Source organism: Pteronotus mesoamericanus, unplaced genomic scaffold (assembly GCF_021234165.1).
Source record: "Pteronotus mesoamericanus isolate MK-2021 breed Mesoamerican mustached bat unplaced genomic scaffold, CSHL_Meso_final contig_317, whole genome shotgun sequence".
Taxonomy (NCBI): Eukaryota; Metazoa; Chordata; class Mammalia; order Chiroptera; family Mormoopidae; genus Pteronotus; species Pteronotus mesoamericanus.
The window spans coordinates 3,182,112-3,248,567 of record NW_026555133.1 but is presented as its reverse complement, the minus strand read 5'-3'; the positions used below and the strand labels follow the sequence as shown (position 1 = coordinate 3,248,567).

Sequence of the window (66,456 nt, the reverse complement as noted above, 5' to 3'; positions counted from 1 at the left end):
ATATGTGAATTCCTTTCCTAGTTCAAAGTCAGAACTTCATAAAGGCCCACTCTGGCCCACAGCCCTCTGCCTGCTGCTGCTCCCTCCTCCAGCCTCTGGTCTCCTCCCCTCCCCACCCTGGGCCTGCCTTGCCTTCCTTCTTTGTTGCCCTCCTCCTTCCCCCTCCCCTTTCCTTTCTTCCACAACATTAAGGAATTCATACCTATGTTTTCATTTTCCTTTCCTCCTTACACAGAGGAGAGTGTAGCCTACACTCTCCATGTACCTTGATTTTTATTTTCATTAACAAGAGATATTGCTTCATAGAGACGTTCCTCATTTTTAAAAACTGGCTACATGGCCTTCCATTGTGTGGATAGTTCGGTTTTTGTAACCAGTGTCCTGTGTAAGGGCATCTAGATTGTTCCTAGTGTTTTGCTACCACAAACAGTGCTGCAGTGGACAGCCTCGGTCATAGGCTGGATCACGTGTGTGGGTGGGCGTCAGCAGGGTTCATTCCCAGAACAGAGACTGCTAGGTAAAACGGTAAACACCTGTTTAGTTAGAGCTCGCCAAATGCTCCCTCAGAGGGGTGGCGTCATTTTGCGATCTCACCAGTAATGTATGAGAATACCTGATTTTTCCCCAATTCACTTTTTCCCTAAGAGAGTGCTGTCAGACTTGTGTGTTTTTGTCAGTTACATAGGGGACAGGTGGTACTGGTGTAATTTCAATTTGTTTTTCCCCTGTAAATGAAGATGCTCTTATTTTCTTTTTTCTTTTTACATTGTAAATTACAATGAGGAATTGTAATTCCTCAAATAAGGGGAGACAAGATGAGCATATATTTATATGTATGGGCCATTTGTACATCTTATTCTATGAACTCTGTTTGGGTCTTTTGCCCATTTTTCCTTTATTCCTCTTGATTTTGTTTTTTCTTTTAATTATTCTAGGGAGAGGAGAAGGGAGGGAGGAAGAGAGGGAGAGACACAGTGATGTGAGAGAGGCATTGACTGGTTGCCTATTGCATGTGCCCCAACTGGAGATCGAACCCACAACCCAGGCATGTGGCCTGACTGGGACGGGACCTTTTGGTTTTCAGGATGACACCCAACCCACTGAGCAACACCATCCTGGGCTGTTCCTCTTGACTTTTGGGAGCTCTTTATACAGGAGGAAGATATCTGTATCTCTTGATCTCAGTTTTCTCTCGCTGCTTGGTCTTATAACCTTATCTAGCTCCTATCACTTCTGACTTGGATTAGAACCATTAATTAACTCCTTGAGCTGCTTTCTAGGCCTTTACTTTTGGCCTTCTCTCATCCGTCCTCTATACTGCAACCAGAATGATCCTTGTAAGTTGTGAAACTCATCATGACACCACCTCTGCTGAGTGGATTCCCTCTGTCTTTAGGATTAGCAATTCCTTAACAGGGCACTGGAGACCACCTAACCTGGTCACGTGTCTCTGGTCCCGACTCTCACCTTTTTCCTTTCCTTGTCCTCCCCTATTCCCTTTGCACTGTTGACCTCAATCTCTCCTACTTTGTGCTCATAGCTCAGTCTAAACGTCACTTCCTCAGGGAGCCCTTCATTGACAGCCCTCCGCCACCACTCTTCCCAGAGCCCCATGAAGTTACTTTGTCCTATCACTCACCACTCTTAGCTTATCACTCACTAGCCCATATGCTCCACAAGGGCAGAGAGGGGGCGTTGTTTCCTGCTGGCTCCCCTGGGCCTAACACGTGCCGACACATAGTAGGTTCTCCATTTGTATTTTTTGAATAGATGGCCAGTGCAGCTCAAGTCACCAGTGCTGGGTGAATATGGGAAGAACTGGCTGAATGAGTCCGTTGTTCTGGGCTTCATGGACCTGGACCAAGTTTCTGAAGGTTAAGTGCTTACTTTCAGAATTAATCAGGTGTCATTGCATTTCTATCCTGTGGGACATTCTTAGGTAGGATTGCTTCGATTCCAGTGGCCAGACACTCGTGAGCAGCAATGGGAGGCAGCTCTGGCATCAGAGTTATGCTCTGGCTGGTATTTGCTTGTTCAGCAGAGGTTGATAAATGAGGCCGAAGGTAACAAGCTGTAACTTAGCTTCTCCAGGTTTGACTAGAACCACCACTGGTTAAAAAAAAAAAGCTCAGATTTCAGTCCTCAGAGTGCAGTGTCACTGCCACGGAGGAAGGACAGTAATTGGTGTCACAGGGAGACCACTGGTCTCTTTCTCTTAGTCATTATCATGCAAGGGAAAAAAAAGAAAATCAAATTAGATTAGAACAAAGAAATGCTGAGAACCCGACCAGAAACCCTGCTGGGAATCTGTACTCAGCTGGTGAGGGAAAGCCGCCCACTGGCTCAGGGACCCACAGAATGATCAACGGGGCAGCAATTCCCAGTGACAAACGCTGCCTGCAGCAGAGCAAACAATCAGGACTTGTGCTAGAGTAGTTACGCAAACTGGGTTGACCACAGAGCAAACTGCTGCTGAGGAACGTGGAGGAAGGCTTCCCAAGCCACTTAGAGTTTTGTCAGCTGTGAGCGCGCCAGGGAGAGGGACGGAGCTTTGCTCCTGTCTGTCTGCACCACCGTCCCAGGCTTCAACAGAGTTTGCACACAGTAGGTGCTCAGCGAGCTCTGCGGACCTGACCGGGGCAGGGCCCCCTGCCTACCTGTAGACACTGCTCCATCATCATGGTTACCATTCCGTTGCACATTGGCAAATTGGGGGGACATCATTTGCCAGGCCACTTTGTCACTGTAATAAGGGCTTGGACGTAATTAGAGCAGGGTTCTTCATGTAACTACCTACAAATCAGTGGGTTAATTAGCTCTGCTGGCGGTTCGTGGCCTGTAGGGGTAACTGATTTACGGCGACCTTGTCTCATGCTGTTGTGTTTCCCTCTGCTCCCCAGCTCTAGGCATGCAAGACGCACCCCTGATACGGGCTTATTTTGAAGAGCAAAACACAAGGTTCTGCCCAGAACGGTGCCCCCTGCCCCTCACTGCAGTTTTCCTCTGGGCCAAGGAATTTCATTCCAAAGGAGATCTGTTTGTTCTTTCTGTTACTTTATCCCCCAGGCTCACACTGACCTGAGAAGGGTGACTAAGGGGAAATGGAGTATTTTCAGCCAGGGGCCACCACAGTTGCTGTATCAAGTATCTTTTAGGACAGTGTCTTTCATAACAGGTGTGTTTTTATTCTGGAAAAATAATGCACTTAATTTAGAGGGATGGACTTCCCTTCCAAGAACATTCCCTTTCCATCTCCCCTGCCCTCATCCCATTCTGCCAGCACAATCTACAGCGATGCCGCCTCCATGTTTAACGTGGAGTGACCATTAAACCATAAACCAGGAGAGCTGGCTTCTAGTCTTCACTCGGGTTTTTTTGATCCTCACCTGATGGTGTGTTTATTGATTTTAGATAGAGGAAGGGGGAGAGAAAGAGAAAGAGAAACATTGATCAGTTACCTCCCATATGTGCCCCAACTGGGGATCGAACCTACAACCTAGATAATCATCAATCGGTTACCTCCAGTACGTGCCCTGACCGGGGATTGAACCTACAGCCTTTTTGGTGTACGGGAAGATGCTCCAACCAACTGAGCCCCTTGGCTAGGGCTCCAGTCTGTCTTTTAATGGATATGTGAACCCACTGAGCCATAGTTTTCTCCTCAAACAGGCATCAGCCCTGCCTCACGGGCCTGGAAGCGCTGGGGAAGCGGGCAGTGAGGTGATCTGAGAGTTGGAAACCGGTGTGGTCCCCGCCGCCGGGCCTCGCGCTCTGCGGGCCGGAGAGGCGAAGGAGGAGGCACTCAGCGGGAAGGGCAGGGGGGCGGGGAGTTTCCTAAAGCCGCCTTTTTCGCCACGTGGACCAAGTATTCTTTTCTACACATGTACACCATCAATTTTATTGAAACAAAATGTACATGCTTTTCAAACTTGCTCTTTTATCAAAGTAATACATACACGTAGATTAAAATGTCGAACGGTACAGGAAGAGACACTGAAAACACGAGCCCTCTTCCCCCTCCCTCACCCCACCCCATGGGCCTCCCCGGAGGGAGCCATCCTTCCGGCTCCTCCCCCGTATTCTCCTGTGTATTCGTCCCTGCCTTTCTAACGGACATAGGTTCGCTCTTCTTTCCTGATTTTCCCTCAGTTTACATTCATTGATTTCCCACGACGGGGGATGAGAACTTGGCTCTCCCACACCGGGACCCCATGGCTCCCTTTCCCTCAATTCCTCCCAGTGTGGTCGCATGCCAATTTTTGGTTAAAGTAATGGTCAGCGTTTACTTTATTATTACTATGCCTATAGTGTTCAACTCAAAGGGTTCCCCAATGAATCTTACCTTCTTCCCCGAACCTGCTGGAGCGGTTCTAACACATGTTCACAAATTCTTTGACTCTGCTTTTATCCAGAGTGGGGGAGTCTGACCCCCTTTCTCCTGGAACGTGGTGACTTGATTCTAAGGAATAGATTGCAGCTGAGGGGACACTGTGCTGCCTCTGATGCTCGGTCATAAAAGAAGATATGTCTTCCCTCTCTGTCTTGGGACAGAGGCTGTGGAGCCCTGGTCCGCCATGGAAGAAGTCTGGCTGCCCTGAGGCCACCATGCTGGAGAGGTCCTGCGGAGAGACCGTGCGAGCGAGAGGGAGGGTGGGGCAGAGAGGGAGGGGGAGGCTGAGGAGCCCCAGGTGGCCCATCCCCCAGCTAGATGAATCTTCCCCTAACCGGCACCCCAACCCAGAGAGATGTGCCCCGCGGAGCCCAACCATGAGAACTAATAATAATAAATAATTGTGGTTGTTTTATGCCCTAAGCTGGGTTGGTTCAGCAATGATAGGAGGGCAACCGCACTAACTGCGGGCTCCCCAACTCACTGGAGTGCAGCTTCATCCTTCCAGTTGCTTAGACCAGGAATCGGAGAGTGGTTTTGACGCCTCTCTTTCTTTTATACCTCACATCCAATATGTCAAGAAATATCTCGGCTCTGCCTTCAAAGTCTGCTGAGACTCCAATCACTTGTCCTACTTCCACTGCTAGCCCCCTGGTCCAAGCCACTGTCTCCCTCGTGGGCCATCCTTGTTGTCTTCCACTTAGATTGCTGCGATGGCCTTCTAACTGCAATAGCATCTTGCTTCTCCCCTCCCCCTTTCCCATGGCTTATTCTCAACACAGCAGGCAGAATTATCCCGCTGACACAGAAGTGAGATCACACTGCTCCTTGGTGCAAAGCCCTGCAGCGGCTCCCATCCCGCGCAGAGGGAAAGCCAGAGACCCCGCAGCTGGCCCCAGGCCCTTCACGCCGGGCCCCTCTTGCCTCTCGGACATCCTTTCCTAGCCTCCTCCCCTCCCCAGTCCTGCTCCAGCCTCACTCTCCTTTCTCATCCTTGACTGCATTAGGCTCACTTCTACATTGGGTCCTTTGCATGAGTTTATGTCCTGGAACTATTAATTGCCTCTTGTAATTGTTATTACAAAAATGATAGTTTTCTTCATTTATTTCCTGGAACTAAGGATTAATTTTTATTTATTTTTTATTTGCTTAGCATTCTATATACCGATTGCTAATTTTACCCCCAAGTGCTTCAGCATTCTGGGAACTATTTCTACATCCCGGAACATGTATCTTCTTTTCTTCCTTGGTGCCTCTCTCCTGGGCCTGCCTCCCCCTGCTCCCCTCTGGACTGGTTGTTCTCTCTCAGCTGTCATCTGGCATTTCCTTTCACCGCCTTCCTGTATTAAATCCCAGGACTCCTAGTTCCACACCTTCTTTCTTAGGTGACTTCCTCATTTGGTTGGTGTACACCCTGCAGTAGCTATTAAAGAGAAGATACACATGTGAGGTAAAATTTGAGTCCTTACCTGTCTGAAATGTTGTATTCTACTGTCATACTTCATTGATCATCTGAGTGCATCCGTTTACAAATATTCTAGGCTAAAAAATCACTCTCACATAGAAGTTTGAAAGCATTGCCCTATTATTTTCAAACTTCTGTGTGGTTACTTAGATGTCTAATGCCACTCTGATCTTCTGTGTGTTTTTTCCCTCTGGAGGCTTTGGAAATCTTTTCTTTTTTCAGCATTTTCTAAAATCTGTGATGACAAATCTTGGTGGGGGTCTTTATTCATTGTGTCAAGTACTTAGCGGGACCTCTCAAACTGGAGACTCATGTTCTTCAGTTCTGGGAAATGGTATTGTTTTTACTAGAATTTCTTTCCCTCCATTTCTCCTTTTCCCTGTTTTCTCTTTATAAGGTTCCTATTAGTTGGGAACTAGACTCTGTGGACTGGACCTCATCCTCATTTTTCCTCAATTATTAAGTTTCATTCTACTTTATCTTCCAAACTTTCTTTTAAGCAAGTATTTTATTCTTACTCCCCTTTAAAAATATTTCCAAAATCTCATTCTTGTTTTCTCAGTAATACCTTTAAAAATAACATCAACTTGTTTAATGGATGTTAATATCTTACTTTACTTCTGTGAAGAAATTATTTCAGGGATTTTTCTTTTCACAGTTTTTTCCTGCTCCCCAAATCATCTCTCTTTCCTCTAGATTCTTTTGGTCTTGTTTGTTTGGATCTCCATTTTTCAGGTCGAAGGCTTTCCTGAAATGCTTGGTGATTCTGGGCTGCTCATTCCTAAGCCTGATCCACTGAAAAGGTGAATGGAAGCTGTGAGAGAGTGCGTGGGGCTTGTCCAAGGGAAGGACTCACTACAAGATGATTGGCCGGCAAACGGGCTTTTAAATTAGGGTTGGACTCTACAATGTCAGACTTCAGAGTTCTTTGGAGCCATTCCGTTATCTGGACAGAACTAAGATCTGCCGGCCGTGGGGGTCGGTGGGGCGTGATGGGTGTGTGGGGAGGGCTGGGGTGAGCTGCCTGTGATGCCTGCTCACTCACAAAAGCAGAAGAATGAAGGGGGGCCAACCACCCCCTACACGTGCTCCCCCTGCCCCCAGATTTTAGTGCCATCCCTCATTTCCACCGTCTGTAGATCCTGTGTCTCTGACTCCTCAGAACTTAGCGTTCTGTGAGGCCAATCCCCTCTGCTTGTTGGTCTTGTCAGCAGGTCCCAGGTAGTGATTCCCAGTTCCACCAAATCAGCTGCCATTCTCTCCACCTTCTAAATATTTCTGGAATTCTCTTATCTACATTCTTTCTCTCTCTCTCCATATAGATGCATAGCTTTCCTGCCATTTGAGTGGGATTTTCGAAGAGGGAAGTAAGCAATCTGCCATCCTGCCTCAGAAATGGGTTGTATTTTAATAACAAAATCGTCCGTATTGCTCAAAGATAAGGGAGGGTGGTTATAATATCCAGTCTGTGCACAGGTCATACATTCTCACTCCTAATCCACATATACCTCACACGAAGGGCCAGCACATTAAATTCCCAGATGGTGGACATGGTATTCACTTCATAGAGTTGTTACGAAGATTCTGTGAGCCAGGGAAAGGAACATGCTTAGTGCACTGCCGGCGCTTCTGTGCTGAGGTGGTGGCAATTATAATTATTCTTATGCTATTGGGATGTACTTGACTAAGGGCTCTGGGCACTAAGCTGAACTTCTGATTCTCCTATTCTGTGCCCTGAAACAAGAAGCAGTCCTCTGAGAGCCCCTCCTGGGAAGTCCACCAGCCCCTGCCCCTCGGGCCCTGCGGGTTTCAGGGGCCAGTGGGGAACTCTCTGGTCTCGGCTGCTCTGGCACGCAGCGCAATTGGCATATACGAGACATCCCAGCTCAGCCTGGATGTTCTTATTTCTTGGCATGAATCTGTCTCTTTGCAAACACAGTCCTTTTGTCTTTCCCCTCGGCCCTCTTCTAAAGTTTTCTTTTGCCTATTCCTGCCCATTCACATTTTTTAAAACATTGAAGTCACTCTTTAATTTGTAACAAAGAGACCTGGGTTTTGGTTCTGTCTTTGCCACTAATTGCCAATAAATAGTTCACACTTGGGATCCAGAGCTGATCTGCCTGCGTTTGAATCCCAGCTCTGCCATCCGTTAGCCCTGCCCCATGGGCAAGTGTGAAATCCTTTATGGGCCTTAGTTTCCTCATCTGTCCGATCATTATAATAAATAATAATAGGATGTAACTCATAGGGCTGCCACAGAGATTAAAGAGATCACCCAAGTGTCCTGACCAGTGTGGCTCGGTTGGGCGTTGTCCCACAAAACAGAAGGTCATCAGTTTGAGTCCCTGTAAGGGCACATGCCTGGGCTGCAGACTGATCCCTGGTTGAGGCATGTGTCAGGGGCCACCGGTTGATGTGTCTCCCTCCCTTCCCCTCTCTCTTAAAAAAAACAACCAAAAAACAAAACAAAAAAAATCTGCCCTGGCTCGGTAGCTCAGTTGGTTAGAGCATTGTCCTGATATGCCAAGGTTTGATCCCTGGTCAGGGCACACACAATAATCAGCCAATGAATGTATAAGTAACTGGAACAACAAATCAATATTTTTTTCCTCTCTCTCCCTTCCTCTTTCTCTCTGTAAAATCAATGAACAAAATTAAAAAAAAAACAACCAAAAAAAAAAACCCAAGCTGTAACATTATTATCTTTCCCAATTTGAACCTACACACAACTTTGTCACTCTGGGCACAACTGCAGAAGAGGACTCTTAGGGGTATGAAACTTTTCAAATGGCTGAGGCAGAGGAAATGTGATCTCCTTGATTTTGTTTGCAGCCTCTACTAGACCACATAGCAACAGAACAACATAGCAACTAATTGAAAGCCATTCCATTTTGCTCAAGTCAGTCAACTTGCATTTTAAAAAATGTCATTCTTACTTAAAAAAAAAAAACTGCCTGAGTAGTTTTTGTGTCCTATGGACAAAATCCCTATGGTAAAAGTGGTATTTGATTTTTGTTTCCGCTCAAAGAATTCTCATCACAAATTTCTAAATGAACCACAAACTCCCTCCCTTCTTGCTAGTCTATTATTCTATAAACTAGTTACAAGATTGTTACCACAGTGCCCCCTAGTGGAACATAATGATTTCCTTGACTTTAGGTCTGCTCAGTTTTCAAATAGAACCCCATTTGTTATTTGCTATTCGTAGTATTAGGATCATTTGCAGATATAGCATAACCACATATTTCACAAAACTCTTTTAAAATTACTTATTATTTCATTTTCAATCCTTTGAACAGCGAAGCTTCGTTTTCACCATCTAAGATTAGATGTTCCTGCAGAGCTGTTCTACCTGGTGGGCACATCAGTCCTGCGCCTGTGGCTCCTCCAGGGTCAGAGAGCTGCTTTCAAATTAGTCCACAGCAACTCTGTGCAGCGGAGAGAGCAGGCCTCGCCAGCGCACAGGCCAGTTGCTCTGCACGGGGCTGCAGTCAGGGCTCAAAGAAACTGCCTGAACTCATCCTCCGCTGCCAGCCCCTGTTCAGCTTCTCCCCAGCTGCATATACCGATAACCCCGAGGGGACCAGAATATGCAACCCCAAATATGCCACTTTGACGTAAGGATAGTTTTGAGCTGGTAACTGAAAAAAAAAAGAAAAAGAGATGCAGGAAAATTCTGTGCCCTCCCCTTGTCTGCCTACAAGCAGAGCGTGAACTCTCTTTTGAGGAAGGCGAACCCTCTGCACTAGGAAGAGGAGAGTGACTCATATCACTAGAGACTGGGGGGTGGAGAGCGTCACATCAAGATGAGTCTGTACAAACAGACCTTACTCATAATCCTTATCTTCCATTAATTTACCCATATATGTTTTACTTACATTCCCACAATTTATCACCCTAGAAGCCCAAGTCCCCTTTCATTTGTCCTTTCCCACTACTTAGTGTCCTTTCTTAAAATGGGATTTTAGCCCCCAAGTCTAGCTGCTTCTTTGAGTTTTCACATTTTTACGAAGCTCCCATGCATGTAAAAAAAAATTAACATCAAGAAAATTGTATGCCTTTCCTCCTGCTCAACTTTGTCAGCTTCATTTGCAGGTCCTCGGGTACTGAGCAGAAGAGAAAGGAGGATACATGTTCTCTCTCCTGCTGCCCCAGGTGTGGTGTCAAGCACAGCAGGGGCAGGAGGTGGGTGAGCAGCCTTGGCTCCACCCTCTAGGGGAACACCTTGCCGCTGGTTTGACTCTTGAATGTTACCACCTCCTCCGATTCAGCAGCCTTAGCTGCTGTGCCTGACAAATGGCCAAACACAAGAAGCCAACCACCGAAAGAGCCTGGTGCACACTTCTCTTTGCCTCTTCTTGACTTTCAAGTGGCTTTATGTGCTCTATGAAACGTTAATCCTCCAGGGTGAAATCCAAGCTGGATTATCCTCAGAGCTACCAGGGCCAGTAGTGATGGTGAGCAAGGAGGCACTAAATTTCTCCTCCTAAAATACAAGGGTTCTATTCAACAAACTCACCGTTGCAGTACAAAAAGCTATTCTTGTATCAGGTCAGCAAAGGGAACTGGTCCAAGTGCAAAGACAATTTGAGATTTATGTTGTTTCCTGTGGAAAGTGAAACCCAAGGAAGACCACGGGTAGGAAAGAGCAGGCGCCCCTGAAGGTACAGTGTTTCTTAAACTAAAGTTCTGATTCAGCAGGTTTGTCATGGGGCCCGGGGACCCATCTGTTAACCCCCTGGGTGTTTTGATGCAGGTTATTGGAGGCCTGTCCACATTCTGAGAAGCACCCAGTGGTGTCTGCTGAGATTTAGTAGCAGACACCGTTAAAACTGTCAGGAGCACAAGGCCATGGCCATGTAAAAAAAAGAGAATAAATATATTTATGTTTTGCAGGGTTTGGCCCAATCTGACTTTGCTTGGCCCACATAAACGCCAGCAGCAGATAGGTATTTATAAACATAAGCACATGTTTAGCATTCTAAACTGTATTTTAAAATAGGACATTAGAAAATAGTCTCTTTATGCAATTTAGCAAGTTTGCAATTAACATTTAACACAATTAATTAATAACACCTAATTTTTTACTATGCAATATTAATTTATCAATATCTTTCACAACTCATGGGTTCAGGTGGTCGTTCACACTTCAGTAGAGGCCTGACTTGCACCTGTATCCTTTAGCATCTTCTTCTCTTGGGGACTGGATCTTCAGGTCTGCTGTGTTCCATAATTTCCTCATCTGGAACAAAGGCCACTGCTATATCCAGACATACTCTGCCACAGTGTGAAATTGTCCTTAAATAAAATCTGTTAAATACAAAATTTATATGAGAAAAATGTCCTTTAAGGAAAAAAAAAGCTCTTTTCTTGGAAGATTCTGGTATTTTCATTAAGAAATACAATTCAGTGTATTCGTACTTATAAATACTTTTTGGCATTTGTTTACTTAAAATTAAAAATAAAGATTATCAAATGGTTATTTTGTTCCAGGTGTTTTTCTCAGTATTGGCCTAACTTCACCTTAAGGGCAGTTTTCAGCGAATATAATATACTATACCGATTATATGTTAATGTGATTTCCTATGATTATCATTAAAAAACAATTGTTTTCTTGGGCATCATTTTAGCACAAGTTCTGCTTCTGTTTCCCTCTTGCAGCAAGAGTGCATTCTCCCTGAATTCAGTGAGTGAGTGGCCAGGAGACAACTGCTTTCTCTCACCTAATAATTGACTCAGGGGCGGACATTACTCCAGCAACTGTAGGACAAAATAATTGTCATGCCCGAGCTGCTGCCACTGGAAGCTCAGGAGCTCCCTTGAGATCGTGCTCTGCAAGTTCTACACCTTACACAATGAGAAAATGGGAAGAGATGAACAATATTTCCTATTAGTCCTGGCTGGTGTGGCTCAGTTGGTCGGAGCGTCGCCCCGTGGACTGAAAGTTAGCAAGCTCGATTCCCAGTCAGGGCACATACCAGGTTGCAGTTTCGATCCCTGGTCGGGGCGTGTATGAGAAAGCAACCGGTCGACGTCTCTCTCTCACATCAAAGTTTCTCTCTTACATAGAAGCTTCTCTCTCTCTCAAAGGCAATGAAAAAATGTCCTCGGCTGAGGATTAAAAAAATATATTTCCAATTTAAAAATATGCAAAAGGCAGTACGTTTTGGTATATTCTTACTCAAATCCCTTAGCAAAAGATAAGTTCTTTTTACTTAGATGCATGATATAGTTCAAATGAAACAATTTTTTTTTAGTAAAGACAAATTCAGAATTGCTTGCAAGGTGAATAAAGGGATTTTTAAGAGATCATAATAATCTTTTTTCCTGTGAAGATCACTAGGTCTAATTCCTCATTCTCTAGATAAACAGGGAATCCACCTGAGAATTAAATAGAAGTGGAAAAAAATATTTTTGTCATTAAGGGGAAACATATCATGGGATAAAAACTGGTTATAAAGGAAAATTTTTCATAATGTATGAGCAAATAGGAAATGTCATCAGGGAAATACAAGTTATTAACAAGTAACCAAATGATTAAATTCTACAACTAAAGAAAAACATTAGAAATGCAAAATCACTGTATGGATTTACAGCAGAATTGAAGTGACAAAGAAAAGAAGTCAATGAACTACAGGACAGAATAGAAGTTATCCAATCTAAAGAACACAGAGAAAAAAATATTGGAAAAAAAATAAGGCAGCCCTGGCTGGTGTGGTTCAGTGGATTGAGTGCTGGCCTGAGAACCAAAGGGTTGCTGGTTCAATTCCCAGTCAGGGCACATGCCTGGGTTGCAGGCCAGGTCCCCAGTAGGGGGCACGTGAGAGGTAACCACACATTAAGGTTTCTCTCTCCCTCCCTTCGCTTTTCTCTAAAAATAAAAAAATAAAATCTTTAAAAAAAATAAGGCATATCTTTGGAAAAATGAATGCCCCATTGGGGAGGAATAAGGAGGGGATGGCAGACTGGAGTGGGAGGGAGATTTGCTTCTCATTCCGTACCCTTTTACACGATTTATACGTTTTTAGTCATCTGCATGTATTACCTATTTAAATAGAAAATAAGTACATACTATATTCATAAGCCCCAGGCCTTTCCTGGTGATTCTGACTGAGTAGGTATAAGAAAATTTTTTAAAGGTTTTCAGTTGATGTTGACATGAATTGCTTGTTAGGAACTACTGTCCTATGGTATATGCTGTTTGTATCATTTATTGGATGCAATATACTGCCTCGTAAGTGAGTATTCCTCTGAGTATGTCAAAACACCAAGCACCTACAAGAAAAAGGACATAAAATATGTATTAAGCATCTACCGTGTGACGGCACTTTGCATATATTATTTTGTGCGGGCAGTCTTGAAGAGGAGGGACTGTTATTGTCCTCAGGTCAAATTGCCCAAGCTGCGTCAGCTATGACCCAGCAGTCGCGGTTCCGAGGGTAGGAGCTCCTGGAAGCAGGGCTGCCGCCCAGGGTGTTGGGCTGGGTTGGGCAGCTTACGGCAGAGCCACCAAAGGTAGCTGGCCTTCGCTGGATCACCCACGTAGCCCACTTTTCCTAGTACAGGACATGGTGAGGGACATAATACCTCCATAATAAGGTCAGAGCCACAGACTTTGGAAGGCAAATATGGGCTAGATGTCTTGCCAGATACAGGAAAGGTCTCAGTCAAGCCTCTGTCATTATATGTTGAAAAGGTCACTTTGGACTGCCTTGAAAATGACCAGCCTGTCTCTTGTGAGCACATGAGGGAGTGCAGTGCTCAGGTAAGGGACACAGTGGCTGGATTACAGGATCCAGAGTCAGGGCCATAGAATCCCAGTTTTGCCCAGGAGGGCTCTAGTAATAAGAGGGGGAGCTGGGATTTCACGTACAGTACAGTATCAGCTTTAATAACTGTTACTTTTCTTTTTTAAATTATATTTTATTGATTATGCTATTACAGTAGTCCTGATTTTTCCCCATTTTCCCCCTCCACCCAGCACCCCCACTCCCTCAGGCAATCTCCACACCAATGTCCATGTCCATGGGTCATGAGTATATGTGCTTTGGCTCCTCCACTTCCTATGCTGTACTTTACATCCCCGTGGCTGTTCTGTGACTACCTGTTTGTACTTCTTATTACTCCACCTTTTCACACATTCTCCCACATCCCCCTCCCATCTGACAACCATCAACACTCTCTGGATCTGTGATTCTGTCTCTGTTGTTTTTGTTTGCTTAGTTTGTTTTTTAGATTCAATTGTTGGTAGATATGTATTTTTGCCATGTTATTGTTCATAATTTTGATTTTATTTTTCTTAAATAAGTCCTTTTAACATTTCATATAATAATGGTTTGGTGATGATGAACTCCTTTAGTTTCTTATTCTCTGGGATGCTCTTTACCTGCCTTTCGATCCTAAATGGTATCTTTGCTGGATAGAGTAATCTAGGTTGTAGGTCTCTGCTTTTCAAGACTGAATATGTCTTGCCAGTCCCTTCTAGCCTTCAAAGTTTCTAGAGAAATCAGCTGACAGTCTTACGGGTACTCGCCTGTAGGTAACTAGCTTTGCTCTTGATGCTTCTAAGATTCTCTCTTTATTTTTAACCTTTGGCATTTTAATTATGATGTATCTTGGGGTGGGCCTCTTTGCATCCCTCTTGTTTGGGACCCTCTGTGCTTCCCGGACTTGCGAGTTCATTTCCTTCACCAAATTAGGGATGTTTTCTTTCATTATTTTTTCAAATAGATTTTCAATTTCTTGCTCTTTCTCTGCTCCTTCTGGCACTGCTATAATACAAATATTGGATCTCTTGAAATTGTTCCAGAGGCTGCTTACACTATCCTTACATTTTTGGATTTTTTTTCTTCTTATTGTTTTATTTGGTTGTGTTTTTCTTCCTTATTTTCCAAATCATTGATCTGATTCTTGGCTTCATGCACTCCACTGTTGTTTCCCTGTAAATTGTTCTTTATTTCAATTAGTGTATCCTTTGTTTCTCACTGGATCTTTTTTATGCTGCTGAGGTCCCCAGTAAGTTCCTTGAGCATCCTTATAAGCAGTGTTTTGAACTCTGCATTTCATAGATTGCGCTTATCTCCATTTCATTTAGCTCTTTTTCTGGAGTTTTGATTTGTTCTTTCACTTGGGTCATGTTTCTTTGTCTCCTTGTTTTGGCAGCCCCCCTGTGTTTGTTTCTATATATTAGGTAGAGCTGCTTTGATTCCATGTCTTGGTAGTGTGACCTAATGCAGTAGGTGTCCCGTAGGGTCCGTGGCACAGCCTCCCCTATTACCCAAGCTGGGTACTTGAGGTGCACCCTTCATGTGGGCTGAATACACCCTCCTCTTGTAGTTGAGCCTTGGTTGCTATTGGCAGATCAATGGGAGGGAATTACCCAGGCCAGTAAGTTTCAAAGATTGGCTGTGACCACTTACCACAAACCTCCACCCTCTGTGGAGGATCAGCTGTGCAGGAGCAGGGTGGTGGTGCTCCGATGTGGTCTGTAGCTGTCCACTGGGTGCACTGGCCCTGGGGTTTCCCTGGTGGTGCAGGACAAGGTCAGCTCCCAACTGTGTTTTGCCCTGGGCCATGCTGCCTGAGCCATAAAGCAATCTGAGATGGCTTCTAGTTGTGCTAGGCTCAGAGATTCCCAGAAGCCAAGCTGTGAATCTAGGCTGGCTGTTGATAGTGCCAGGCCTGGGGTTCCCTGAGGATGGCTGTTGCTCATTTGATGGGATTTAGGAAGTTGTGAGGCCTGAGCCAAGGCCAGCCATTCATATTAAAAAGCAGCTTGGGCGGGCCCACAAGTTGGGTGGGGTGGAGTCTCTGGGGATCTTCAAGGAGGGTCAAACCATGTTAGCCAGGTTGATAAAGTCTCAGATATGGCCCCATCTTACCAGCTCTCTCGGGGGAGAGTTTAGGAAAGGGACAATGGCCTCTGCTCGCCTTGATGCCAGACACTTCACTTTCTCCCAGCATGCCGCTGGTGCCTTTCAAGCTGCTACTCTGGTGCTGGAGCTCAGAGGGAGTGAGTCTGGGTAGGTGAGTCCATGTGTGGGTTCTTTAAGAGGAACTGCTTGAGGCTCTAGAATTTTCTTCCACTGACTCAATCCCCACTGTTTTTTGCAGCCAGAAGTTGTGGGGATTTATCTTCCTGGCACTGGAATGCTGGGCTGGTGGGTCTTGTGTGGGTCCAGGACTCCTAACTCCCAAGATATCTCTCCTGAATTTTTATCCACGCGATGTGGGGCCAGCCCATTCAGCGTCCATGCCTCTCCTAGCAGTCTGGATGGATGTAGTTTCTTTAATTCTGTAGTTGTTAGACTTCCATTCAACTCGATTTCTGATGGTTCTGAGTGATGGTTGTTCTTTTTTCAGTTGTAATTTTGATGTGGTTGTGCGAAGAGGTGATCCATGTCTGCCTATGCTGCCATCTTGACCAGAAGTACTGCTATTATTTTTCCTCACTTAAGAAAGTTAGCTACCTAATACTGAAAAAATCCTGCAGATAAGTAGTAGAAAAGGGTATAATATTTTTGGACTTGCACATTCAATGTATTCCCCAGCCAAAAACTGATTCTAAAGCTCATAAGAATTAGTGAGAAATTTTGGTTTCAAAGTAGACATACTCACGATATTTCGCATTCCTTGCCATAATTATAAATGTCAGCCAAATAACATCCTAAACTTAATGAGCACTAAAGCTAGTACTAGCTCTCTTGTGGTTGCACTATTGCGCTGTGACAAGAGAACGCATCCCAACAGGGGGCCTGAGCCTTGCCTGGCATTGATTAAAGGTGGCCTAAATGTCCTCACTAGGACAATTTCATATGAATAGACACACACAGGCCTGAATTTAAAAAAAGCTCTACTGAAAAAACCCTTCCTAGCCAAAGACACTTTTAGATGTAATTGAAAAATATAAAAATATGACAAAGCTGGTTTTAGTCTGAGGTCTATGAAATGGTGGCTGGCTCCAACGAGCTAAATGGGCATATAACATTTTTAATATATGACACATTTGACTGTACATATTTTTATTACAGTTTTAAAAATAAAGGGTTTAAAATAAAAGTCAAACATTTCGTGAAACCACTGAGACATCTCTGCAGAGCCCTGGAATTCTGGGACTACATAGAGCCCTTCTCATTTTGCAAAGGAGGAAATGACGTCCAGAGTGGGGAAGTGACTGGCTTGAGGGGTCAGTGGCACGACCCCGGTTGGAAGCCCCCCTCTACGCTGCTGGCCCAGGGCTCCTGCCACTCCACCTTCCCTCTGCAGTTCATCCCGGGCTCTGCTAAGGGTCATGGTTGAGTCAATTGTGCTGCTACAATCAAAAGACCTCATTCAGGGTATTTTGATGCTAAAAAGTCATCCTATAAAACCTACTCCATTAAAGTAATTGTCCTCTACTGATACAGGATCATTACATACAATTTTGGACTACAGGTAAACTGAAACAAATTAAGAGGAGCCGGGGGTATAATGATGGAAGGCTGTTACTACCACATCAAAAACCAAGCTCTGCACACTGAATAAGATGCAGCAGAATGATGACTTTATCTTTGTAAGGCTTTCAACCTCCAAGCTGGGAAACTCAGGGTTACAGGAGGGGATAAATAGGGAAGTTCTTTGGCTTTTTCAGCTGATTTGTTGCCTAGTGTTCTTCTTTCTTATTTGGGTCATGGTAGCTGAATCAGCAGAACAATGAGTCCAGAAATGATGTAAACAGACCTGGAGTTTGGGGATTGGCTGGTGTCCTCTGCTGATGTCTGAGGAGAGCTGTAAATTCCTGTAAGGTTAGCTTAAGTTTCATTTATATGCCTGTGTTGACCATCTCAATTTTGTCCCTGACATAAGTGACTCCATTTTAGTTTGGTTCTATAGCTGCCATATGAAGAAGAGTTGAAGGAACCTAAATATTTAGTCTGGAAAAGAGAATTCTTAGAGAAGAAAGGGCAAATGTTTTAAATACTGTAAAGTTACTCATGTATTGGAAAAAGCAGATTTATTCTGTAGGGCTCAAGATATAAACTAGTGCCCATGGATGGAAATTATAGAAAGGCCTTTCCAGCTCAGCAGCCCAAAGAAAGATGGCTTTGGAGGTGATAAGTTTCCCATCACTGGGAGTGTTGAAACAGTGGACAACCAATTGGCAGGAATGCTATAGGGGGCATTTCAACATCACATTGGACCAGATAACCTTTTAAATTTTTTGCAATTCCAAGAATCAGATTCTCTAAAAAGGTATTTCAAAAATTCAAAAGTAGCCCTGACCGGTGGCTCAGTTGGTTAGAATGCCCTCCTGGACATTAAGTTTAGGATGTTATTTGGCTGACATTCATAATTATGGCAAGGAATGAGAGATACCGTGAGTATGTCTACTTTGAAACCAAAATTTCTTACTAATTCTTATGAGCTCTAGTAGAACGAGTATGATTCCCAGTCGGCGGGGCAGGGTGGTGTATAGAAGAGGTAATCGAATGACGCTCCTCTCTCACATTGATGTTTCTCTCTCTCCCCTTTCCTCTCTCTCTAAAATTAATAAACATATCCTTGGGTGAGGAGTAAGAATATTCAGAAGTAAGTATAAGTTTAAAATCTATCAAAATTCCTTCCCAATGTTTTCTCATGCAAAATGAAATAAAGATGAGTAGAAATATAGGTGAGTATTCTAGTACCATATATACCAAATGCTTAAAAAATTTTAAGAAACAGAACTATAGAATGTACCTAGGCTATCAAAAATGTACATCAAAATAAAAAGTGTATTAGCATGAAAAAACAATGCAATAGCCTCCTTTCCTGATTTTTTTCACAATCCCAAAATGGTAATCAGGAAGAGTAATAAAAAAACTACACTCATATTGTGTGCTTTCTATGACCTTGAAGTATTTTAGCTTTTGATTATTGGTATTCATAAATATATCATATTCTTTAAAAAAAACCCTTCATAATTAAATCTACTCTTGGGAGGAGAGCCAAAGCAAACTTACAAAGAGAATTTGTTTTTCATAGCTTTTTGGATGTGGAATAAAATTGTACTTAACAAACAGTAGATAACAATGATTGGGTAACACGTCAAAAAGAGGTAGCACATTGATTTCTTTTACTGAGTGGTTTGTTTCCTGATATTGATGGGAATTTAGGCAATAGGACTTTCTCAGGCATCCCACTGTGACTTAGAAGAATTAGATTGCAAGCTAATGTTGCTCATTTTCATTATGGCTAGAGAGCTCAAACTGATTAGAGTACATTCATTCAATATGCATTTATAGTCACACACACTATGTGTTGTGAGGTTGGACACTGTGGGTCTTAGATTTCGTCTTTGCCCTCAGGGAATTCACTCTTCAGCAAAGAGAATGTGCGGGGTCCAGTTCCTGCCCTGTGACGGCTAGTTAGCCTCACGGCAGCCATCTTACAGACACACGCCTGCTAGGAACAGTGAGGAGACCTGGTGCAGTTCGCCACGCGTGGTAGACGTTCAGAAAATACTACCTGACTTGTGGCTATGCTGTGACCACATGAAAGAAAGATGGCTGAGAGCACCTCTTAGTCCTTATTGGCAGTGGAAAAATGCTATTTCAAAAAAGAAACATATGCTTTACAGCCTCTTTATTTTTCTAAGGACCTCTTAAAAAGCACACCACTCTTATTTGGTTAAGTTAGTGGAAGTTAAAAATTCCAATGAAAGCTCTTAAGTCATTATGTTTCTTAACTGCTGGGTTTTGTTTGTTTGTTTGTTTTTTAAATAGAACTATGCAGCCGAGGAGTTAGTTTCTGGTAAAGAGCCAGGACACCCAGGGCTTGAATAATCAGCTGCACACAATGGCCTGTGACAGCCATTTTCAATTGGCAGGTCAAGAATTTTTAAAACAGGCAATATCTGACAGTTCAGTCAGGGACACTGACCTCTTTTCCCTTTGATTGTCAAATAAAAAAATGACAACAGCCAACACAACAATAACATTCAGTGTAAATGAATCAAAATTATACTATGTTTTTGTCAGATCGGCAAAAAAAAAGTTTTTTGGTGTGCTACAAAATTTTAGTAATTAGTTTTTGTGTGTCATGAGATGAAAAAGTTTGAAAATCGGCAGCGTATGATATTGAGACTCAATATAGAGAATATAGAAGAATAAACATTCATGGTCTCTTATCAATGAACCTGCTGTTCCACAGTGAAACCGAAAGGAGAAAACAATTCACATTTTACCAATCCCTTTATGTGGAAGAAGATTTTTCTTTTCCCTCATCCAGGTGCATTCGGTTAGGGAAGCTGATGCAGACCCCGCCTCCACGGGCAATGTCACCGACACACAGTTCAAGGGTCAAGGTGGCACTGTATGCGTTCAACAGAATTTAACAATATCTGATGTTTTGGTAGCATTTTTGCATCCATAAATTACTCTCCTATCATTGTTATAAGCTGGGCAGGACAGGTATTAATATGGACAAGAGAACTGAGGCCATAAGGGGCAAGAGGCTAGGCCAGAAACCAGGCCTCAGGCCTCTGGCCAAGTGCGTTTGCCGCTGCGCCAGGCCGCCTCCACGCGCTTCCCTCAGAATTCTTCTGGTTTCAAAACCCAGTTGATCTCTGTCCCAACTCTTCCCGCACCGGCCTTTCTCTTGGCTGCCCTGTTTGTGTCGTCTGTTTACCTAAATACTTTATTATTATAAAGAGTCTTTATATATTTTTTTAAAAGGTAATATAGTGTACATGTCTCAAATGAAGAGTATTCAGTGAAATCTTTCCTCTCCAGACCCCCGGCCAGGTAGGTCCCTTAGCAGAAGAGCCAGCATCACTGGGTTTTCATGGATCTCTCTAGGGAAGTTCTATGTGTATACAAAGAATTACATTTTATTTTTTTCTAACATAATAATGACAGAATGTTATATATATACTCTTCTGAACCTTCCTTTTTTCATTTAATATATCTTTGTGGTTATTCCGTATAGAAATGTCAAAGATTCTTGTTTGTATGTTTTATAGGAGAACGGTATCCTGTTCTATGACTGTTTCATAATTTATTTAATCAGTCTTCTCTTGGTGGACAGTTAGGTTTAAAAAATTTTTGTTTTCTATTACAAACAATGTTTCATTGAATAACCTTTTACAAAAATTATTTTTCACAGGAGCAGACATGTCTAAGATATATATTTGCCATGGCAAATAGTATGTACATTTATAAACTTGATAAATATACTTATTAATATAATAATAATAATAAAAGGCTGTTTATGGAGCTCTTGCTGTGGAAAAGTTTTGTGCAGGTTACCTTTAGGTTAATGCCAAGATAAATAAGACTTCAACTCTTCTATCCAGAAAAAGATAAGATGTAAAAATAACTAATTTACAAGATAGATGGCATCATTTGAGTCAGGGTAAGATAGAGCTATATTATAAATTCCATAAAAAGGCAGGGACTATGTCTTCTTGTCATTTTTTTATCCTCAGTGGCAAGCATAGGTCCCGGACCTTAGTAGATGTTCAATAAACGTTTGGACAAATTAAAGAGTGAGTTAGTGAATTCAGAGAGCGAATGATTTCAGCTGGGGTGATCTGTGAGACCTTTGGGAAAGGTATGGCGACATTTGGCACCAAACATCTCTTATGTTTCATATATTACTCCGAAAAAAATTACACCAAATTTTAAGTTTCTTCATAATTACAACTTTCTTAGACAGCTTTTTAATTTTCTCAGAATTTCTATTTGTCTTTCTTTTTATTGATCAGAAGAGATATAATTTCAACTCACCAGGAGTATGTGGTTATACTTCTGGGTTATGAATCATACAGTTTCTGTAATTCTTAAAGACATTCCTCAAGAACTCTCCTGACTTTCAGTTATCCGTAATTTGAACTGATTGTGTTCTAGTTATACCGTTATTATACTGAGGTTTCTTTTCATCATCTAGCTGGGTCGGTTCCACTGATTCCTATGGTTAATACCTCCTCTTTCTGGGCTTTTCACTTTTGCTCTAATAATTATACCCCCCGCCCCTGCCCAAAGAGTATATGCTCAATTTTTAGAGAACTATCATGTCCAAAAAAGTATTTTTCTTTAATTCATGAGGAATTTGTAAAACTGGTTATAGAATTCCAGATTTGAAATTATTTCCTCTAGAATCTTGAAGACATATTTTAGCAACTTGTGTTATAGATGAAAAGGGGACACATACTCCTTCCTTTCCCTCTTATTCTTTGAATTAAGAAATTTCACCAGACTAGGTGTGTGTGTGAGAGAGAATTATTTCAAGTGGGTGTTTCAATCCAAAAACTTGAGTCTTCAGCTCAAGGACATTCTCTCTCCATCTTTGTTTGCCCTTCTTATTTTCCCTGCTCTGAAAGTTCCACTTGACAAATATTAAATCTCCTGGATCTACCCTTCTGACTTATTTTTTCCCTCGGATACTTTCCACCTCTCAGTGTACACAGCCTTGGAGTGTTTGCTCCTCACACCTGCAGCCAGAGTTGCCTCATCAGGCCTCTCACACAGGAGGAAGCCAGTTATGGAAAAAGACCTGGGCTCACTGTGGCTATTTAAAATCATCTTGGTTTCCCAATTAAAACCCTTCAGCTCAGGAGAGAAAGTGTCAAGAGGTGAGGCTAAATAATGAAAGGACTTCGTGCTAGAGACTTCTGGGGCTCACCGTGTCTGGGTCTCCTCTCCTTCCCGGCCCACTGGCGGATTGTACTTCCTAGGTCCCTGCTGGACAAAATCACCAATTCTGATGAGTAATAGCACCTTTTAACCATTCTAAACATGTTTCCCTTGAGAGTTGAGGTTCCTGGTCTCATAAACACCAAAAGTAAAAAACAAGTACATAGTCTTAAACTAACAAGTCAAGCCAAATGTCTCTATGCTCATTCTTTTTGAGAAATTTGCTTTTAGATGCGGTTTTTAAAAAACAAAAGGTCAGATTTATCATTACTTTTATCTCTTTGTTTTTAATCAGTATTAGATTTTATGACATTGTTTTGTTTCATTTTATTTTATGGTTACCCTCCACCATGCAAGTGATGCTAGCTTTCCATTTATGGTCATGATGTAAAGTCTCCTTTTACAATAACTATGTTTACATGTAAAAATGAGTGTATGTGAAGAAAAACACTAAAATAAATTTACAGGTGGTGCATGGGTATGTCAGATATTAAGAAGTTGTAAAAATACAGTAGAATCACTGAAGTTCGGGAAATTTCTTTATTCCAACCCAAATAATCTCAAAATCACTTAAAAACTTCAATGTACCTTACTTGAGTATTTCTATGTTGAATACAAGCTTCGGTTGTGCTGAATAATATAGCCAATTCTAAGCTCTGCGCTGGATAACTGTTTTACATTTCATTCACCCATATCCTGGTGCCAGACAGACACTAAGCAATTACTGATAACAGGTTATAAGTTGTTCCATACTTCCTCTGTTGGATGCATTCCTTTGCTGGCCTATGTAAGGCTGTGTGTATGAAAAATAACTTTTTTCTTTTGAAAATATTTTCAAATACTGTCAATTACACTTAAACTCCAGAATAAATAGCTGAAGGAAGAGGTGTTTTGGTTTTTTTTAAGCATACCAGGAAAGAGGTGCAACGCCATCCAAGTTTAGAACTTTCTGGGGGCAGAACGCCAGCTGAGAAGAGGCGATTTGACAACTCTCAGCCTTAGTTCTTGGGTGGAGGGTCTCGAGGTTTTTTCTATCAGCCACTCTCCCACCCACCCACCTCGTGTGGGAAAGATTAAATTTGCATACTGACACAAAATACAATGGTGATCTAAGATTATAACTCATATAGCTATTTTCGTGCATTTTTGCCAATTCTATCACGTTTCTAACAGTTCAAAGAAATTTCCCCTTCTGTCAATTGGGGGGCGACCCCAGGGTCTGGCCTCCAAGGTAGGGCCTGCTCAGGAAACCTCAGAGGTCATTCTGGGTTAGCTCGCGCCAGCCATTACGCCGCCGCCTGTTAATAGCCTCAACAGGAGAGGACGCCCCACCTTCCTCCCTTGTCCACCCCCCATCCCCCGCCCCCGGCCCCAGCCGGCACCTGCCCGCAGGCCCGCACAGGGAGCCGGACCAACTTCTGTAGGTGTCCGTGCTATATCACTGCTGAGACGGGACGCGCGCCCGTTCCTGGTGGCTCGGCTTCCCAAGGTGGGAAATCCGGACACGGCACCCTGAACCCCAACTTCAAAGCGTGAGAATGCGGGTGCGAGCCAGCCTAACCACGCTCCCTAATTAGCTGTTTCGCTGAGGGGCGGGGAATATGAATATGCAATACTAGTTCCTCCTCACGCTGTCGGACAGGCGTGGTGTTTAATATACGCGAAGCTTTGAGACTCTTCAGGATGCTTTTTATGGCCTGAGAAGGGGGCGGGCTTTGAGGCAAAACCTCCTCTGATTGGTTGACTTCGGAGGGAAGTTTGCTTTTGACTGGCTGGTGTGAGGATGGTGGGTCTACCACCTGCGCGGGGCATTTGAATATCCACTTTCTGTGTGGATGAGGACCCAGGTAAGAGTTTCCAATTTGTATTTCCTTTAGTTTTTACATATTAATACTTTACCAGTACTGTAACCATAAAGTACATATTCCGATCACTGTGCTATTAGTTTGGGAGCTCCAACCCGCTCGTTTTATAGATGGAGAAACTACTCTGGACTCCTAGCTCCGGGTCCAGCCACCACCCCCGGTTGGAGACAGCCGTCCGACCAGGGACCAGGCTTGGTTCCGGGGGCTCGGCGCCCCCTCCCACCTCCTCCTTCTGTACCCCTCCCCGTCTTGATGACCCCAGAAATCTCACTCCTTCCTGCAGCACCGGCTCTGTGGCTTAGTGGTGCTGGTCCTGCCTGCGGCTGTGAGGACCTTGAGGCATCGTCCCTACTGTATACACCTGGGGAGTCTGAGACCCAGCGGGAGCAGGGTGGACCGAAGTAACCCAGTCCGCGGTCAGGCCATGGCTAATCAGGTCTCCTGCCTCCCATCTTGGGCTTTTGGCCGCTCTTTCGTTTTTGGAGTCCTGCGTCGTCGGGATAAGTTGACTTGGCCGAGCACCTAGTGCTACCACATCCCTTACCTCCTGCGTTGGAGGCTGTAGAACTCGCGCCTGCGCAGAGCCTTCCGGAGACGCTGTTTCCCAGCAGACCGCGCCCTCTTTGCCCTGGAGCCGCGTCACCGGTTGCCACGGAGACTGCGCTGTTGACCTTCTCTTCTGCGAGAGCTGGGGGTTCCAGTTGGGGTTAGGAGGCTCCCAACCTGAGCTGGTGTAGTTATTTGTGCCACCGAGGTAAGTACATCTGTCCCCACCCCATCCACCCTTCACTGCAACCCTCGGCCCTACTCAAAGTCCATTGGGTTCAGCCCTAATTTAGGTCTAATTTCGATTTCTTTGACGGCTACTCATATTTATCTGGGAGTCTTGTGTTAAAATTGAACGCCATGCTCAAACTTGGGAGAGGCCGTAGGAGGGACTGGACTGGGCAGAAATTGGGAGGCTCCCTGTTGTCTGCCCCGGCTTAGTCGCCAGGGGTGCTCAGCCTCGTCAAGGTCTGATGTTTGAAGGGAGTCAGGGAGCCAAACACCCCTCAGGGCAGGCGCTCAGATTTTAGGGTAGGGATGCGGGCGGGGCAGATGTTAGGCCCGTCTGAGGAAGGCAGTTCTCCTGTCAGAGCTGTGTGCTGGGAGGTGGGGGAACTACTCTTTCCGTTGCTGCCGGCCTCTGCCTGCTGCCTTCTCCCGTGTTTCCCTTCCTGTTCTCTCCTTTCCTTTGTCCTGGGCAGTTTTTAGATTCTTTTATCTGCCTAATAGGCTCAATACTCAGTTGCTAGTTTAAAGATAACCACGTTTGTTCGTTTTAAAAGAAAACATGCCTGGGTTCATCTGTCAGTATCCAGTAAAATTGAACACTATCCTGTGACACAGCAATTCTAATGAGTCATAGAAATGCACCAATCTGTTCACCAAAAGACATGCGAATCTTCATAGCATTTTCACGATAGGCCCCAAGCTGGACACAACCCAAATATCCATAAACAGTAGAAAGGAGAGAGAACTTTTGGTATATTTACACCATGGTATACTACGACACAGCAATGAGAATGAGCAAACTACAACTATATGAACAGTTTAGATGAATCTTACCAACAAAATGTTAAGTGAAAGAAATCAGATACAAAAGAGTACATACTGTATCATTCCATTTATATGAAGTTCAAAAACAACAAAACGAATTCATAGTGTTAAAAGTCAGGAGCGTCGTTACCCTGTGAGGGTGGGGCTGGAGAATAGTGGCTGGAAAGAGCTGTGCTGGGCACATTTTTAAAAGGTACCCAGATGTGTTTGTTCTGTGTCGAGATTATAGTTTATGCACTTTTTGCTATGTATGTCACATTAAAATTGACATTTAAAAAAGGACAAACTGCTTTCAGTTAACCTAAAAGAAGTTTGCCTTTGTTCAGGACTTTGGAAACCTCAAATGGCCAAACTACTACAACTTCCGCCCAAGTTCCTGCCCTTGGAGTGGCACATTGCTAACAAGAACCAGTACCACAGAGCAGAGGCCCAAAGGTCCCAGTCTGAACGCCTGGTGGCAGAAAGCCAGAGGCTTGTGGAGGAAATTGAGAAAACCACAAGAAAATCTCAAAGTGATGTAAACAAAAAACTAGGTGAGACAATGTGGTTGGTGTGCTTGGGAACGTGTTTTGAAGATGATGAAACTGTTCAGGTTTAGCTCTGCTATCATTTGCAGTTCATGTTCAGGAGTAGCAATGTGTTATCTTGAAATATAAGGGAAAAATGTAAATTCTCTAGGTTCTATGTTTAAATTCACTGCCCCAAGATGGAGACGTGGTAACCCAGTCTGTTTTTCAGCCATAGGTCATCTACGGTTTATTCATTTGTTGATTTGATACACACTTATGGAGCATCTGAGAGCATCTATGGACTAAGTACTGGGACTATCACATGGTATTAGTGTCTCTACTTTTTAGGGGCTCCCGGCTTGAGGAGGAGAAAGACACAAACATTAATAATCAGAACAGAACCAGATAGGTGCTGGGGTAAGGGATACAAAAGTAGGAAAGACTTCCCAGAGAAACATTTGAGCTGATTCTTAAAGGAAGAGTAATTTTCTCTTGCCGATTTCAGTATTAAAAACACTATGCAAAGGACAGTGCCCTTAAATAAACAAAACAAAAATAAGCAGAAAATTTCCCAAATGCTAACAATGATAAATCAGAGGGCACAAACACAGGCGTCCATAAAATGACTGGGCAGCGGGTTGAGGACCCCCTAAGGTAACAGGGAGTGGTGAGGGAGGCGGGGACCTGGAGATGCAGGCTCCACCTAAGGACGCAGCTGCTACTCAATTTCAACTAGTTCTTTTCCAAGATAGATTATGGGCCCAGTGTTGACAAATTGTCTGATTTTTAAAAAAAGAAAATCTGGAAAGATGAAATTTTTACCTATTTTTTTAAATGTTGGCTATTGGTTTAATGTATTTATAACATTGAGCAGGATAAAAAAAAAACAAACACCTATGAATAAAACCTGTCTAAGGGTAGCTAGTTTTTCAACCTCCAATAAACCAAAGCTGCTTCAGGTCAGTAATGTTCGATGTTAGGCTCCTCCTGATGAGTTGATCCATACCCCTAATATTAGCCTATACACAGGCCCGTTCTAAATAATTGTGCAAATAGGTGGGTATTAGAAATGAGGATGTACCATTTATTTTTCACAATAATTGAGTGTCAAGCATGAGAACAAAGATTTCAAGGTCTGAAACTTAATTTCATTGATTCATTAGCTGATTTTAAAAATCAACCACTTAGCATGGCATTATAAAACATCAGATATCTAGGAATTAACCTAATAAAAGATCTGCAAGAGTTCTACACTGAAAAATGCAAACTGTCATTGAAAGAAATGGAAGGAATTGCATAGATTTAATGCAATGACAGTAAAAAATCTCAGCAGGTTTTGTTTTTTTAAAAAATAAAATTGGCAAATTGCTTCTAAAATTCATATGGAAATACAAAAGGTCAAGAATGGACGTGGGTCTCTTGAAGAGCAAAACTGGAAGATATTTACTGTAGTCTCTAAGACCCATTATAAAGTTATAGTAATCAAAACAGTGAGGTTTAGGCAAGGATAGACAAACTGACCAATGGAACATAATAGTCTAGAAACAAACCCACTGCAGTGTAGCAGGAAAAGATGGTCTTGGCAATAAATGGGCCATTTGATATTATTATGGAAAAAATTATATTGTGACCCCTACCTCACATACATATAAAATCAATCTAGGTAGAGTGCATATCTAAATAGGAAAGATAAGACAATAAAACTGTTGGTGAAGAACATATTTATGACTTGAAGAAGGCAAAGATTTCTTAAGACACAAAATAACCAATCATAAAATAAAAAATAAAAATTAGACTATATTAAAATGAAGAAACTATGTTTATGAAACGTCTCCATTAAGAGACCAAAAAAGCAACCCACAGAGTATACGAGTATTCATATTATATATTCATATTACATGTATACAAGATATTTGTAATATACAAAGGATTTGTATCCAAAATATATAAAGAACTTTTAAAAATAGAGAACCAAAAGGCAGACAAGTCAATAAAAAATGGGGAAAACCTTAGCAGATATCTTACAAGTGAGAAAATCTAAACAGCCAATGAACATATGAAGAGGTGCTTGAACTTCATTAATCATCAGGGATGTACAAATTAAAGTCACAGTTGAGATGCCATTACATACCCACCAGAATGGTTATAATGAAAAAGGAAGAAGGAGGAGGAGGAGGAATTGTTAAAGAGAAAGGGGGGGAAAGAAAAAGAAAAGTACTAAGTACTGGAGAGGATGTGGAGCAACTGGAACTCTTACCTCCTACTGGAGGAAGCATAAATTGGAAAATTTATGATGTGAACACTGCTTTCATATCGTAACTGCTTTCACATCATAACTGGAAGTATAACTGCTTTGGACAGTTTTGGCAGTATCCACTGAAGCTGAACCTATTGCACACACTTAGACCTAGATATTCCACTTTTATGTATATACCAATACAGATTCTAACATATATTTACAAAAGATATATGCTGCAATGTTCAAAGTAGTGCTCCTTGTAATTGCCCCAATATTGAAGCTATCCATGTGCTCATTAACAATAGTGGTTGTACAGATGTCAAAGAGGCTGAGAGCTGAACAAAAATGAATTTGAACTGGTGACTTGAAGATTATTGGTGACCTTTGAGATGACAGGTCCAATAGCATAGAGGAAGATGCAAGGTGAGGGTGGACGTCAATTACAAAATGTGAGTGGGCAACTTCAGTTTACATGGTGGATGGAATATGTGCATTAGTCTTCCTTTCCTTTTTCAAATCCAACAACGTGGTAGTAAAGGATTAATGAGAAATATGCCTCAAAGATGAGGTGAGGACGGGCGGGACAACACTAGATAAATGCAACTAGAAAGCAAAAGGACAAGTAGCAACAAACTTAGAACCTGCTGAAAGCCTGGATAGGTAGAGGATAGTGAGAAAATAGCTGATTCATGCTCCAGATTCATACTGCAGAAACCTTGAAATGCTCAAAATTGGAAGCAATTCTGAATACTTCTGAAGCTGGAGATTCAGAATACACCTAGAAACAAGATTGACTGAAAATCTTCATAGAGACCCCTCCCCGGTCTGGCTCTCCTTCCCTAAGCAGAAGGCTAAAGGCAAAAGGATTCAATGAAAGTCTACTAACTGAACAGTAACTCTACCAGTCCCTGGTTTCTAGGTCACTGGTTGCCAAGCTTATAGCTTCAGGGAAGGGATTGAAGAGGGGATTGGAAGATTTCTTCATGGAGAAACTAACTGGTTGGAAAGAAAGATCTACAGATAATAAAATTTGGTGATTCTCCGATGGAATGCTGGAGCTGTCTGATTTCTTTAGACAATAAAGCATTGTTGTTGACAAACCCTGTTCCTGTAGACAGAGCTTCTAGTTAGCATTTTAGCATTTTATTTTTCAAATAAATAAATAAATAAATAAATAAATGTATGTGAAATCACCAGACATTTGAGGAAAGCCTGTATATAACATGGCAGACACCAAAACAAACAATCAAACACACAGAAACCCAAGAAACAGATATGCACAGAGCAAAAGAAAAAATATATATACTACAAGATCCTCAGAAAACTTAGAGATGACATTGCATCCATGGACTATGAGAAGTGGTCTTAAAAAAAGAGAATAGTCAGAAAACAAGAAAGTGTTCTTAAATATTAAAAATATGAGAGCAGAACACTTTTAAAAATCAAAGGAAGGCTGAAAGATAAAGCTGAAGAATCTCCAGGAAACAGAGAAAAAATACCAGAGGTAGAAAGCAAGGGAGGCTAAATATCTAATAGGACTTATAGACAGAGCACAGAGATAATGGAGAAGAAATCGTTCCTGAGAAAATTTCCTAGAACCACAGGACCTAGGTTTTCAGGTTAAGGGGGCATACCTAGTGTCTGGCATAATAATCGAATAAGGTTGATGCCAGTGTGAACTTTTAGGATACTAAGAAAATAGAGAAGAAATCCCTAAAAGTTTTTCCGGTCACATACAAGAAATCTGAAATGAGAATGACATCAGACTTCTCAATAGAAACTTTGGAAACTAGCAGGAAATGAAGCAATGCCATCAAAAGTCTAAGTGAAAATTATTTACAACCTATAAATTTACATATAGCCAAATATAATCAAATGATGGATAAGGTAGAATAAAGGCATGCAAGACTTCCAATTTTTCAAAAATTTTACCTCACATGCATCCATTTTTTAGGAAGTTCCTGAAGGATGTGTTTCAGCACATTGAACAAAGAAACCAAGAAAAAGGAAGGAATGAAATCCAAGAAAGAGGACTTCAACACATGAGAAAGTGAAGGGAATTCCTAGAATGATGGTGAAGCAAAGTCATAGAATGATATCCACACGTCCAGCCAGAGTTTGGAGCAGGAGGAGGAAGTGCTCCTGGAGGGAGGTCTCCTGCAAAGAAACAAAATCAACCAGTTACTTGATGGGCTTGAGTATATTGAGAGGCTGTTTATACAATAGTCCTCCCTTACCCATGAAGGGTATGTTCCTAGGCCCCCAGTGGAGGCCTAAAACTATGGATAGTATCCAACCCTGTATGAGGAGGAATTTATTTATGAAATGGAATTTATTTATGAAATGGAATTTATTTATAAAAAATTGTGTATATACTCTCACATGTTTAAACTTCAGACGCCTTCACAGTGCTCTCCTTTGGATGCCCTGCACTTATTGAGGTGTTTTTTCCACTCCTCAGAACAGTTTTTGAACTCGTCGATGTTGATGCCTTTTAGTGTTTCTGTCATTTTTTTTTTTGTTTCACCCCTTCCACCGCGGCAAAATGTTTCCCTTTGAGGACGTTTTTCATCTTGGTAAACAAGACAAGTCACTCCAGGTCAGAGAGGGTGAATATGCTGTGTTTGGTCAAAAACTGCTGAACACTCAGTGCTGTGTGGACAGGTGCACTCACCAATCACCCATCATGAAACAGGCAAATGTGTTGAAAGAGTCTTCAAAAAAAATTCACTGAAGCTGAACACAGCCTCTTACAACAATGCCAGCTGGTGCCCTGATACAGATGGGTTCCTGGAACACTCACCTAGTAGTGGAAGCCTGTACTACAAGGGGCCTGCCCTCTAGAAGATAATTCCGTTTTTTGGAAGGTGTACTGTTTTCTCCCCATACATACATATCTTTTCACTGAAAGGAAGCGCTTTATGGCTTCTCCTTGGCATATCCTAATTGCCAGCATCACTACCACTCTTGTGCGTTGGGGCCATTATTAAGTAAAATAAGGGCAACTTGAACATAAGCGCTGTGATACCGTGATGGTCAATCTGATCACTGAGACAGCTACTAAGTAAGTGACTAACCTTAATGTAGCGTTTACAGAGTGGATACGGTGGACAAAGGGATGATTTACATCCCAGGCGGGACAGTGAGGACATGTGAGATTTCAGAATGGTGCACAATCTAAAACTACAAAGTATTTTTTTCTGGATTTTTCCATTTATTTTTCAGACCTCCATTGACTACAGGAGCTAAAACCATAGAAAGCAAAACTGTAGATAAGGGGGGCTGCTGTAGTTCTCCTAGAAAGTTTGAAGAAAAGTTAGTCAAAAGAATATGGAAAGTTGTAGAAGGAAAGAAATTTATCATAGTTCAGGTGTCTATAACATTTACATATTTACAATAATACCAACAAGCATTAAATCATTACTTAACAAAATGGTGATACAACTATATTGGGCAGATGGAAGGAGCAAAGTATGTTGTGAAAATTTTGTAAGAGCAAATAAATCCTTTCTTACCTTTCATCCTAGAAAATTGGTAGATAATGATCAACCTGATAAAGAACACACAGCGGTGTAATCAAATGGTAGGAGAAATACTAAAAGTGTTCAGTGGTTGTTTCCAGGAAGTGGGAGTGGGTAGGGATCAGGCAGAGAATTCTAATACTTGTACTGCTACTTGACTATCCAAGCACTATACATTTATATCTTTGATAGCACTAAAGCCAGTGGACATTGAAGAATTAGAATCAATGAGTACAGAATGATCTTTGAATTAATTTATGTTGAACGTAAGAAGATATATTTTCCTTCCCTCCTCCCCTCCCTCCCTAAGAAGCTCTGAGAAGAACAGAACATGTCTCGGGTCGTTTTGCAATAGTAGTCTTCAAGTTTCTAATCCAAAAGATGGCTGCGTTGGGAATAGGTTAACCCTGCTGTAACTTCTCCGTGTGTTTCAGAACAGAGACTTGAGGAAATCAGATTCTGGAAGAAGGAGTTAGACGACAAACTTGAGCAGCTTGTGTATGTGACTGAAGACCTGCTCGCCTATCAGACCAGGCTGGAGAAGGCCCTGGAGAGCCTGAAAGAACCCTTGCACATCACTGAGACGTGCCTGGAATACAGGTGGGAGGGAAGCGCCCCCCCATGAGTCATCTGTTGTGAGAAATGAAATGCTGGGTAGTGAAAGCTGACTGTGCTGGGTGGTGGGTTAGAATAAGGCAAATGAGCATGTTCTTTCCCAGCCTGCAATTATCTCGGCAGGCCGTGGTGCTGGGCAGCGGAAGGAGCACTCGACTGGGTTCATGTCTAAACTCTGCTCTTGACCGACTTAAATATAAGTTAGGACTAGGTTTGGCTGTGGGTAATCAGAAAACCGCAAAATAGCACTGAACTTAAATAAGACAGTTTCTTTCTCTCTCACATTTCAGGAGTCTGGAGACGGTTCAGGGCCGGCATGGTGTGCCACCGTGTCAGGGCTCCGGGCTCTTTCGGTCGTCTCATTCCGCTGCACGTGGCTTTCACTCCCATGGCCGCCTGGTGGTCCCAGGTGGCCGCTGGGCTCGAGCCACTACGTCTACCTCCCAGCAAGTGGGAATCATTTGGGATGGCATTCACCATCCCTCCTTGTATCCTGCTGACCAGATCTTAGTCCCACGGCCACCCAGTAGAAACCAGAAAACGGGAGCCTTTATTTTGGGCAGGCAGAGCAGATACTATGGTTGTTACTAGAGGACGAAAAGTCTGCTGCATAGGCAGAGGCACACAGAAGTACTTTGTCCAGAGAGCACTGTGCAAACATACCTTTTTGTACCAATTTCTTCCCCATGAGTCCCGTGAGTAGGATGATTACTCAGGGCCAGCGGTGACTTCCGGACCTGTCTCCTGTCGCAGTCCCAGGTGGCGCACCTAACAGGCCTTCTTGCCACCAGCATAGCCCCCTCCAATCCAGTGCCTCCTTCTCCCTGGCTTTGGAGTAAACTTTTCTGAATGCAGATTTTTGCAGGTCACCTCATCTTTTAAAAATTTTTAAAAAATTGCGACCCCGTTCCCTAATACCCTCCAGATAAAGTTCAAACTTCTTAGTCTAGCAAACAGGGCTCTTCACGACGGCCCACGGTGACCTCTCCGGGCCCATTCCTCATCCCCACAGGAGGGATGTGCTTAGTGTGCCGAGCTGTGTGCGATTTCCCAAACACGCTGTGGCTCTGTCCACGCTGTTCCCTCTTGCTGGGAAGCCCTCAATGAGCTTAGGCAGGACCCTCTGCAGAAACTGGGCAGCAATTTCCCAAGCCAGGTTTAGAGAGTTTGTGAAGCAAAGGTAAAATCACCATTAAAGAGGCCAACATTCCACTCAACTCAAGTCTACACCTAAGGGTGATTAGAATGTAGATGTTGCTGAGTTGATTCTGTGCTACTGTGTGTCTGGCACTGTGATTTCTGCTTTATATCTCATTCATTCCTTGCCACAACCTTAGTAATGTACGAATTATTATCCCCATTTCACAGAAGAGGAAACCAAGGCACAGATAAGATTATACAACATTCCCAAGGCCACACAGCGGAAGAGCAGTGGAGCCTCCCTCCCAAGCACTCTCCCGCAGGGCAGAAAAGAGCAAAATATCAGGCAGTGACTGGTCAATTTTGGGAGTGACGTTGTATAGTGGTTAAAAGCACATGTAATGCCCAGTTCTGTGACATCGGGCTTAACCTCACTGAAACTCAGTTTCCTCACCTGTACTTGAAAGCGCCAGTTAAGGGAGAGCTCAGCATGACGCCTGTCACATAGAGAGTGCTCAGAGGTGGGGGTGACATTTACGTTGGTATTATTATTGTTATTAAAGCGTCTTTCTGGATTCCAGTCCTTGCCAGGAAATGGAACTAGGATGAAGGAAGGAAACATTTGTCTTTGAAAAGCTAAGCCAAAAGAAATGTTTCCACTAAAAAATAGGTAAGAAGGGAAAGGCTTCAGAACTGATGTCCAAACTGAAGGGAAAATGTCTGTCTGGCATGTCTCAGACGAAGTGACCGGTCATCGATCAATTTTTCACTACATTTTGGATTTTTTTTTCAAGGCTCAAAGACACCAAGTAGTGTACCCCCCACCCCAACACCATGTCATCCAGACAGATAGGTGCTACTCAAACCATTGTCCAGGAGACTGAACGTCCAGACGTTAGCGAATACCGCGTTGCCTCCCTCCCCCTGTTGGGTGACCTGCCGCCTTTCTCTGATCAGGGAGAAGCGAGTCGGCATCGACCTGGTGCATGATGAAGTGGAGCAGGAGCTCATGAAGGAGGCCGAGATCATCCGGGGGGTGATGGCGCTGCTGACCCGCACCCTGGAGGAGACGACCGAGCAGATCAGGCATGGCCACCTCCCCGCCCCCACTGGGCATATCTAGACAAGGCGGCACCCGGAGATGCCGGGCCCCGTGGCACAGGAACAATGGGGTTTCATACGCCTCTGGACACTTCCCGTGACCTGAGGTGTCTTGGGAACACTCGGGACGAGGCCTGGACAACTCTCATACCTGAGCCACCCTGTGGGGGTGGGTGGGGATGGGGCCGATCTCAGCCCCGATTATCACCTGGAGGACACTGGAACTGGTGTCCTAGGGCTGACCTCTTGCTTAGAGTGTGCCGCGGCAGCGACATCAGAGAAGGTCACCGTTGGAGGGAGGAAGTTGAAGCCCAGGCTTGGCTACTTGTGTGTGGGGCGGGGGTCGGGGGGGAGCGGCGGCGAGGGGCGGGGAGATGGCAGGCGGGGGAGGAGGCTCCGCTCCCTGCACCAGGCCTGGCTTTAGCTGCATTTCCCAGGGTCTCCCAAGAAAAGGGCGTTCCAGGGGGAGACACCTTTACCTTCTCTTTCTAGGCTGAACCGCGCTGCAAAGTACAATCTTGAAAAGGATTTGAAAGACAAGTTTGTGGCCCTGACCATTGACGATAACTGCTTCTCACTCACCAACAACTCGCCAAACATCAGATACTCTGAGAATGTCGTGAGGGTTGAACCCAAGTGAGTGAGTCCTGACTGCTGGCCTGGCCACGCTGGCTTCCTCGCTGCTCTGTAATGTCCCAGGGCCCCTCAGACAGGCAGGCGGGACCGAGCCCATCACTGTGACAGGAGGCTGGGGGCTCCGGCGAGGCATCGGGGCAGAGGCAGGGGCTGGGCGGGGGCTCCTCTGAGACCAGGGCCGGCGGGCCTGTGGTTCTCCAGGTGAGGCCCACTGCAAGGGGGTTGGACATAAAATCTTTACACATGTAAAATTTATTCTTTTACCTATTTGCTTTTTTTTAACAAGGGAAAGAATCTAAAAATGTATAAGGAGCAAGTTAATAATTTTTCTCTGTCTCTTTATGATGTTACCCCAGGGATAACCACTATTACCTGTATGTTCATATAAACATATGTATACACTCACACACACAATTTTTATTTATTGATGAGAAAGAGAGAAGGAAGCATTGATTTGTCATTTCACTTATTTATGAATTCATTGGTTGATTCTTGTATGTCCTCTGACTGGGGATCAAACCCACAACCTTGGAATGTTGGGATGATATTAACCAACTGAGCTACCTGGCCAGGGTGAATTGTATTTTGTTTACAAAAATGGCATAATACTATGTTCCTTTTCTGTAACATCTAACTTACATTTTTTCAATTAACATTTCATCACAGACCTAACTCAGCATACTTTTTAAACTTTCTTTTTGAGGTAAAACATACATGTAAAAAAATACAAATAATAATAAACATAGAGTTTATTGAATTATCACTGTGTGATCTCAAAACTTAGCAGCTGAAAACAAGAAGCATGTGAAATATCTCAGTGTCTGTGGGCCGGGGACCCAGGCGCTGCCTCGTCAACGCCTCTGGCTCCCATCCGAGGAGGCTGTAGTTAAGCCGTCTTCTGGGCTGTGGTCTTATATGAAGTCTTGACTGGTTGGGGGTGGGGACCCGCTTCCAGGTGACTCATGTGGTTGTGGCAGGCCTTGCCACGTGAGCCTCCCTCCCCCGCGCCCCGCTGGCTCTCTCAGCACCGGGAGGCTGGCTTCCCCCACAGCGCGTGATCCAAGAGGAAGCAAGGGAGACAGTGTGCTCAAGACAAAAGCCACAGTCTCCTATTAGCCTAATCCTAGGAATGACATCTTATCACTTCTGTTTGTGAGAAACGAGGCAGTGAGTTCATCGCACAACTCACGGGGAGGGAAGCACACACAAGGGTATGAATGCCAGGAGGAGGGGCCACTGGGGGTCATCTCAGAGGCCGCTGCTAATCCCAGGGGACAGTCGCCATGGGACCACCAGCCAGGTCAAGAAATGAAACATTACCACCACTGGAGAGACCCCTGTCCTGTTCCCCCTTGATCAGTATCCCCCTTTCCTCCCCAAAGGTAACCACATTCCTGACTTCCAATGGCTTTGTCTGCTTTTCTGATTATTAAATGGCGTCATATACTATCTATTTTTTATATGTCAGTTTTCCTCCAGTCAGCATTATTTTGAGATTCATCAGTGGTGTTATGTAAAGCAGTCCCTTACCAAAGTAGTGATTTATTTATATCAGTATGGACTCATGGTTTCCAATTTTATTCAGTGTGTTATAATCTGTTACTATTATTATTTATTTTGATGCTCAGATGGTCTCTACCTGGGTGACCTTGACCAAGTTACTTCCTCTTTCTGAGCCTCATCTGTTTTCCTCATCCGTAAAATGGGGGTTATGCAAGTTAGCTCACTAGGCCTTCAGGGTGATTAAATGAGATCCTGTCTTTAAAGTGCCATCCTAGTGCCTGGCACAGAGTAGGTAGGTTTCCCCAAAGTGACAGCTGTTGCCACAGACAGACCACTGTGCACTTTGCCTGGAGATGAGGAAACATTCCAGGTGCTCCTGGTGGTACAGCAGGGTTCACGCCCAGGGGATTCCCAGGAGCTCGCCCCCGCCCACCCCTCCCCGCGCCAGTGGCCGTGAACGAGTGCGTGGGCTCTGTTTCAGCTCTGTGAGTCTGGAAGACTGGGTGGACTTCTCCACCACCAACCTGGAGAAGGCAGACAAGCAGAGGAACAACTCCCTGATGCTGAAGGCCCTGGTGGACCGAGTCCTGTCCCAGACGGCCAGCGACCTGCGCAAACAATGTGACGTGGTGGACACAGCATTCAAGAACGGGCTGAGGGAGACCAAGGATGCCAGGGACCAGCTGGCTGTCCATTTGGCCAAGGTGAGCTCCCTGCAGGGAACATGGGAGAGCCCACTGAGGAGGTTTCGCCATGGCTACCGGGGACGTCCTCTCAGCCAGGCCACTGACCTTTGGTGCTTGTGACCCTGGGTGAACTGAGGGGGAAGGGTCGGCCTCATCACTCCATCGTAGCAGCAGGTTTTGGGGTTTTGGGGTCTGGATTGAGACGGGCCTACTCGGGGTCTCCTTTGGCACTCATTGCTGCAAAGAACAGGCTCTCTCCTCTCTGGCGGCTCACTCTGGGCCTCAGTTTCTCCTTATGTGAAATAGGGAGATGGACTCTATGGTCTCAGACATTGTCTATGACTCTGAACTTCCATGAATTGAAAGCAACTGATTTCTCCAAACCCAACTGCAATTTCGGGATTCTGGCTGGTTGTCCCTCTCAGTTATCCAGTGGTGTGCTGGCAAACTGGCTCTCAGAAAAAGAAGTCAATAAAAGTCCCTGACGTGTAGAATTTGCAGGTTTACATGTTGTAAATACTTTCATTATGGTTGATTTCAAGCTACCCATTTAACAATGGTCTGGCAGAGTTCCTGAATATTTAACCAGCAGAGCCCACATGAGCCCACTCCAGAGGCCACATGAGCCCACTCCCTCACCGCAAGGACCCCTGGGTCCTGAGCATATATGACCATTTCACAGGCTAAACTCAGGGACACTGAGGAGTTGAGTCCAGTGGAACAAGTGCTGGCTTTGGACTGAAGATATGTGGGCCCAAACCCAGTCCCATGACAGACCAGCTGAGTGACTCATGCAGATAGATCCCTCAAGCTCTCTGAGCCTCGTGCCTCACCTGTGACTGGGTGACAGTAACCCAACTGTTGCATTTTACTGTTGGTGAAAGTGAGATGTAGAGAGCGGAAGGGACCCTGGGTGGCAGGGTGCACTGCTGGCAGCTTGGGACCAGAGCCTGGGCCTGCCCTACTCCCAAAGCCTGCCCTCCTGGAACCCAGAGTCTAGCTGTCAGACAAGATTTATTTATACAATAAGCAGGACGAGCTAGAATTTAACTGAAGGCTACACTGTGATAGTACTTCCTATCAAATCTGTTGCAAGTGTTCATCTGTGAATGCTGATCTGTAATGAGATTTTATATATTTTATCTTTGAAAATATCTTTTCATTCAAATAGGTACTGCCAAGTACTATTTGTGAGCACATGATTTTAATGGAACATACTCATTGCTTGGAAGGCATTTATAGGAGTCTGTTTAGATTCTTCTCCTGATACTGGCCTTTTAGCGTGTCATTACATTTCAGATTAATCACTTGCTGCTGAAGGGTAGGAAGAAGCTCTTCAATTGCATGATTAGGTGGATTTTGAAATACAGAAACTTCCTTTGCGTTTGCTTTGAGGTCCGCTCCCCACCCCTCAAAAAGCACTGCTGGAACTTGGAAAATATATCTGCTCCACATCTGTGTGGGAACAGAGGCCTTGCTGCTTGTTTTAACTTTTGACAGCACGGGAAGTATATACAGCGGCTTGACGTTAGTTGTGATTCAAACCACGTTAGTTGTTGAAATGACTTCACCGCAGTGTGTGCAGCTTTGCATGCTAGTGCTCTCTTGCTTTGTGATTTTAGGTTGAATTTATTAAGATATAGTATTATTAAGTCTGCAGCAAAAATTAATTTGCAAAGCTATTCAGTGTTTTATAGTAGTGGTTGGAGGGGGGTGGTGGTTCTTTTTCAGGAGAATTTCATTCTTGGCCATGAGCTAAAAATAAATCACAAGACCATTTTGCCACTGATAAACCATTGAATTCCTGAGTAGTAGGACAAGTCAAAATATTCAGCTTCTATTTCTGAAAAAAATTCACAGAACTAATGATGGTCTAACCCATGAGGACAAATGAAGTTCACTGTTGATGTTACTGGTTCAATGACACATGATAGATTCAAGTATTTTCTGCAAAGTACTTTCTGATGAAAATACAATGACTAACCAGAGGCTTTAAATAGCTTATATTTTTACAACTTTTGTAACTATATTCAACTAAGCCATTTCCTGCTCCACACATATATGTACCATCATCAGCTATAACATTTCTTAGCATGTTTCACTTTAGGTTGTATTGAATTAGTGTTTTCTCAACTTAAAAAAATATTTATATTTTAGAGAGAGGGGAAGGGAGGGAGAAAGAGAGGGAGAGAAACATCAATGTGTGGGTTACCTTTTGTGCACCCCCCACACTGGGGACTTGGCCCACAACCCAGGCATGTGCCCTGACTGGGAATCGAACTGGTGACCCCTTGGTTCATAGGCCGGCACTCAATCCACTGAGCCACACCAGGCAAGGCATCAACTTTTTGCCTGTAGTTATTTCATGAGACTGTTCATAGCGGCTGATTCTTTAGCCCTGATTCACTTCAAACTCAGCCCTGATTCCTGGAATAAACAACTAAGAAGCATCAGAACACCTGCCAACTCATGAAGAGCAAAGGAAAACCATCCAAAATCATGTGCCTTGTTTTTAAATTGACTATTGACATTGTTCTCAATGTCCTTAACTCTTCAAGCAGCTATTCTTGCAGAAAGACTAATCATCTTAAAAACTTCATGTTCTCTGGACGCCCTTCCTCAGCTGCTGCAATCAAACATCTTTTAATTAACTCACTCTTGGTAAACGGCAGTCCTTGCTTGGCTGACAGATGAGACATTTGGAAGCTTACTTTGATTGTGGCCTCGTTTTCAGTTTTGTTAAAAAATTCTGCAGTGATGAGATACTCTGTTTTAAACTTTCAATATTTCTGATCATTGCTTTCCTGTGAGTTGAGACTCTCATGGTGATACGCAATCTGGTAATAATGAATGTTGTGCCCTTTCGGCACAGCCAGGCTGTCATTACTCAATACGCACAATGCTCTGCTATCTAATTCACAAAATCCACACTTAGCTCTGCCTTAAAAGCACAACACGCGAAGCCAGCTTTTCTTGTTTAGACATGATGGACGTGTACTGGTGGTAAAGAATAAAATAAGATGCCACCGCACGGGGATACACAGAGCACTCAGAAAGCTGTCATCGCTGTGTTGTCGGATGTGGAGCCCTCTAGACAGCAGAGCAATGAGGGTGTTACATGCACAGTCTGCTGCACTTTCTCAACCCTGGTGTAGTTTAAAAACAGCCATATGTAAATGAATGAGCATGGCTGTGTTCCAATAAAACTTTATTATGGACACTAAAATTTGAACTTTATATAATTTTCAGATGACATGAAGTATTATTCTCTTGGTTTTTTCAACTATTTAAAATGTGAAAACCTTCTTTTAAAAGAATAAAAAACAAGCTACAGATAAAACATTGTTATCTAAAACATACAAAGAATCTCAAAACTCAACAATAAGAAAACTAACAGCCCAATGAAAAAATAGGCAAAAGATCTAAACAGATACCTCACTAAAGAAGATATACGGATGGTAATTAAGCATATGAAAAGATGCTCAACATCATATGTCATTAATGATTGCAAATTAAAACAACGAGATACGTATAGAAAACCCCAAACATTGACAATTCCAAACGCTGGCAAGGATGTAGAGCAAAATGAAACTTCACCCATTGTTGGTGGGAATGCAAAATGGCACAGCCATTTTGGAAGACAGTTTGGCAGTTTTTTACAAAACTAAACATATGATTCAGCAAACTCATTCCTTGGTACTTACCCAAATGTGTTGAAAACTTATGTCCACACAAAGATCTGCACGTGAATGTTTAGCAGCTTTATTCATAATTGCCAAAGCTTGGGAGCAGCCAAGGTGCCGTTCAATAGATGAGGCAATAAACAAACTGCTGCATCACGCAACAGAATATTATTCAGGGATAAAAAGATATGAGCTATCAAGCCGCAAAAAGACATAGAGAAAACTTCCATGCATATCACTAAATGAGAGAAGCCAACCTGAAATTCATACTGTATGAATCATGCTGTGTGATTCCAACTACATGACACGTGGAAGCAGTAAAAAGGTCATTGGCTGTCAGGGCTTCAGAGGGGGGGTTGGGTGGAGAGGAGGGAGGAGAAGGGGCGCAGGGGTTTTCAGGGCAGCGAGACTGTTGTGTGCGGTATGACGATGGTGGCTATGTGTCATGCATTCGTCAAAATCCGCAGGGTCCGCAAAGATTGAACCCTGATGTAAACTACGACATTTAGTTAATAATAATACTTACAATAGTGGTTCATTAGTTGTAACAAATGCACCACCTTAACAGAAGATGTTCTTAACAGGGACACCGTGTTGGGGGAGAGAGGGTGTATGGGAACTCTATACTTCTGCTCAATTCTGCTGTAAATCTAAAACTGCCCTAAAAACTAAAGTCCATTAATTTAAAAAAAATTCTCATTTCAGTCTGTACAAAAACTGTTTGTACAAAAACAGACTGCATTCCGTCATGGTTTGCTGATTCCTGATTTAACCCATAGTGTTAGTAGTTTTGTTTTAAGCAGTCTGTGTGTTTAAGGTATTTTAAATATTTGTAAAATTTAAGGGAATTTGGCTTGTTTTTTTTAAAAAAATAACAAAATATGTAATTAAATAATTTAGCCTTATGATTTGAGTTGAAATTTTAAGTTTGAAGACAAAGTTAAAATATTTGAGAATTTAAGATTAATCACTTTTACTAGTTTGCTAGATTGACAAGATCTTTTAAGAACTTCAGAAAGCCTTGTTTGAAAAGACAACTCAAGTAGTTTTTAAGAGTTTTATATAAAATTTATAAATACTATATATATCAAATTTATAAATGCTGCTTTAGATAAATATTCAAAGGATTTTTAACTAAGCTTGAAATGGGAGAGCAACCATTAATCAAAGTCAATTTAAAGTGATTGTTAAGTTTTCTAAATTTAAAAATAGTATAGTATCTGTGAACTGAACATAAGAAAAGCTGAAGAAATGTTAAGAAAAGCCTTAAGAAAACCAAATGCAATATACGAACCTCATTTGTATTCTAATTTGAACAATAAGGGAAATTTGAACACTAGATATTAGATAATGTTAAAGATTCATTCGTGTGTGTGTGTGTGTGAGAGATGCACAAAGGTATTATAGTTATGTTAAAAGACGATAAAAGAGTCCTTATATCTTAGAAATACATACTCAAGTATTTGAGACTGAACTGATATCTGGGAATTGCTTTAAAATAAGCCAATGGGCAGGAGTGGAGAGACGGGGTTATAGATGAAACAAGACTGACAATGTATTATTGCTCATCGCTTAAAGCGACAATGAGTACCTAAGGTTCATTATACTAGCTACTTTTGTATCTGTTTAGAAATTTTCATGATGTAAAGGATTTTCTTTAAAAAAAAAAAGCTTAGGGAAGAAATAAAAATGTTAGTTAAATATTCATCTAAAAACCCAAGTAACTTCTAAGTAATCTTTTCTGTGCACAAAGCCGCCTTTGAAGAAACCAACAAAGCTCAGACTGAACTGCGCACACTCTCCCTACAGGCTTCTCAGGAGCGGGATGGGTGCTAGGGGCTGGATTGCAAAGGAAATAGGCAGCTCCCCGCACCTGGTACGAAGGTGCTCAGTACCAAGGCAGGCGGGCAGCGTCCGGCCTTTGCTGAGGGAATTCCCAGTATTTGGGGAGGAGATGCAGAAATAATGGCCAGTCATGCACATTCCGTCTGTGAGGTTCTAAGGTTGGGGGAGTTGCCTTGCCCACCAGCAGTCATTCCTGTAGGGAAGATAGATCAGACCCATTCTGGGGTCCTGCTTGGGTAGAGATCCGAGGTCCCTTCTTCCTAGCTTACATGACCCCAAGAGACCTCCCAAGAGTGTCTGCTGTTGGGTTTTGAGGAACACAGTCTGGCCTCACCTACTCTAACTCTTTTTGTAAGGTCATGGAAGAGGTTGCTTCCCAAGAGAAAAATGTTGCAGTTCTTGAAAAAGCCATCCTTGACCAAGAAGGGCCTGCCAAGTTGGCTCATACACGCCTGGAGACCAGGACACATCGGCCTAACGTGGAGCTGTGTCGGGATGTGGCCCAGTATAGGCTGATCAAGGAGGTTCATGAGATCACCCACAACGTTGCAAGGTGGGCTGGCAGCGAACAGGCCGAGGCCGTGCTGTGGTGGGTGAAGCCTGTCTGGCACAAGCGCTCTGCGCTGCTGATGTTTGAGGGGTTCCTTTCTAGAAGACAGTCAAGGGCTTCCTTTGTAACTCTAGCCAATTGCTGCCATGCAGAAAGTGGGTACCAGTGTTTAAATTTTTCTAAAGAAGCCGCAATCCAGATGTTTGGGTAAAATGTACAGTTTCAAATGTTGGCAGTTCATGGAATTGCCTATTTCGTGAATCTGGCCCGTGGCCACCCCCCTGAAATCTCTATGTGAAGGAGGAGACAGGGAGGAACATCAATTTGGCTTCTTGCACCAAATCCACAAATACATTCTTCCCCCCTGAAAAAACGAAGTGGAGTGATAAATGATTCCCTTATGTTCTTCCCCTTCTCCTAGATTAAAGGAAACTTTAGCCCAGGCTCAGGTGGAGCTGAAAGGGCTGAATCGCAGACAACTCGCCCTGCAGGAGGAGATCCAGGTCAAAGAGAACACCATCTACATCGACGAAGTGCTGTGCATGCACATGAGGAAGTCCATCCCGCTCCGGGACGGGGACGACCACGGGGAGTGGGCGGGGGGCCTCTGCCCCGAGGCTGTCTGCTGAAAGTTGGGACAGCTCAGACGCTCATTAAAGCAATGTCATAACACAGGAGTCCTGAACCTTCACTTCAGCGCGGCAGCACTTGCAGTCAGCCCAGGATTCCAGCCCGCTCTGAGCTGGGATGCGGGGGCAGGGTCTATGCTGCAACCAGCTGGGGTGGTTGGTTAACCTTTAAGTTCCACGTGTTAGCACAGGCCATTCTGATACTGTCGCAGGACTTGGGGTCCAGGCAGAGGGATCGAAGACATTTTAGTTCAGGTTCACTTCAATTCAGGAGTTAGTTGGACCCCTAATTCAGCCCAATCATCTTGCTCATGAGAGGGGATGTAAACGTGTCTCTCGGCTCCCAAGATTCCTTTCCCCCTGGAAGCAATGTGACTGCTGACTTAGCCCCTGCTGGTTCGTAGGAAGCCTCTTCAAGTCTTGCAGACCTTAGGCGTGAGAGGAGCGGCCCTGGGTCGGGAGCCCCCTTCAGCCTTCCGCAACCTGTAGGTAGCTCTCGGGCCTCTTCTGGCTGAAGTGAAGAGGTCAGGGCAAGGCAAACAAAGGGCGACTCCAGCGCTTAGTCAGTTTTATTGTGGGGCTTGAGGAGCGGGTGGCCCAAGTTGCTGTCATGTGGGGTCCTGTCGGGGGCCAGTGGTGCTTCCGGTTCACAGGTTGGAGGGGGCTGAAGGGCACCAGTGGACCTGTGTGTCGGCTGTGGGGTGGGTGGCTCTGGCAGGAGGAGCTAAGGGACACTCTGAGAAGGCTGGAGGTGTCAGGACAGGAAGGGCAGGGCTGGGGGAGGCTTATGGAGGGTGCCCAGCATGTGTTCAGATCCCAGTGACTGTAGCCTCCGGAATGGCAGCTTGGGAAGGAGGGCAGCCAAGTTCCTGGGCTCCACAGGCCAGTTTTCCCAGCAGCTGGGAGGAGCATGTCCTCTAGTGCCGCCAGGACAAGAGGATTTCTGGATTTTGTTTTCTTTCCTGAATGTAAACAGAGTGTGAGTTTGGTGTTGGTTTCCAGAGCAGGTAATAGTCATTTGGAGGACTTTTTTTTTTTTTTAAACATTCAAGTAACAGTAAAGGAAAAGGAAAGATATCACTCCCTTTTGGATCACAGATTCAAATCAGTGGCTGAAAGTGCAGGTTCTAGAGTCAGACAGGCCTGAGTTCAAGCTCCCCAGGGGCCCCTCCCTCACAGTGCCCCGCGGGACCGGTGCGATACTGCACGCGAGGGGCTTCATTGGCAGGCTGGCCGTCCAATGAGTAGGAGCCATTTGTGATAGTCCTCCCGTCCATACCTGCATAATCTGCACAGTTGTACTCAGGGCATGGGCTCAATTTCATATAATTGTTTTCTTCTTTAATTGTAGATTGCAAGTAGATTTCTGTGTTGCTATATCATCTTTGTAATTATCTTAATGGTTACAGAACCTCTTTAAAATTTTTCACCAAGACCATTTCCGTATACCTATACCTACTACTTTTTTCCCCCCAAAGAGAATTCTGCTTATAGCTGGGCTGCTTTCTGCTGAGTCACAGCAGGTCAAGGATACATTTGGGTGACTGTCTGAGGAAGACCTTTGCTGTGGGAAACTGCTCATTCATTCATTCATTCATTCTAATACTGAAAGGGCACCTTCTAAGTGTGGGGCTCACCATCTTGGGGCCTACCACGTGTGGAGCTGTGGCCACACTCTGCACTAGCATTCAGTTCCCAATGCTTATTGGTTGTCCATTTGGTGTTGGGCAGAGCACTGGCGGCCGTGGGTCAGGAGGCCTGGCTTCTAGTTCTATACTGCCAGGGGAGTCCCCTCCCCTCTGAAGGCTACCTGTAAAGTGAGGGGATTGGCTTAAATGGCTCAGAGCCCATTCCATCTTTGATGTTCCCTCTGTGGTGACTTGGGGCACAAAGACAGTCAGTACAGGATGTGGACCTGGCTCCAAGGAGGTCTACAGTTGGTGTTGCGTGCTCTAGAGGTTCTACACATCAGCAAGAGCTGTTTCCAGCATTGGATGCAGAAGCCCTCTGTGAGGCCAAGGGCACCAGCTTCACAGCGATCTGTGCGGTGACCTGCCTGCCCAGGTGCCTCTCAGGAGCTGAGCAAATAGGCAGCCCTCACACGCCCTGTCGAGAAATCCCCGGGGGCTCTTCTGCTCGGACTTGGAAGGGTCCAAGCTTAGAGGGCAGACCATGAAGCCAATTCCAAAGGAGGTGGCAAGCGGGGTGTGAAGACTGGGGGGGGGGGCCGTTCGCTGTTACTATAGCTCTGAGAGGCGAGCAGCCTCGGTGGCTGGTTAAGGTCACGGGCTCTGCAGTTAGATCTGGTGCAGGCCAGCTCCGGCGTTTGCCTGGCGCGTGGCCCAGGAGGAGATATTCGTCCTCCCTGAGCTCCAGTTGCCCCCATTTCAGGAGGAATCAGAACAACCTAGTGAGGCTTAAAGCATCTTCAGAATATGCCTGAAAGTACCACCATTTAAAAAAATTTCAGGCAACAAACATTTACATTTACTGTATTCAGCACCAAAGATAGAGCCTAGGATCAGTGTCTGGAGGATCCCATAGACTATCGAAGGCAAATAGAAATTATGTAGAAGGTACATAGAAATTATGTAGATAATTACAGGGATGTACATTGGTACAAATATCTTGGAAAACAATTGATAATATTTCATGATCCCTTGCTAGGTGTCAAGCCCTTGAGATAACTAATAATCATTTAAAACACTCAGGTAACTCGACGTGCTTGATTTTCACAAACACCCTGAAATGCAGGTAGTAACCCCATTTTAAGGAGTGAGAACATTCAGATTAATGGAGTTTAAGCATCTTGCCCATTCAACAGTAGCGGTGGGGATCCAAATCCATTTGATGATAAATATGGATTTTCTCAACCTAATCAACGAAGGATAGCAGATAAGATAAAGATGAAAGATTTACCAGCAATTAATATCTTGTCCCAGATGAGGTTATCAGATCCTTCCAGAAGCACTGATCCCGTCAGGAGTCAGACAGATGATGAGAAATAAAGTCGAGGGGGCTTCACTAAAGGGCCAGTGGGGTGGGTGGGGGTGTGAGCACTTCGATATTGATATAAGATCGTCTGGCAGGAAGGAAGGGCTTAACAGTTGCCAAAAATGAGGGAGAGGAAAAAAACAATTAAAACGCCATATTTATCAATCTTCTTTAAACAGAACCAAAGTTGAATTTGTTTGAAATCCAAATAATTAAAAGGAACACAGGATCAGAGTTGTACATCCTCAGTGGTTTAGTTAGCAGCACTCAGTGGGAATTCTTCCTAGTTTCACAGAATTCAGCTCATTGGAAAAGTCTCAGGAAGGCTGCGCCACCTCCCCCGCTGCCCGGGATTCTGTGTGGGTCCCTCTTTGTACCCTGGATGCTGTTGCCTGCATCTGCCTTACGCAGGGCACTCACGACCCATCATCTTCTCTCCCTACCACCGCTGGGGTCTGATCTGGGGGTGCCAGAGTTGGGCTCACTAAGGTCAGAGCCCCCCTCCCAAGGGACCAGGATGGTATTTGGTTAACAGTAACAACCGGAGATGCTGCATCCTACTGACAGCAAGTAGAGGCACCCAAAGCTACAAAACCTACAAGAAATGAACAGGAATTCTGAGGGGGCAGTCTGAGCTCCTCGCCATAGAAAACAAAGCACCTAGTCACGAGTCAAGTTCATGGAGGGTGAGGATGCAGTGGTGGGAGAAAAGGTCTGCCTGTGTCCGGAAAGCTGGGAGGACCCAGAGAGCCGATGGCAGGGCCATGGGATGGATGCGATTTTAAAGCGTGTGGAGAAGGGTGAGGCTCGAGCCCTGGGAAGCACCACTCCTTCCAGGCTGAGTGAAGAAGAGGCCCAGAAGCAGCCTAAGAAGGGACACCCGAGGGGCTGGAGGAGAGACCATAGTGTCACGGGTGCCAAACTAGAATGTCTTAAGGCACTGGGGTCAGTGCACCAAATGCTCCAGAGCATCAGCTAAGAAAGGAAAAGCGTCCTCTAGATTTGACAATTAGGCAATCACCAGGGACACTTTGCCAAAAGGAATTTTTAAAAAATGTACGTATGTTTAATTACAGTCTACCTTCAACATTATTTTGTATGAACACAGTGGTCAGACAATCGTACACTTTACAAAGTGTTTCCTCCAACACCTCCCCACCCTGAACGTGCCCCATATCATCTGATTTCAGAAGCTAAGCAAGGTCTGGCCTGGTTAGTCCTTGCAGGGGAACCCAAAAGCAATTTCAGTCAAGTACTGGAGGAAGAAGACAAGCATCTGGACCAGGAGATTTCAGTTCTACCCAGCTGCTCCCTTGAGCAGAACAGATGTAGGCTCTGGAATGCGGATGACAGCTGCCGTCTGTCACACGGATGGGAAACAGAAGGCCAGTGTGCAGCAAGAGAAAAAGTAGAAGCGGAGGCACCAAGAGGAAAAAGAAAGACCCCCCTACAATGCTCCCTTCCTTGCCCCAGGTGGTTGCTGAGGCCCTGGGTTCTGGGAGACACCCACACGTATTCCCCCTTCTGCTCACTGACTCCCAGTGGGTTTTCTGCGGCTGCCACTCAAGAGAGTTGTAACTCATGGGCCATGCCACTCGACTGAACAAGTGTGCTAACTGGGAGGGGTGCAGGGGTGGGGGTTATCCCTGAGGGGGATCTTGATGGAGACATGGACAATTGCTGGGGAGAAAGAGGGGCGTTCCAGGGTACGGCATGGCTTCTGCAGGGCAAGGGGTCTCAAAGAGCTGAATCTGTTTACAGAGGAATTGGGTGTGGGTCCCGATAAAGGATGTTAGAACCTCAAATCAAAACCAAGGACGACTTGTTATATAGCCATTGGTGATCCCAACACCTACAGCAACCATTAACATGTTGAGTGGTATTATCTCCAATTTACAGGGGGGGAAATTGAGGTTGGGGGGTGGTCACATGGGTCGGATTTAGGACCGACTGACCAGAGGTTGCATGGCTAATGAATTAATTGGACCTCAGACGTCAGACCCTGAAACCAGGATCTGTTGCCTCAAAGGATTTTTACCTAAAAATGTACCCATGGATTTTTTTGGCAAGTCTTTTTAAACATGTTAAAATTGGGATGACTCTCATCTACTCTCCTGAAGGAGGCAGGGTTTGCTTGTTCCGTAACTGGATTATGTTCTATGTGGGGAAGCTAATACAGACCCCAGTGCCCCCTGCAATGCCCCCTGCACAGAGAACCCCTTTGCTTCTCCAGCCAGTCAGCAAAGACATACTCCTGCCTATTGCACAGCAGGCCTGTGGCCTTGGAGGGTGTGTGTATGTGGGGGAGGGGGTCGGCTCATTCATTTATTAATTCATTTGCCAAATACTTGCTGGGCTGCAACTCACAGTGCCAGGGACTGTGCTAGGCAGTAGATTAGAGGCGAATTAGACAGAGATCTTTGTCCCCTGGGAGCTCAGTTCAGAGGCACGTGGTACACATGAACGACAAAGTCATTTCAGACAGTGGGAAGTGCCACGATAGAAACAGGGTGATCCGAGACGAGTGACAGGATGGGCTGCCACTCAGATTGGGTGGAGGGAGGCCTTTCTGATGAGCTGACACTTGAGCTGAGATAAAGGTGGACAAGAAGCCAGCAGTCCTGTATCTGGGGAAAACACTCTCACTTGTTCTTTTAATGAGCAGAGAAAAGGCCAGATGGCCAGAGGATAAGGTGGTACAAGCTGAGCTCAGTGAGGTAGACAGGGGTCAAATCTTGTAAGACCTTGTAGACCATGGTCATGTTCAAACCAGTTTCTGGACAAAGGCATGTATGAGGGCAGGGGCAACACACGACGTTTCCAGGAGGCAGCAGGAGAGCTGGCCCTAGAGCCCATTCACGGAAATACACTAGGAGTGAAGGGTGGGGCCCCAGGCTTTTGCTGCAGTCAATCAGAGGCTGGGGGCGGGGGTAGGGGGCCAGCAGCTGCGCAGGGGGCTCTCCAAACCACCTCCTCTCTGTATTTCTCTAAGGTTAACTTATTTGGTCACGAGCAAGTCATAGATCATGTATGTGAGTGACAAGGTTAGGCTGTGACTTAGAAAGCTTCCTGGGGGACAGATTGGAGGGAGAGATATTGGATAAATTCTTGAGAGATGACTTCGACACAAAGCACGAAGGCTTTGGAGTTAGACGTGCTTGTGGTCTCAGTGTTGCTCGTAACTCACCCAGGAATGGCGCGGGAGTCCCGTCCCCTCCCGGGGCCTTATTTTCTTTATCTGTGAGGAAGAGACATTGGGGTGGTGGTGAGAAGGGTGCTGAGGTGATTTATAAGGTTTCTTCCTGCTGAAAAGACCGTATGTTACCAGCTGTGGTCTAAAAGTACGATAGAGTTGGCTAAATTAATTCGAAGTTTTATTAGCATCATAGACATGCTCTTACTGTTTAAAAAGAAGACATTTGCCTACAACAGTAAGATGGGTCAAAACAAATAAAACATTACTTGGAAACAATTGTTCACTGTAAACAGGGGTGGAATTACACCTCGACAAGGTCCTACTTTAGATCATTTAACACAGGCTGGGCGCCTCCTCTGCGCCAGGCCCAGTTCTAGGCACGGAGATACAGAAAAACAGTGAAAATGCACGCTCTCAAGGGACGCACGTTGCGCTCAGGCATTAAGATTTTCCGTGTGGGTGTGTATGTGTCTAGATTGTATTTTCTTGAATCGGCAATTTTGCAAATGTAGAGGAATAGGAATTAGGTTAATTTTCTAAGTGCCACACCCAGGAAAGCCATGCAAATTTCTCAGCCTGTGTGATATTTAGCCGATGAACCCATAAGATTCTGTGGCTTCGAACTGCAAATAAGAATTTCCGTAGGTCCCTCTCCAAAATAGCTGGTTGGGTAATGTGTATAAAGGGGTAAATAGGCACCTGTGGGTCATGGTTTTTACTTTAATTTGACCACAGCCCTGCTCTCTTATACACTTGGAAGTTCACGCGGCCATGGATTCATCAGTTCCGTCAACAGCTGAGAGGAGGCACCAGGGAGTCAGGTTGCACTTCCAGCTCCCACGTACAGATACGGGCACGCTGCAGTTCTCCCATGCCGTCTTTCTCCCAAGGACCAGGTGCTCTTTGCGGACCCTTAGTGGGCATGTGGGAGACAGTATTCCCATCCTCCTCCTACGGGCTGCAGGAGGGGGACAAACGAGGATAAGAAGCTGCCACACAGGTCACAAGTCTAGGCTGTCTCCATCTACTATGGGGCCTCTGGATATCGTAATTTAAAAAATGGACACTCATTGAAAAAAATCTGTGGGTTTGGAAAACTCACGTGCCCTCCATTTTCCCAAGGTCTTGATCCTGTTTCGATTCCTCTGGGAATCCACAGGGGTCAAAACTATTTTAACGCTCATACCAAGGCATCACATCTTTTCCCTCTCATTCCCTATGAAGTTTCCCAGAGGCCACACGGTCTGTGATAGCAAACAGGCTGCCGAAGCAGCTGTGAGAACCTAGCCGTCTCCTATTAAGCCAGACGTGAAAGATCTGCAAAACTGTGAAACAAATTGACTCTCTTATGAAAACATGTTAGCATAAATAACATTTTAATGAACGTGTTTTCCATAAAAGATCCTCTATCCTTCGATTCCGTGCTTGAGGATAAAAGGAAACTAACCAGAACAGGTCCATACTATGAATAATCATTATACCCATTGATCAACCCATCTTCCAGGTGCTCTGGGTCCCCGCGGAGGCTCCCTCTCACGTCAAGCCAGCTCCCTCCTCCGTGGCCCACACGCAGCCCGGTGGCCCCCAGGGGCCCTGCCAGTTTTGGCTACGACACGTCAGTGTGTCTTCTCCCATCAGACCTGGGAGCTCTTCACAGGCAGGGCCCTATTTCCCTCGCCAGTGTCCACCCTTCCTGATCATTTGTAGGACAGGAGCCATATCCACCCAGAAGCTCTGCAGGGACATTCAGATGAGACCGTAGATGTGGAAGTGATAGGAAAGTTGGAATCTGTGTGAATTTTAATGAAGTTCTGTATGAACTTTAACAAAGGTCTAAGAAGCTGAGCATAAATAGGGACACAGCATACTAAAAAGGAGACGGAATCTGAAATGAGACACTTGTCCAAAGTATTCTGAGATTTATTAATTTATATCTATTGGAAAAAACCATATATACAACTATCTGCCCAAATATCTCAAGAGACCAGAAGCAATACATATCTCTATGGCATGGGCTCAGGAATTTATAATTACTCCCAATTTAAAACACACTAGATTGTTTCCTGATTATAAAAAAATAATATATGGTTATTGTAGAAAATTTGAGAACTATAGGAAAGTATGCAAAAGGAAATGAAAACTATCCACAATTCTACCACTCAGATATAACTTAACATTTCTGGCGTATTTCTTCTATGCTTTCAAAGGAATAAAAAAAAACAACACCTCCTATGTGTTTTGTATGATTGATATTACACTAAATACAGTTTTGGGTCCTGCCTTTTTTCACTTCACTTCACTTTGGGAACATTTCCCCATGACCTTACAGATTCTTTGTTAATATGAGCGGAATGGCCGCCTCCAGGTCTGCCCCACCTGACGACTGGGCACCACGCTGCCTGAACAGGGGCCTGGAGGAGACATAGAAAGGGGAGTGCTGCCCCCTGGCTGGGTGTCTCCTCTGGCTGGAGGGTCGTCCTGTGCACCAAGGCTGTGAGTTTGATTCCCGGTCAGGGCACATGCCTAGGCTGCGGGTTTGATCTCCCGTGGGGGCACGTACGGGAGGTGACCAATCAATGTTTCCCTCTCACATCAATGTTTCTCTTTTTCTCTTTCTCCCTTCCTCTCTCGTTAAAAAAAAAAAAATCAATAAAGATATTCTCAAGTAAGGATTAAAAGAAAAGGGAAAGGACGTGCTGGAGTATTAGTCCACAACACTGATAAGTTAGGGCTGAGCTCCCTCTGTGGGAGGGAGTTCCTGCGCTCAGTGGGCACCTTCGAAAAGTGGGGATTTCCCTGCTTGGTGGGAGGACATGCTGGCAGATTTGCACTCATCTGAGGTCAGAGCCGGCCAAGGTCAGTGTCAGGAGGCCCTGACGTGAGGGCCAGTCAGGACAGAAAGCATTTCTGAACTGATAATGTCAGCAAATAGAAAACATGATTCCATTCGCTCGACGGCTTGTTACACTTTTTCACAGGTTAGCGGGAGTCAGGGGAAGAGACTGCTTTGAGAAGCATTGAGGGGCTGAGTGAGGGGGTCAAAAATCAAAATTAAACGACAAAAGGAGAAAGCAGCCCTGGACAGTTGATAAATACAGCACTTTAAAATCGCCTGGGGCCTTCACACCAGCAGCCGCCCCAGCCTTCTTGGGCCTCTCCTGTTGGTGTGGACCTGGCTAAAGGGAGAGAGAGAAGAAAAGGGGTGGGGGAGGGGTGCCCCCAGTGTCCTAGGTGGCCCAGTTTTCAACTTCAAAGTGCTCCTTAGCTTTCTTCCTCCGAGAGTGCTCACTACATCATGGGGTAGGCGATGACAAAATAGTTAAGCTCTGAGTCGATCAGCTTTCTGTACTTCCGGTAAATTTCCCGCAGGGTCCTGTCCTCTTCGTTTGTCTCGTATCTGTTTGTATAAATTCTCACCTGCGCCAACAGAGAAACAGAGCCTTGCACACACACGACGACCGCGCCGTTCAGGTACGGAAAACACTCTGAGCGAGGCACGCGCGCCACGGTTGGCAGAATCGGGGAAAGCCTCAACCCCACCGCTAAGGCAGGGTCCAGGCTCCCTTGGGTGAGACTGTTAATTTCCAATGGACAGACTCAGGTGATACGGCTGCCTCCCCACCCCCACCCCTGCCCTGCCCCATCTCTGACTTTGTCCCAACACCGCAGCCCCGGGGCTGGACGCCTGGGCTGCGGGGCCCGGGTGTCCCTTTTGTGCCTGTGCAGCCGCCCCAGGGGTCTCTTACCTTGAGAGTGCGCAGGGCACACTGCCCTTCTTCCTGACTCTTCAGGATCCGCTCCACAAACTTAACATCAAGGAAAGCCCAGATTTTGAAGTAGAACAACTTTCTGCAGGATAAGATGAGGAGGTGCAGCTCCTTGTCGAGTGACTCGTGGTTGTTGTTGAACTCAAAAGTTAGTTTCTGGAAAGGCACCGAAGGGGAAGACGCACGTGGGCAAAGATGCCGGGACTGGCTGGATCTCTCCCTAACGCTCCCATGACCGGACCGTGGGCCCGGGAGCTGTGGTGGTTCAAGTCCTCTAGATAAAATGCCCTGGACACATAGGTCACAGAAGGGATTGGACATGAAGGTGATCTCATCCAAATTTGCAAAACTTGGAGTTTGGAGGCAATGTATTTGGAGTCCGGAGACCAACCAAGGTCCTGATCGCAGGTGGGCAGGCCACCAAACCTCAAGTTCTTCAGCAGCACAACAAATAATAATGCTGCTCGCCTGCCCGCCGGAGGGCTAGGTGAGTGTCGGGTGAGCTATTAGCCCTCCGTTGTCCCTGGTGGTGGTGGTGGTGGTGGTAGAAGTAGTAGTAGGAGGAGGAGGAGGAGGAGGAGGAGTAATGCTAATTGTTACAACCTTCTGTGAGTGAGGTCCTTAAGAGGGACAAAGTAATTCTGATTTTATAAATGGAAGGCTGTCAGATTATGGAACAGCCCACACTTCTAAGCCCCTCAGTGACTTGGCTCAAATCTGGCTTTTTGTTTGGTCTGAAGTCACGCTGTTTCCTGCCCGCTGGGACCCTGTGGAAGGTGGGAAGGGACTTGCAGCCCTGCCGTTCTCCTGCAGGTGCACCTGTTTGATCAGGCCCCATATCTCTGAGCCAGGGATAGAGGAGCTTCCCTTGGTTGACAGTCAACCAGGAAATTCCTTGTGTTGCACGTGTAGGAAGTGAGTGGCTCCTTGTGTTGTCTGCTGTGGTTTTATGGGGCCGGGGAGGTCTAGTTTGGTCAGAATCTCTATTTAAGGCTGAGTGAGAGTGTGTGAGGCCAGCCAAGAGCAGGCAGCGGCGGCCTTTCCCCTGGGAAACCAGGAAGCTGGTGTGGTCCCTCCTGGAAAGCCGCCCCCTCCTCCCCGCTGCAAGCCTATACCTACCTGCAGAGTGTGCCGGAAGGTGGGCAGGAGATCCAGCAGAGTGGGCCGCATGGACCAGTCCGGGTCACTGAAATAGCAGCTTCTCAGACTGATGCTCCTGACCGGGATCTCCTGCAAGAGGATCCGGGCCAAGCGCTCGTACTTCATGACCCGCTCAAAGAAGAAGTTCACCTTCAGGTGGGTGGCGTGCCTGGCCAGTTTGGCCCAGGACATGCCCCAGATGACCTGCCCGTGGGGGTCGTGAATATGGCATTTGATGTTTATGGTCCAGAGGGTACTGGCGTTGTTCTCACACAAGTTCTCGAGCAGCTCATCGGAGATGCAGTTGTAGTTCAGGGTCAGGGACTCCAGGTTGCGGAACGTGGCCATGGTCTTGTTGAACTGGGGGCTGCTATAGACAGCGAGGTGGTGGCTGAAGAAGTCCTCAATGTTGAGCTCTGATGCCATGCTCTCATTCCTTAAATAGCTCAGGGAGTTGAGGACGTGGCAGCCTTGCTCCACGGTCAGCCTGGTGCCCTTCAGGTTGAGATAATCCAGGTGTTTGCCCATCCTCTTTAAGAAGAAGCTCAGACTTTTGATGAACGAGCTCCTGATGCTGTTCCTCCAGACCAGGCGGTCCAGCTCCAGGTGCTGAATGGAAAGAGATTTCAGACGGTTGTTACTCTTGCCCAGACTCGAGAGAAGGCCTCGCATGGTGACCTGGAACTTCTTGGTCAAGACAGCATTGTAGGGATTCATGAATTTGATCTCCAGGTGCTCCAGATAACGACCAAATTTCTTAACATACCAAAGAGCTGACTCAAATTCGGACGCATGTACCCTGGAAGGCCTCCCACTGAACGTGATGGTCCTGTATCGCCAGAGGTCAGCCGAATACATCATCTGGTTCCACTTTCTACAGACAAGGGCTGCCCTGGACCTGTCCCTGTCTCCCAGCCACCAGAAAACACGTTGTAGGCACACATCGGGCAGAGTGGCCCAGCAGCTCTGGTCTTGGGACGGCATCAGTTGGCTTTCTTCGTCCATCAAGGAACCGGGATGTCCAGCGCAGGTGTGTGATAGGCAGGGCTTCCAAAAGTGAGGAAAGGAAAGCAATCACTTATTTCCTGTGGGGAGGAAAAAGGAAGAGCCATTACCTGACAAACAGAAATTAAACCCAATGGAAGGAATTCGTGCTGTGGCCCCATGTGCACTAGGCGCTGTGCTGGTGCAGGTGCTGCAATAATAAATTCACCACACAGCCCACACCTGCAAGGAGTCACAGTCCATTAGGGGTCTGTCGGGGATGCCGACCAGCACTCGATTACCACAGGGTGGGAGCGGTGCAAAGGTTCAGGCACATCCATGTAGGGTAGCCCAAATGGGGTGATTCTTCCTGTCTGGTAAGGAGGCAGTGGAGAGGGCTGCTCAGAGGAAGTGATGTTTCAGCTGGGTGTTGCAGGGTGAGTAGGATCTGCCAGGCGGACCGGGTTGGCCTAGTGGTCGTGGTGGAAGAACTGATGTTTTCCGGGCAGAGGGAACCATGTACGCAAAGCCACCGGACTGTGAATGTGCACGATGTGTTCACATTCAGGGAACTGAATATTGTATGGCGCTTAACTTGTAAAGGGAGGGGAGTGATGGAGCTGGAGCAGTGGGAGATGCTGGAAGGAGGGACCCCGAGTGATGTGAAACAGGCTGTGTCCCAGCGGCCAGGAGTTCCCCTTGTCCTCTTTCCCCAGGACATTGGAATCTTCACATGGCCCCATTTTCCAGATGAGAATCACTGTGTTGAGCTATATTGCTGATGGCTGTGTTGACAATCAACAGGTATAGCGGCAGAACAAGGGTGGAGAGCCTCCACTGAGGTCCCAGGGGGCCAGGGAAGGTCAAAGGGTCACATGTCCGGAAGTGATGTGGTCAGTGCTGAGGTAGAAGAAGGACACTCGGGGAATGGAACGAGGATGGTCTAGAGCAGAGCTCAGGCTCCAACCTGGGACTAGGGCGGCATCAGAGCGGGAATGGGCGGGCTGTGAGTTTTTTGGGGGACATGGTTTGGTAACTGGGAACGCAGAAGTGGGTAGGACAGGAAGCCTCTGGCTGGGCCGGAGGAGTGCAGGTGGTCCCCCTGCCGGGCCCCGGAGGCCCCGGGCCGAGCTGGGCTAAGACCTGCCTGAAACGCCCAGCAAGACCTTTGTTTTTTTACATATGCTGAAATCTTCATGACTTTTTGCTTTCAATGCTTCTTCTGCCTGAAAACGCCCCTCGTTTTCTTTAAATTCTCTAAAACCTCCTATTCTTCAAGCTTTAAGCCCTACTACTCCGTAAGCTTTTATTGGTTACTCTGCCAAGCGGCCCAAGCTAATTGATAATGGCTCATAAAAACTCAGAGCTAAAAGAGATTTGATAATTGATTTTTTTACAGATGGAAACTGATACTCAGAGAGGTGAAGGGGTTTGCCTGAGGTCACACAGCATGTTAGTAACAGGGCACGGATTAGGAGCTGGGCTTTCTGACTCTACGTCCTATACAATTTTTCTAGCGCCACAAGGGGTGAGCCTCAGGTGCTGGAGAACAAGTTAATTTCTCAATTCAGGACAGGTGCTTGTCTGCCCAAGTCCCCTCTTTGGTTTTATTCATTCATTCTTTCCCTTTTAGCTATATCCCACTCCACTGTCCCCACTGGAGGCAAATTTACCAATGTGTTTGCTCTGCGTCTCTTTGTTTGTGTGTGTGCCTGCCCAATGTATTTTAATGTTTGTAAGCATCATTTATATCACTCTGCACACACCCCACCCACTACGTCCATCATCTGAACAGAAGCCGTCCGTGGTGGGCTACCCTGTCTGTCTGCCGTCCACGCCCCACCAGCACCACAGTGGCAATGAGCTCCGGCAGTGAGCTCCTGCGGAGGACTTGATTTGGGATCTTCTCCTGCGCCTTTGCCCTCATTACCCCACCGTCGTCTATGGAACAAGTGGGATCTTGCCTCCGGCTGGTCCTCCCATCTCCAGATCCAGACAGACTTCCATGTGGGATTCGGTGGCAGTTTGCCCCCACCCAGGGCTCCGGTGGGTTCCCGAGCGCTGCCTCTGTACTCAGCCTGCCCGCTCTCTTGCCCCTCCCGCCACTGCCCATCCCTCGGGGTGAGCTAAGTCCAGGCCTTTCTCCAGGGGCGGACTCCTTCTTTGTTTTCAGTAGGTACTTCAACATTTAACAAATGAAGGAGCAGCACTGTCCCTTCAATTGCGTATAGCTTGCCCCAGGCGAGGAGCCTCCACAGCACTCAGCCCGGAGTAAGGCACCTAGAAGGTGCTCAGTCAGGGGAAGCGAAATCCGGTTGGAAGGCTAAACGAAACCCTTTGCCCTCGCAAAGCCACTTGTCGGAAGAATTATCAGATGCTTTGGAGGAACATGTGTGGTGGGCTGGGAAAGTTGTTGCAAGTGGTCCAAAAGTCACGTGTAATTACCGGGACCACCCTCCACTCTCCTGAGACCCCTCACCAGTGAGGGCAGTGTAGCTTCCTGGGTTGGATCCTTGGTTCTGTCCGGTGCTATGCCTGACCTCAGGTGAATGGATTTCTTTGTGCCCCAGTCTCTACATACATAAACAGCAGTAATAACAACACTTTTCTCCTAGTGTTGAAAGGATTAAATAAACTGATATGTGGAAGCCTCCTGAACAGTGCCTGGCACAAAGTAAATGCTGTGCAAGTGTTGGTGGTCATCATAAGTTGGTGCCAAGGCACTTGGACAATATCCCTGTATGGAAGGTGTGAACACAGCCATTTTTACAAACAGGGAAACAGAGGTTCTAGAAGGGTAAGAAAGGCTCCCAGTGAGATGGAGCAGTAAGTGGGGAGGTGAGATTAGAACCCACCCTAAGGACTCTCAAACCTAGGCTGGGTCCACCTTATCACAGAGCTGCCCACCCAGGAAGGAAACCTAAGGATGTCCGATCACCCCTGGTGAGGGGAGGAGCCGGGAAGCTTCCAGGAGGAGGCCGCTGAGGAGGGCAGCCCGCCCCTCCCCGCGCAAGCCTGGGGTGTCCCCAGGTCACCCCCGCCTTCATCGGCCCAGCACCCGCTCCCACCTGTTACCGGCTCTCCGAGCGGGCTGCGCCCCGCTGGGGCTGCAGAGACCGCGTACACGCCTGCCCGCTCGCCCGTGCCAACTCCGCGACCTCCCGGGCCGCGCCCTGACCTCGCGGACGCTAAATGCCTAGTTGCGGGCCGCCTTTGTGACGCGCGGCTCCCGCGGGGCTCTCCTCATCGCTACTGGATGCAGGGGCCCAAACCGGGGGTTTCCAGGTCAGTGGAGCCTGCGCGCAGGGGGCTAGACCAGTCCTCGCAGGTCTAGGAAGGTACCAGGCTTGGGGCGCTGGTGAGGATGGGCTTGTCCCCTGCCCTTCCCCCTTCTGGCAAGAAATAGGTTCTGTCTCGAACCTGGGGCTCAACCCGCCGCCTTTTCTGTCCTGACCCAGCTTCTGGGTCCTGTCAGGTCCCTCGAGACCCAGCTTAGGCACCTCTTATTCAAAATCCATCAGCTCGTGTTCTTGGCTCTCAGCCTCCGGTTTCCCCTTTCCCTGCCTCAGACAGGGCCCCCAAAGGAAAGCCTGAAGCAAACCTGACCCGCCCAGCCTGACAAAGCTTGAGAACTGCCCTATCTTTCCAGCTGGGGGAGGAGTGGGAGCATCCAACCAACCCGCTTTCCTTGGCCCTTCCCTTCCAGGCAGGGCCTGGTGCCCTAACGGGTCACCCCAAAGGCCAGGCAGAAATGCAGGGGTACACTGTCTGCTTGTTGCATCTTTCGGCTTCTCCCAGCCACTCTCCCCACCAACAGCCTCCGAAGGCACCCGTTTGGGCTTCCCCAGTGAGCCAGGAGGGGCCTATGGGAGGCTTGGGACAATGTTTACTAGAGGCCTGTTGTCGTGAGAGGTGTGGATAGACAGATCGGAGAACACCCACATCAGGGACTCTTAGGCGGCCTTGGCCTGCCACCCAGCCTCACTTCTCTCCCCCTCCCTGCCTTCCCTTCAGGCTGCCCCTTCCGCGGGCACCCGCCTGGCCCTGCTGCCCTGGCTGCTGCCACCCTTGCCCTACAAAACCAGCGAGGCATCTAAAGAAAGGTGACCAAGAAGCTTGTAGGGAGGCTGTTTTTATTCTTCAGGAAATATATACATATAATATCTCAAAACTCAGCAGTAAATAGTTCATTTAGAAAATGGTCAGAAGACATGACTAGACATCTCAGATGGCAAATAAGCAAATGAAAAGATGGTCGACATCATTAGATGTTAGGGAAATGCAATTTGAAACCACAGTAAGAGATGCCCGCACACCCATCGGAGTAGCGAAACTTAGAAAGAATGATCATGAGAACACCAGACGCTGCTCAGGGAATGTGGAGAAGCCTGCTCTCTCACACGTCGCTGGTGGGGATGTAAAATGGACACGGGGCCCCCAAGGTGTCCAGGCTGTGGGGCCCTGATGCTTGATCATAATTCTCAGGCAGAAGAGCTGGAGGCTTTTTTCCTTCCGGTTTATCTGTAGCTCTTGAGCACACCAACAGCCCTGTTCGAAAGGAGGAAAGTAGTTACAATGCAAACCTTTTCTTCCATAGGGAAAAAACCCAAGGAATAAAACCCACCTCCTTTCACAAGTAAAGGCTACCACAGAAAGTAAGCAGGGAGACCAGTAAATCTTCCAAATCTGCAGTACCTTTTCTTTTCCAAATCTAGCTGAAGTTTCTCACTTGCTTTCTTTCAATGAAGCTAACCACCAGCACTTCTCCTAAAGAAATGGATATAAAAAAGTTTGATGTGTTTAAAGTGGGGAGTGTTAATTCCTGGGGTATCTCTGGATAGTGTCAGCCTTGGTTCCCAGAGCACAGGCCCCACACTGCAGAGGGCAGAGAGCAGGCACGGAACCCAGCAACCCAGGAGGGGCCTGTGGGAGGCTTGGGACAGCGTTTATTGGAGGCCTGGCATCATCAGTGGGGTCCACGGGCAGATTAGGGAACAACCGCACTGGGGCCTCTTAGTCATTTAAAAAGGAAGAGTCACGTTATTGACTTGGAGGGAGGGATGTCCTTGGGTATTGCCAAGTCATAATGTTAAGATGCAAAGAAATAGATATAATTGGATTCTAAATGTATATGTTTGTAAGTGGTTATATGATGGGGTTGCCAGATAAAATATAGAAAGTCTGTTTAAATGTTAATTTCAGAGAAACAAAGAATTTTTGTAGTGTGGCCCATGCTGTTACTTTGTAATTATTTTTTGTTCCAAGTAATATATTTTTATTTGCTAAATTCAGCAACCTTATTATATAAGGATGAAGGAAAGTATGGAAGGAAACAGCAAATTGTGGGAAGTAAGAGAAAATGGCACTATTTCAACATAATGAAGGCCACAATATGACAAGCAGATAGCTAACATACTTAACCAGGAAAAACTACAAGTGTTTCCTTTAAGATCAGGAACAAAACAGAGATGTCCACTTTGACCACTCTTATTCAACATAGTACTGAAAGTCTTAGCCATAGAAATCAGACAAGAAGAAGTAAAAGGCATCCAAATTAAAAAGGAAGAAGTAAAATTGTCATTATTTGCAGATGACAGGATACTGTTTATAGAGAACCTTAAGGATTCCACCAAGAAACTACTAAAACTGATAAGTGAATTCAGTAAAACAGCAAGATACAAAATAAATATCCAGAAATTGGTCGAAGGTTTATATGTCAATAATGAACTATCAGAAAAGGACGCTCAGAAAACAATCTCATTTACAATTGCATCAAAAAAATAAAAAAATAAAATACTTAGCAATAAATTTAACCAAGGAGGTCAAAGACTTGTATTCAAAAAATTATAAGACACTGATAAAAGAAATGGCATAAGATACAAATACATAAAAGCATATACCATGCTCATGCATAGGAAGAATTAACACCATTAAAATACCCATACTACCTAAAGCAATCTATAGATTCAGCACAAGTCTTGTCAAAATACTGATGGTGGTTTTCACAGAAGTAGGATAAATAATCTAAAAATTTTTATGGAACAATAAAAGACCCTGAAAAGCCACAGCAATTTTGAGAAAGAACAAAGTTGGAGAAAGCATGCTACCTGTTATCAAACTATATTATAAGCCATGGTAATCAAAACAGCATGGTACTGGCATAAAAACAGACACATAAATCAATGGAACAGAACAGAGAGCCCAGAAATGAACCCACTCCTATGTGGTCAACTAATCTATGACAAGGAGACAAGAACATACAATGGGATAAAGAGAGTCTATTCAATAACTAATGGTGGGAAAATTAGACAGGTAAATGCAAGAGAGAGAGAGAGTGTGTGTGCGTGCGCCACCTTCTTATGCTACATTAAAAAAAAAAAACCCTCAAACTCAAAAATGAATTAAATACTTAAATGTAAGACTAGAAACCATGAAACTCCTAGAAGAAAACATAGGCAGTAAAAACTCTGACATTTCTCTTAGAAATATTTTTTTCTTGCTATATCTCCTTGGGCAAGGGAAACAAAAGAAATAAACAAACAAATGGGACTACATCAAACTAAAAAATTTTTGCACAGCAAAGGAAACCAGCAACAAAACAAAAAGACAGTTTACTAAATGAGAGAAGATATTGGCCAATGATACATCTGATAAGGGGTTAATATCCAAAATTTATAAAGAACTCAGACAACTCAACACCAAAAAACAAAAACGAAAACAAAACAAATCCCCCCCCCCCCAAAATGCACAAACCAAAAACCAAAAACAAAACAAAAAAAAAGGAATTAAATTTTAAAAATGGGCAGAGGGCTTGAATAAACCCTTCTCCAAAGAGGACATATAGATGGCTGACAGACATATGAAAAGATGCTCAGTCTCACTAATCATCGGAGAAATGCAAATTAAAAGCACAATGAGATTCTGCCTTACACCTGTCAGAATGGCTATCATCAATAAATCAACACATAACATGTGTTGGTGAGGGTGTGGAGAAAATGGAACCCTTGTGCACTGTTGGTGAGAACGCAGATTGGTGCAGCCATTATGGAAAACAGTGTGGAGGTTGCTGTATGACCCAACCGTTCTACTTCTGGGTATATTATTTAGAGAAACCCAAAACACTAATTCTAAAGAATATATGCACTGCTATGTTCATTGCAGAGTTATTTGAAATAGCCAAGATGTGGTAGCAATCCAAGTGCCTGTTAACAGATGAGCAGATAAAAAAATGGTGGTACATATATACAATGGCTATAAAAAAGGAGGAAATCTTACCACTTTAGCATAATACCCTCTAGATCTATCCATGCTGTTGCCTTGCATGGATAGATCTAGAGGATATTATGTTAAATGAAATAAGTCAGACAAATAAAGCCAAATACCACATAATTTTCCTTATACATGGAATCTAAAGAGCAATATGAAGGAAGAGAGAAAATAGAAACAGGCTCATAGATACAGAGCCCAGACTGGCAATTGCCAGAGGGGAGGGGGGTTGGGAGACTGGGTGAAAGAGGTGAAGGGATTAAGAAGCACCAATTGGCAGTTACGAAATAGGCACAAGAATGTAAAGTATAGCACAGGGAACATAGAATGTAGTCAATAATGCTGTAATAACTATGTACGGTGCCAGGTGGGCACTTGAAATATTGGGGAGACCACTTTGTAAAGTACATGTCTAACCACTATGCTATACACCTGAAAGTAATCCAAAATAATACTGAATGTAAACTGTGATTGAACAATTAAAAAAAAGAGAGAATATGGCACTAAAAACATTCTCAGCAAGTATGAAATTCACCAATCTTTGTAAAATTATATGCTTATGAGCATATATAGATGCTGAAAGAAGTTAGAAAATAAAGATTTAGGTCTACCTTTTTGTAAGGAGTGTGCATGTTATTAAGTGAAAAAGGCAAATGGTGGTGCAGTAAGTATAGGAAAATAGTATATGGGGAAGAGAAATAATTCACACCCCGTATAGGTTTGTTCAGGTGTGAGTGAGCAAAGGCACAGCTTGGGAAGGGCACGCAGCAGGCTGCTGGTGCTGGTACCTCAGGGCGGGGGCCTGGGAGGCGGGGCGGGAGGGCGGACGGTTAGCTTTGCCTGTGTATTTCTTTGTATGGTATTATGTCACGCATTTTGCAAAACAATGAATAATGAAAGCTTTTTTTTTTTTTTTTTTTAAGTGAAGCATCCAGTCTGGAGCTTAAGAGCCTCAGCTTTGGAACTACGTAGACGTGGATCCAAGGTTGGATTCTGCCCCTGTGTAATCGTATAATCCTGGAAAGCTGCTCGACCTTTCTGTCTAGTTTCCTTATTTGTAAAACAGGGATAAAATATCTGTCTATTATGTATAATGAAGACCAACTGTTTGAAAAGAACTTTGCATTGTAACTGACACATAATGGTGAATTACCACTACTAGAAAATAATCTAAGATGTAACACTCAGGACATTGAGGCTGCAAATCCTCATCTGTTTGAGGAAAACCTCAATCTGCTGGAGGCAAGATACCAAGAGACTTAGGATCTTGAGCAAGGCCCTCATCTCTGGGCCTCGGCTGCCTTCTTGACACCAGGAGAGAGCGAGACTGGATGCTCTCTGCTTCATTCATTTACTCAGCTGTTGAAAGCGTTCGCTGTGGCCGGACCTGGGTCAGGAACTGGAGACACGGAGATGAAAGAGCTGCCAGCCTCTGGGAGAGCATGCAAATAAACGCGGGGGGAAGTGCTAGGGAGGGTGGACTGGGCACACAGAGAAGGAGGAGATAGGGCCGGGCTTTTCCAGGGGCAGTGTCCGCGAACATCCCGCAGGTCCTGGGTTTCTCTAAGCCCTGCCCAGATGGCTTGCAGCCAGGTAAGGAAAGAACCCGAGGCTGGGTACCTGATGTTGGTTTAGGGTCGGCAGGGGAAGCAGGATGCCACAGCGAGGGCAGCTCCTCAGGATGTCATAAGCTGCCTCATCATCTACAGGAGAGGTGGTCCGGGGCTTTGTGTCACTTGGTGCTTGCTTTGTTGAGTTTTCAAAAAGAAGAGGAAATCTGTTTATATTTCTTATCTTTGGACGAACGTCTCTTTCTGCTGTGGAAGTCTGATCTTCAGCCGCCTGACTTTGGAGGGATGGAGGAGCAATCGCTGGCTTTCCAGTTGGCAAATATTTTGCAGACTGGGAGACTGCGCGGCATTTACCCTGCAATGTTGAGTAATATATCAAATTTAAAAATGACTTTGGCTTTAATGGTTGGACTATAAAATAGACTAGATAACCCAAGAACTTCCCACCATGAACATTTAGAAACGCTGGATAAAATACGCCAAACATTCGTTTAGGTTGGTTGCTGACTTTGTGAGAAATAAGGAAAGCTCTGTGTTCCAGGAATGAAGACCTGCCCTGTTAGGTGCATGAGCTGACGCTTTGGGAGATCGGGGTCAGTCTTGTAAGTATGAGCTTGGGTAGAATGGAAACAAGGCGGAACAAGAATATTCTGACAGCACTTGCATACGAGGCAAGAGGAGAGCATCAGAGTGAACATGTTCTCAAATCTATATATTGTTTGTTAGAAGGCTAGAGATATGATTAACTTTAGACTGTAAGTCAGGTATTCATAACTACAAAAATGATAGAAGTAGAATGCAAAGTTGCCAAATCAGTAGAGGAGAAGAAAGAAAATGAGAAAATGTGCTCTCTCCAACAGAAGGCCAGAGGGCAAAGCAACAGCAGCAGCAGCAGCAATGAGCAAGCCTG

At 45.1% G+C, this 66,456-nt stretch overlaps 3 protein-coding genes across 3 annotated transcripts in view; 1 reads left to right on the top strand and 2 right to left on the bottom strand.

The window, feature by feature from the left end:
• The first annotated feature begins 25,060 nt into the window (after positions 1–25,060).
• On the top strand, positions 25,061–44,628 carry TEKT1 (tektin 1). The gene is made up of 8 exons (XM_054575640.1): positions 25,061–25,126; positions 26,298–26,504; positions 32,675–32,840; positions 34,953–35,081; positions 35,589–35,732; positions 37,717–37,939; positions 43,806–44,002; positions 44,421–44,628. The coding sequence occupies exons 2-8, from the start codon at positions 26,315–26,317 to the stop codon at positions 44,626–44,628; spliced, it is 1,257 nt and encodes a 418-aa protein (XP_054431615.1). The 5' UTR covers positions 25,061–25,126; positions 26,298–26,314.
• Positions 44,629–54,106: 9,478 nt separating this feature from the next.
• Positions 54,107–56,730, bottom strand: FBXO39 (F-box protein 39). Its single transcript, XM_054575639.1, has 3 exons — positions 55,705–56,730; positions 54,565–54,741; positions 54,107–54,235 (listed from the first exon to the last, which is right to left on the bottom strand). Exons 1-3 carry the CDS (start codon positions 56,728–56,730, stop codon positions 54,107–54,109), a joined length of 1,332 nt encoding a protein of 443 aa, XP_054431614.1.
• A 4,397-nt stretch (positions 56,731–61,127) lies between these two features.
• The window catches only part of XAF1 (XIAP associated factor 1), a 14,227-nt gene continuing 8,898 nt past the window's right edge, over positions 61,128–66,456 (bottom strand). Inside the window, 3 exon segments of the mRNA XM_054575638.1 lie at positions 61,128–61,257; positions 61,405–61,476; positions 65,596–65,901. Of these exon segments, the coding sequence (XP_054431613.1) occupies positions 61,435–61,476; positions 65,596–65,901 (348 nt within the window). The 3' untranslated portion in view covers positions 61,128–61,257; positions 61,405–61,434.

Excerpts from the sequence above, each read along its gene's own strand:
- FBXO39 (XM_054575639.1), bottom strand. The coding sequence starts at position 56,730 with ATGGACGAAGAAAGCCAACTGATGCCGTCCCAAGACCAGAGCTGCTGG. Across the intron at positions 54,742-55,704 it reads CCTTCCGGCACACTCTGCAG|AAACTAACTTTTGAGTTCAA; the intron begins GTAGGTATAGGC and ends GTGCCTTTCCAG. Across the intron at positions 54,236-54,564 it reads GTGCCCTGCGCACTCTCAAG|GTGAGAATTTATACAAACAG; the intron begins GTAAGAGACCCC and ends CTGTTGGCGCAG.
- TEKT1 (XM_054575640.1), top strand. The coding sequence starts at position 26,315 with ATGGCCAAACTACTACAACTTCCGCCCAAGTTCCTGCCCTTGGAGTGG. Across the intron at positions 35,082-35,588 it reads GAGACGACCGAGCAGATCAG|GCTGAACCGCGCTGCAAAGT; the intron begins GCATGGCCACCT and ends TTCTCTTTCTAG. Across the intron at positions 37,940-43,805 it reads TGGCTGTCCATTTGGCCAAG|GTCATGGAAGAGGTTGCTTC; the intron begins GTGAGCTCCCTG and ends TCTTTTTGTAAG.